Source organism: Camellia sinensis, chromosome 9, assembly GCF_055761805.1.
Source record: "Camellia sinensis isolate YWXY chromosome 9, ASM5576180v1, whole genome shotgun sequence".
NCBI lineage: Eukaryota > Viridiplantae > Streptophyta > Magnoliopsida > Ericales > Theaceae > Camellia > Camellia sinensis.
This window is the reverse complement of record NC_138969.1, coordinates 183200478-183272566: the sequence shown is the minus strand read 5'-3', so window position 1 is coordinate 183272566 and position 72089 is coordinate 183200478. Positions and strand designations below refer to the sequence as shown.

The 72089-nt window shown below is 36.6% G+C and overlaps 3 protein-coding genes and 1 long non-coding RNA gene across 8 annotated transcripts; 2 read left to right on the top strand and 2 right to left on the bottom strand.

The window, feature by feature from the left end:
- Positions 1-12438: 12438 nt before the first annotated feature.
- On the top strand, positions 12439-14846 carry LOC114301224 (uncharacterized). Of its 2 annotated transcripts, XM_082889723.1 has the most exons (6): positions 12439-12582; positions 12722-12841; positions 12928-12995; positions 13872-13980; positions 14232-14300; positions 14607-14846. In XM_082889723.1, the coding sequence occupies exons 3-6, from the start codon at positions 12949-12951 to the stop codon at positions 14619-14621; spliced, it is 240 nt and encodes a 79-aa protein (XP_082745849.1). In that variant the 5' UTR covers positions 12439-12582; positions 12722-12841; positions 12928-12948; the 3' UTR covers positions 14622-14846. The 2 variants fall into 2 exon arrangements, with proteins under 2 accessions (XP_082745849.1, XP_082745848.1); XM_082889722.1 differs by lacking the exon at positions 12928-12995.
- An 11746-nt stretch (positions 14847-26592) lies between these two features.
- LOC114294809 (cysteine-rich receptor-like protein kinase 10) lies at positions 26593-41302 on the bottom strand. The gene is made up of 6 exons (XM_082888166.1): positions 41038-41302; positions 40646-40856; positions 40294-40531; positions 39968-40118; positions 27712-27780; positions 26593-26967 (listed from the first exon to the last, which is right to left on the bottom strand). The coding sequence occupies exons 1-6, from the start codon at positions 41272-41274 to the stop codon at positions 26728-26730; spliced, it is 1146 nt and encodes a 381-aa protein (XP_082744292.1). The 5' UTR covers positions 41275-41302; the 3' UTR covers positions 26593-26727.
- Positions 41303-41401: 99 nt separating this feature from the next.
- LOC114324017 (cysteine-rich receptor-like protein kinase 25) lies at positions 41402-42785 on the bottom strand. Its single transcript, XM_082889621.1, has 3 exons — positions 42189-42785; positions 41941-42039; positions 41402-41413 (listed from the first exon to the last, which is right to left on the bottom strand). Exons 1-3 carry the CDS (start codon positions 42783-42785, stop codon positions 41402-41404), a joined length of 708 nt encoding a protein of 235 aa, XP_082745747.1.
- A 4624-nt stretch (positions 42786-47409) lies between these two features.
- LOC145800063 (uncharacterized) lies at positions 47410-51670 on the top strand. Of its 4 annotated transcripts, none has more exons than XR_014341384.1 (8): positions 47410-47498; positions 48169-48252; positions 48535-49116; positions 49191-49661; positions 49744-49814; positions 50190-50325; positions 50432-50512; positions 51244-51670. It is a non-coding gene; the product is annotated as an uncharacterized LOC145800063 (long non-coding RNA). The 4 variants fall into 4 exon arrangements; XR_014341385.1 differs by having other exon boundaries at positions 49744-49882; XR_014341383.1 differs by having other exon boundaries at positions 49744-49890.
- Positions 51671-72089: the final 20419 nt, after the last annotated feature.

Below are 72089 nucleotides of genomic sequence, written 5' to 3'. Positions count from 1 at the left end.
CTAAGATAAAAAACCAGCAGCAAAACACCACAAACTCCTCAACAAAACACACAAGTCCAAGGTAATGAAGCAACTAGCATTCAGATGAGTACCCCAACTTCAAAAGACTCAAGCTCAAGGGGGAAAAAACCTGTTAAACTCCACAGAAAGAGAGCTCACTACACCATTCAATTCCGATCCAACCTCTCATCTGTTGTCTCCTTTTTTCAAACACATAAATTCAATTCAAAACAACTTGTAGAGCTTCAAAAGACCCTATTCTGGTATTTGATCTAAGCTCTAACCAGTGGAAGGATGGACCCAAACAAAACTAGGAAATCCGATGATGATGTAGTTGCCATAATCAAATGTTACAGTGAAAAAACAAAATCATTCACAGTTGGTAAGAAGAACCTGACCTTCACAACAAATGACATGACCTTGATTTTTGGTTTCGAAGGAGGTAAAGGAGCCATGTCATTAAGATACTCTAAAAAGTCAAAATCTGCATTCCTAAGGAGAAGATTCCAAAAGGATACAAAGCTCACTGGTCCTGTTCTTAAAAACGCCTTGGTCAAAGCAATGAAAGACAAGCAACCAACAGACTTCAAATATGTAGCAATCATTGCTACATTGTACTTGTGTCTCACACTATTTTTTGCAACAAGTGAGAATTCAATAGGGTGGGTTTTTATACAGTATGTGGAACCTCTTGAATCAATGAAACAGTATGATTGGCCAGAAGCAATCACATCAACATTGATTGATTCTATCATGGCATTGCACAAAACTCCAGAAAAAATTACGGGGTGTGTCATTGCATTGCTGGTAAGTATAATATCCATTCAAATTTGCAGTTATCATACTTACAAATTTGTGCATTTAGAAAATTTTATTTACTTTAATTTTCATCACAGTATTGGCTATGTGAACATGCAACTATCATTAACTCGGAACACAATAACACAACTGACTTCCCAAGATGTGCGAAGTGGAACCTGCAAACCTTGACGAAACAGCTGCAGAAGACACCAGTCCACTCTCTTGCACCTCGACAGGTTGGATTCCCCTTGCTCCTGAAATCTCAGTGAAATTCTAAAATTTCTCTGACCACTGCTCTGTTTCCCTCCTTGTGCATTGATTGATTAAGATTAATTTTCTCTGAACTATCAATTTATGTTTTCTTCTTTGGTACCAACTGGCTTATTTCTGCATTGTCATCAATTTTCTCTACATTCCAAATTTCTCTGACCACAATTGTAACACATTAACTTATATGCCCTGATTGCTTTTCTCTAATATATGAATTATGTTGGTTGTTTCATAATTTTCTCTGGCCCATAAAATTGTTTCTCCTTGTGTGTAATTTTCTCTGGCCCATAACTTATTCGCTTTGCATCTTTGATAAACACTGTTTATTTCTGCCCTTCTAATGAATTTTCTATGAAATCCAAATTTCTCTGACACAATTATAGTCAAACATTAACTTATATGCCTTAATTGATTTTCTCTGATATCTAAATTATGTTGCTCGTTTCATAATTTTCTCTACCTCATAAAATTAACTCCTTGTCTGTAATTTTCTCTAGCCCATAAAATTTTCTCTGAAGTTTGTTTCCCATTAGTATCATTTAGATGAATTTTATTTTCCTTATTTGAATTTTTTCTCTCAGTGAATTTTGTAACATTTCTCTAATAAAAGAGCCTCCTGTTACAGATAGATAACAAGCAGCTAGTCAAAAACCCATCAGAGGAGTTTTGTCTTCGTAAAAAGACAAAGAAAGAATCAAAAAAAGCAATTGTCAAATTCAAGGAGACATTACAAGATTCATCTGAAGGTCAAGCAATTGTCAAATTCAATGAAGAAGCAGAAGGCAACATAGAAGAATACGAAGCCAGCAATGGACAAGAAGCTCAAGTAAACAGTGGAGAAGAAAGTGAAAGTAGTGGAGAAGAAGAAGTTAGAGAAGAAAGTGAAGAAATAGAGGTAGAAGACAAAGAACAGAAAGAACAGAAAAAAGAAGACCGTGAAGAAGAAGATGAAGAAGAAGATGAACAGCAAGAAGAAAATGAGGAAAGTGATGAAGAAGAACGTAATGAGCCAGTGGACCAACAACATGATAGCATTTCTGGCTCAATAATGCATCAGCCTCAAGAATTTGAGGAATCAAAGGATGCCCAAATTGTTAATCTACGTCAAAGACTGAAGGCACTTTCTCAATCTAAACAAGAAGAAGACAGAAATTTGATGGAATTACTTGCTGAAAAGGATATTTCAATAAGAACCCTGACATCACTTAACTCAGAACTTCAAGAAAAAGAAAGCACAATCCAAATGAAACTAAGGATGTTGGAGGTTGAAAAAGAAGACAATATGAAAACAATTCAACAGTTGAGGAATTCAAATTTGGAGCTTGAAACAGAAAATACTAAATTGCATGAACAAGTTCAAGAACTGTCAGTCCAACTAGCAACACAACCATACAGAACACCAACACAACTTCAACCACAAGGTCAGTGAAAATCTTGAGCCACAAAAAGTTATGTCCTTGTGTCAGCATAACTCAGAGAAATTTCTATTTATTATAATTTTCTGTCATTGGTAATTTTCTCTGGAAATGATATTTCTCTGAACACATTAGTTTCTGTCGCATATTTCTATTGATTTCTACTGCTCATTTCATTTTCTCTGTCTATTTTCTTATTCCATTTTTGGGGCTTGTTTGATTTTCACTGTGTCTAGTTGGAATCCAAGTTGAACAACAACCAACAACCCAACAAGAAGAAATGACATACAAAGAACAACCGAAACAAAAGACGAAAGTCTATGGTAACTGGAAAATATTGGATCACATAAATTTACATATTGAAATATCATCTGTTACTTCAGAGAAATTTCACTTTTACTAATATTTTCACTGTCTATAGTCAAAAAAGATCCGACGTCAATGATCAAAAATTTAAAGGCAAAAGAAAGGAAGGAAAAGCAGCACGATCCAGAATTTCAATATCCCAAAGTTGTGAAAGTGACTAGAGCTTCAAAACAAGCTGCAAAGCAAGCTGAGCAAAGCACGAAGGACAAAGAAGTGCTTGATGCTGATGCGTACATCTTGCCTCAACCTATGAACATCAGAAAATCTTGGGTCTTTCCACAAACTCTTCCGATTTCAAGATTGATAAAAGATCACGTAAAAGATATGTTGCAGCACATATCAAATGTGTATGGATTTGAGTAAGTACAACAAACAAAATAGAAGATAACAAACAACAAATTACAAACTTATATTGCATTAACAACAATTAAATCCCTTCTTTGTCATCTTGTAGGGCTTTAATTTGGACAAGTGAGTTGAACCTCATTACCTTCGAAGACATTGGAAACCTAATAAAGCAAAAAGAAATTGCCAACAATGTAAGTCTTTCCCTTTCATCAAAATTTCTCTGCAATGTTCCATCAGCCTTTATAAACCAATATTACAATTACAAATCATATTTTTTAGGTCATTGATGGCTATGGAGAGATACTTTTGGCTGACCAAATGAGAGAAAGACAACAACCAACCTCATTTTTTTTCACATCCATGAGCTTAGTATGTTACTACTATTTTATTTGATTTTCTCTGGAATTTACATACTACTTTCTCTTCTTAAGATACTTCTTGGATTTTCTCTGAACACAGAATTTCATCAAGATGACAGAAAATTAATCTTTTCGAGTGTCCTTATTTGACAAGCATATTGAAACAGCATGGAGGAACTACAGGTTCCTCCATTTCCCAATAAATACTGGAGGTAATGAGAAGTCCACAGCTGGAAATCACTGGACCTTGCTTGTCCTCGACAAACAAGACAATTTATGGAGGTTTTACAACTCACTGAGGTCAAGGAGGGATGATGCAGAAGACAAATATGTCAAAGATGCAAAACAATTGGTAACGAGTGCAAATTTCTCTGATCCATCATAATCTTTATGTGATGATAATTTTCATACAATCCCATTGATTTGTCTATAAATTTCTCTGTTATTTAAAAATTATTTTTTTGCAGCAAGAATATGTGGAGAATTTTTTGAAAGCTTGCCTTGAAAAAGACGCTCAATCACAACCCTCTTTCAAATTGATAAACTCACAAAACACAAGTTACGACTTTGAGTATGTCAACAATGCTCCACAACAAGAAAGTGATTTGTAAGTTTCATACATCTATAAATAAGATACTCTAATTTGCATGTTTCTTAAAACTAACCATACCTATAATTTGTATGCAGTCTGGATTGTGGCCTCTTTGTCTGCCATATAATGAAACAATATAGCAAGCATGAACCTATCAGCTCCAAATTGTCCACACAAGAGATCAGGTTGATGAGGGCAGAACTCATAGAGAGATTTGTGACCGAAGTTGGCTGATCATGGACTGAACCAATTGAAATACCTCAAGAAGAACCAAACATGTAATAGTGAAACTAGTGAAAGGAAGACAATGTACATAGCCAGACAGAGAAAATTGTCTCACATATATGTATATATCCATACAGTATTAACCATTTAGTTTTTTGTTGACACATTGAAGGAATAATGATGCTTGACTTATCCATATACATCCTTTCTTGACTAATGTAAATTTCATTTTTTTTTTATTTCGACTAATGTAAATTTCAAACCTATCGATGGTTAAATATATATATATATTTTTTATTGTGATTGTCAACACAATCAACACAGAGAAAATTGTCTGCAGAAATTTCTTTAGTATGATATTACCAGAAATTCACAAACAAATTTAACTTGTATCGTCCCAAGGGGATGCCTATATGATCATGTAATCTGTAATGCTTTGTGTTGGTACAAAACAATCATCAAACTCAACAAAACACAAATCGCACAGTAATTTTATCTGCTATTGGAAAATTTCACTAGATGAATTTGAAATTTCAAAACACAATGCCTAGATAATTTTCTCTGATAGTGGAAAATTTTTCCGGATGAAATTGATAGATTCGAATGGTAACACAAAATGGAATCTCTGAGTTGTGAATTTCTCTGGGTTGGTGAGGAAAATTTCTCTGGCTTTGAGAAAAATTTCTGAGTTGAAGTCATTCTAGATAAATTCTTCCCTGGTCCAGAGAAATTCTCAACTCAGAGAAATTTCAAAAGAGCTTAATTTTGTTTCTTGGTTGTACTCACTGTAATAATTTTGTGTATGCTCTGTCTGGTGTGCACATTTCTTGAAATGACTGATATGAAGTTACCAGAAATTCACAGAGAAATTTAACTCGTATCATGCCAAAGAAGGTGCCTATATGATCATGCAATCTATAATGCACTGTGTTAGTACAAAATAATTATCAAATTCAAAAAACACAATCCACACAGTACTTTTATCTGCCATTGTCAAATTTATGTGGATGAATTTGAAGCTTCAAAACACATTACACAGAATTTTCTCTGCCATAGAAAATTTCTCTAGATGAATTTGACAGGTATTACAAACCTACTGCCTATAGTATATATCAACAAACACAATGCACACTTTAACTGATATTGCGAAAATTTCTCTGGATGAATTTGATTGATATTATTATATACACTGTCTAAAAAACACATTTCACAAAACAAAATACACAAATTAATCATGAAATGTATTATTCAATCAATAAAATGTATTATCCTCAACTATTTAACAAAGGTTCCTTGCATGTCCTCTTATTATAGTGACCAATACTCTCACACCGACTACACTTAATCACCCTTTTAAACTCTCCAGTAGAAACAATTATGTTCTTCTTTGGCCTCCCAGCTGGTCTCTTGCTCAATGGAGGTAAAATCATAGCATGTTCAATGCTACACAAAGGTTTTTCAACAGTTGGAACAAGGCCAATCGAAAACGAGTACGCTTGACGATACATATCAGCATGAAAAAATGGTTCAACAAATGAATTCAAATTCCTTCCACTCCTAAAAATTGTAGCAACAGTATGTTGACATGGATACCCATTTATTTCCCATTTTCGACACGAACAAGTTCTCAACCCAAGATCAACCATAACCGAAGGAAAACAATGCACTTCAAAGACATTATCAGATGATAAACTCACATTCCATGTCCTCCCATCCAAAAAATACTTCTCCAATACACTATCCATACGAGGACACAGAACTTTATCCCATTTACTATAGAGCAGCCTCCTATCAGACCTCATATTCATAATTTGCAACCGTATCATGTCCACCAAATTTGTTATTGGCAAGTGCCGAGCTTCTCGTATCCATGAATTGAATGACTCAGCAACAGTTGAATACATCTCACTATAACGTTTCCCTGCAAAATATGCATCACTCAAATTTTCAAATGGTAAACTTCTCAAGAAAGCAATCACAATATCTCCTCCCTCACTTTTTAATTCATTTAACTTGAAATGAAATGATGCTTTTGTTAGCGCATATGCACATTCTGAAAATTTGGACACAATCGTCTCCCTAACCAAATTTGTGTTTCCACATGACAACTTATCCCTCAAATTTCTCTTTAGATGTTCAAGACAAAATCCATGAAAGCAGTTAGGGAAAAACCTAGCAATTCCCTCCACAATACCACAATGTTGATCTGATATGAAACTTATCACCCTTTCTGATCCCAATACTCCACATAAATGTTCAAGAAACCAACACCAATTGTCTTTATTCTCAGCATCAACAACAGCAAAAGCTACAGGAAAAAAACCTACAAAACAAATAGGAACAAGCATATCAGATATACACATGCAGAGAAAATTAGAACAATAAACAACCAGAGAAATTTGACACTGCCAACATCCAGAGAAAATTCACTTGGTGCCCAACTCCAGAGAAAATTCACACAGTGGCAACATCTAGAGAAAATTGACTTAGTGACCAACTACAGAGAAAATTCACACAATCGTAATATCTAGAGAAAATTCACCTAGTGACCACCTACAGATACAATTCACACAATGACAACATCTAGAGAAAATTCACACACTGACCAAAATCCAGTGAAAATCCACACAGTGGCCAAAACCAGAGAAAATTCAAAGTGTCAGAGAAAAATCACATTCACTCAATTCTTACATGTATAGAAAATTCACATAGTTAGATAAAATTATATATATTTACAATTACCTTCATTCCTATCTTTCCCCGTTGCAGCAAGCATAACTCCTTTGTATCGTCCTTTCAAAAATGTTCCATCAAGAAAAAGCAATGACTGACAATATTTGAAACTAGCAATGCATGCATGAAAAGCCACAAACACTCTTTTAAAACGCTTGTTATCTTCAAAATCTAACTCAAAACGACTACCTGGATTGTTCTTCAATGCTTCATCAAAATACCACCGTAATTGATCAAATGACAAACAGGAATCCCCCATATGTACTACATTTTGCTTTTTTAACACCCAACCAACCACAGTTATAACTGATTGAGACCCCATACTTGTCTTTCATTTCTTTCACAACATCCACTGGACGAGTTAAAGGTTTTGCACCTACCTCTTCAAGTATCAGCCCAGAAACTAAGCTGGAAGTCATCCTCGAATGTTTACTCGTACGAACCGCCACACCACACGTATGTTCATTGTTCAAAGTCCTTATGTAGAAGAACCTATTTGTTTTTTCAACAGAAGCATGTACACGCCACATACATCCCCTTGATTCCCTATATGCACATTCTGCCGTAACCCTCAGCTTGTCATTTTTAACATACGTAAACTGAAAACCAACCTCAATAGCATACTTGCATAAAAAAGTACGGAACTCAACCACACCACCCTCAAACTTTTGTCCAACACTCGTAATATTATTCCGCCAACCAGCCGACGATAACACCTTTTCTTGGTGAGAACAAAACTTAGAGAGTGAATTCCTTTCAATATCCACCAACCTATCACACTCACCATCCACAACATCTACCCAATTAGACCCCACTTCATCCTCTTCATCAGAAGTACTACATCTAGTAACTGAAACATCAACTATATCAACACCGCGTGCACAAACAACCCTCAACATATGCAAAAAATTAATATTATTTCGAACCATACCAATCGGATGGCCCAAAATAGAATATGAAATACACATAGTCTCAAGTTTCAAATTCTCCTATGTTTTACACAAAATGCCAACTAATTCCTCAAGATTCAATTCGCATGATACATTAATGACAATAGTATCATTCTCATATTTGCACAGCAACAACACTGCACTGTCCATTGAAACTGAAACAAAAAACAAGAAAAATAATTTGTTTAACATCAAAACACTTCACAAGAACAACATAAAAGTCCAGAGAAATTTTTAAAAATTATAATTTTCTCTGAACTTAATATAAAAGTCCAAAGACATCTACAAACTGATATTCACCTTCAAGATGATAAAAAACAAAATCACAGAAACTTAATGAATCACAGAGAAATTAACTGCTAACTATTAAACACAATCATAGAAAAAAATCACACAGAATATCTGTTATGAAATTATAGGCTTCTCCGTGATTTTCACCTCACTACAAGCTAACAATTTTCTATGCGTCATTCTACAATATTGCACTCATAGAAAAATCCAGAGAAATTTACAAACTTATATACACCTTCAAGATAACAAAAAACACTGCATTGTCTATCTAAACTGAAAGAAAAAACACAAAAAATAACTTTTGCTTAGAGAAACAAAAACTTCTATTCATCTTCTACAAACATATAATTTTCTCTGAACTACAAACTGAAAGTGAGTAAAAAACTTACAATTTTCTCTGAACTATAAATACAAGTCCAAAGAAATTTATGAACTTACATTCACTTTCTCATATTCTATCTGCATTAGAAACTTCTAATAATATGTCCATATGCACTTATAATTTTCTCTGGACTACACAAACAAAAGTGCAGAAAATGAAATTTCTCTGGTTTGAAAAAACATAGAACAAAACTTATCATTGATCAGCATGTTGATAAAAAACAGAGCACGAAAAATGAAATCTAAACATCAAAATCACCTACACTGTCAACACTATTTGAAATTGATCAAAAAACAAAGAATGAAAAATTAATTCCAAAAATAAAAATCAACTCTATCAAGCTGGCCTCTCTCTAAACAAAAATTCAAAACAAAAACCAAAATCCATGTGGAATCTAAATCGAAAACAAACCTGATTCAACTCTACTCAAAAACCTACGCGATCAACACACTGTCAACACTCTTTGAAATTGATTAAAAAACAAAGAATCAAAAATTAATTCCAAAAATAAAAATCAACTCTATCAAACTGGCCTCTCTCTAAACAAAAATTTAAAACAAAAATCAAAATGCATGTGGTATCTCCATCGAAAACAAACCTGATTCAACTCCACTGAAAATCTACGCGATCAACACACTGTAACACCACTGAAATCTCTGACGAAATCTCCAATGAAATCCACACGAACGTAGCAATCTTTCTCGTCAACTCCACTGAAATCTCCGACGAAATCTCCACCATGAAATCTCCACTGAAATCTCCGATGAAAACTTCGACGAAATCTCCACTGCAAATTCGGTTTCCAAAATCTATCAGTTAAGTCAACAATATAATATTCAAACAAATTTGTGTTATAAAGGAAGGGTAATTTAGGTACTTTATAATCTAAAATAAATTTGAGGGACCTTAGCCATCAAAACATATTATTTTGGACCTTTCCTCATATCAAAAGTAGAGGAGGGACCTTAGGCCAATTTTCTCTTTATATATTTTCAATTACTATATAATATAAATATATATTTTTTTTAAGAACAAGAACAAAAATAGATATTTATATATGTCGAGAAGATAAACATGTTGCCTCATTTGACAACATATATTTTTAGTAACTTTTAGGTTTTTTAGTGAAAATATGAGATAATAATAATAATAATAATAATAATAATAATAATATATTTGTGATAATTCCTTAATTATTTACAAAAAAATATAAAAAAAAAATATAGTGCATAAAAATGAATCTTTATTTTTTGCGTATTTGCTAACTTTTTAAATTTTTTAGTAATTTTTTTACTATTAGGCTAAAATGTAGAGTTGTCAAATGAAAAGAGATTCTTTTAGTGTATCAATTTTATACTATTTTTATTTGATTGTAGGATGTTCAATAGACTTCTTGTTGACACCTTCATATTGCAAGTGCATACTTATAGAGAAGCGATAGTTGAATCCTGAAGGATAGGATGCCATTAGCATGTTGATGCAATTAATCTGCTACACTGAGTCATGTACTCAGAGAGACGGAAATATACTCTTAAGGATACATTACAAGAAAAGTGGGCTTATGAGACGGTACTTTTTGCGACGGCCATTTGCCATCACAAAAAATGACTTTTTGCGACGGCACAACTTGCCGTCTCAAAAAATGTGACTTTTTGAGACGGCAAAACTTACCGTCTCAAAAAATAGAGTATTTGCGACAGCAGAAATTGCTGTAGCAAAAAAAAATAGAGTATTTGTGACGGTACTAGCTGCAGTCGCAAAAAAAAAAAAAAAAAAAAATTTTACGATTGTAATACGTACCGTTGCAAAAAAAAAAAAAAAAAAGAGTTTAAAATAAATAAATATATATATATATATATATATTGTGGCTTTGAGACGGCTTCATATATATGTAGTCATGAAATGGTTTAAATAAATGCAACGGTATTTTTTTGTTACAAAAAAAATAATAAAAAAATAAAAACGACATCGTCTTACTCTTTTGAACATTTCTCTTTTTACCAATTTTTTCATCTTTCTATCTTTATGTCTCTGTCTCTCTTCTCTTTCTCTCTCTCACTCATAACTCTTCTCTGTCTGTCTGTCTCTCTCTTTCTCTATGTGTCTCTGTCTCTGTCTCTCTCTCATTCATTACTCTTCTTTGTCTGTCCGTCTCTTTCTTTCTCTCTATGCCTCGGTCTCTGTCTCTCTTCTCTTTCTCTCTCTCACTGATCACTCTTCTTTGTTTGTCTATCTGTCTCTCTCTCTATTTCTCTCTGTGTCTCTCGTCCATCTTTCTTCTCTTTATTCCTCTCATCTCTCTTCTCTCTCTTTTTTCTTTATCTCTCTCACTCTCTCGTTCATCTCTCTTTGTCTCTCTTTCGTTTATATCTTTTCGCTCTTTCTCTCTCTCTCTCTGTCTGTCTATATCTTTTTATCAATTTTTTCATCTTCCTTTCTCTCTTCTCTTTCTCTTTCTCGCTCATCACTCTTCTCTCTTTGTCTGTCTGTTTATCTGTCTCTCTCTGTCTCTGTGTCTCTCACTCATTTATCTCTTCTCTCATCTCTTTTCTCTTTCTGTCTCTTTCGCTAATCTCTCTTCTCTTTATCTCTCTATCTCTCTTATCTCTCACCTTTCTCTGTCTCTCTCGCTCATCTCTCTTCTCTCTATCTTTTTCTCTGTCACTCTCGTTCATCTCTCTTCTCTCTATCTCTCTTTGTCTCTCTCGTCCATCTCTCTTCTCTCTCTATCTCTTTTCTGTCTCTTACTCTCTATCTCTTTCTCTTTTTGTCTCTCTCTCTCTCTCCTACTGTGTTTGCGTTGATCACTCTCTCCCTCCCGTCTTCTCTATTTATTGAGCTCCCTCTCAATTTATCGATCCACTACTAGAAAATGCACTTTTAGCGACCACTTTGTCTCTCTCTCGCTCATCACTCTGTCTGTCTGTCTCTCTCTCTCTCATCTATCTGTCTCTCACTCATTTCTCTCTCTCACCACCCATCTCCTCTACCACCTTCACCACTACTGCAAACGCCATTCCACCACCACCACTACTTCCACTTTCACCACTTCACCTCTACGACTACTATTACTACTACCATCGCCTCCACTCCACTACCACCACTACCACTACTACTACCATTACCTCTCCTTCACCTCTGCCACTCCATTTACACTACCACTACCACAACTTCACCACTAATCTCTTTCGCCATCACCATCACCATCACTACCACCATCATCTCTTATCCACCACCTTCACCACTACTGCCGCTCCCTTTCCTCTACCACAAAAAATTAGTTCATGATTTTTAGTAACCAAAAAAAGTAGGCCACAGAAAAATATTTTTCATTGACCACCAAAAATTAACTTCTATTTTAGTGGAAAATATTTTTCATTAAAATATTATCCCTATTTCTACCAAATAAAAATAATAATAAACAAATAAATTTTCAATCTTAGTAACTAAAAAAAATGAATTTTTTTTTTAAAAATTCATTAACTACAAAAAAAAATTTATTTTAACAAAAAATAAAGTTTTTTAGCGACGGCAACCCCCGTCACAAGAAAAAAAGAGAGTTAAACGGCATTATTTTGTTGTTTAAATTTCATTTGTGACCCCCCAAAAAAAAAAGATTTTAATTTTTTTTAATCCACCCCCCTCTTTTTTTTTTTCTATTCCCCTTTTTTTTTTTTTTTTTTTTTTTTTTTTTTTTTTTCGCTCTGTTCCCTCCCCCCTCCGGGGGGCCAAAAACAAAAAATCCCTAATCTTAAGAGGACTTCAAAACCCCAGTACAGTCTAAAGCTAGGGTTTCTGTCCATCTCTCTCTCTCTCTCTAGAAAATTGGGGACAATCGTCGAGCGCCACGGTTCGTTTCAAAGCTAAAGCTTAAATCTTTGTTTTTTTGTTGTTTGTGTGTTTGACAATTGTATATTTCTAATATCGATCTCAATCAAACGTGTATTGATTTGATTGTTGTTTTTTTGTTTGATAAATGATTTGTTAAGCCTCAAGGAGATTGCATAGAGCTTCACAGGAAGAGAAATGGCTATCACCATGATCATTTCGAGCGCAAACGAAAGAAAAAGGCTCGTGAAGTCCACAAGAGATCTCAGATTGCTCAGAAGGTTCAGTTTCTTCACTTTTCTCATGTATGTATTTATGGAGTTTTGTGTGGAAGTTCTAATTTTGTGCAACAATTTGAATTGAGTAGTCTTTGGGTATCAAGGGTAAGATGTTTGCTAAGAAACGCTATGCTGAGAAGGCCCAAATGAAGAAAACGTGAGTGTTTTGTTTCTTCTTTTTTTTTTTTTTTGTTTCTTTTTTTTTTTTTATACATTTACATGTGTTTTCATTTTATTTAATTAAGATTTTGATTCTATACTTGTTTTTGAATCTTGAATTTTAATATTGATGCATTGATCCATAAACCGTAGTGGTGTTTAGAATTAGAATTGTCAGTTTTTTGAAATAAGTTTGTTTCTTTTTGTCTTTGATGAAATTAGCAGTATCTTTTGAGGAAAAAACATCTCATCTTTCTTAATGAGTTATGAGCAAGCTTACCCTCCATTTTAGTTAAATGCAAGAAAGTTTCTAGCATTCATTGGGATAGTCTTTTCATCTAGATGGTTCTGTATGAGTTTGAAGAGCAGCTGGCATATTTTTGTGGTCAATACATTTGTTTTATAGATATTTTTATCCTGAAGATTGTGGAAACTTCACAATTGTTTTTTTTTTTTTTTTTTTTTTTGTATTAAGGAATAAAAATTAACCAGTTTATCAGGCACAGCCCCAAAGCACAGGAGCCATTGCCACCCCTGTTAGTCTGGGGTTTAGGACTCATAAAAAATGGAGGACTATTTTTGTGATTCCAAATTTCAAAAGGAATTGAGAATTATCCAATGTTTTCCCTAGTACACATTTCTGAAGTCAATCATGTTGTGATTTTAGTTATTTCATTCCTTTACTTAAACATTTTCTTAATATCTTTGTTTGTTTGTGTGTGTGTATATATATATATATCATTCTTCTTTTGTGTGTGTATATATATATATATCATTCTTGTTTTCCAATTGTAGATTGCTGTCATTTATACTTGTTTAATGCATTATGGTTTGAATAAACAACCTTTTGGCTAATTTTCCACCATGTCTACAGGTTGGCTATGCATGAAGAATCATCATCTAGGCGAAAGGTGGATGATGATGTTCAGGAAGGAGCTATTCCTGCCTATCTGCTTGATCGTGAAACGATGACACGGGCAAAGGTATGCTATTTTTAGCTAAGATGATAGTACTTTTTATAAAGTTCTCCATTTTATGGATGTTCTTGCCAAGTTTGGCAACTCCAATATAATCCATCTTTTTATCTTTTTTCCATCACATCACCTCTCTACTTTTCTGCACATCTTTTCGTAAAAAGATAAAAAGTACACTTATTTAGGTCATCCCAAACGACCAAGTGTAAATATATGTTGGCCATGTACCATTACTGATTATCATATAATGTTGTCTGTAGGTTCTTAGCAACACTGTAAAGCAAAAAAGAAAAGAGAAAGCTGGAAAATGGGAGGTTCCTCTACCCAAGGTAGGATCAGCTACAACTTTGTACATAGTATCTTTCTTGTATGTTTTTTTCTTGAATTTATTGGATGTCTTTCTTATTTTATGTTTTCATACCCTAGTGGACCTCTTTTAAGGGAAATCCGCCTATTATAGGAGTGCAAATGGGGAAGATGATGTGAAATTGTTAATAACCAATTATGTATTTAAAGAAAATAAAAATGCCAATTTTCAGTTCTTCCCCACACCACAAAAATTAACACATAATTATATTTAAAGAAATTAACACATAATTATATTGTCATTAATTATTTTTATTTTTTGTTTTCAGATATTTTCCCAGTAGTAGTTTGTTTCTTGTGGAATGCAAGCGTATGAAGATTGCGATTAATTTTTGTTTTTGTTACCCACGGAAGAATCATGATAAAAACTTTTGTTTTTGATTTATGTTATTTTGAATTGTGAACAACATTATGTATTTAAACATTGTATATGTATTATGCAACATTATGTAGTGGGATAATTTTGCTGATGTATTGTTATGAATGGAAGAATATTTTTATTATGGATGAATGGAATTTTTATATTATTATTTAATTATTGGTTTCTTTTTCAATTATTTTTCATTTAATACAGGTAATTTTCATATTTTTAATAATTTTTTTTTTTTTTTTTTTTTTTTGGAGACGGCACCACATTGTCGTCGCAAATGATATCCGCACTAGCTGAGACAAAAGCCTTTTGCGATGGTATTCTCTGCCGTCGCAAATAATCTTTTAGCGACGACATATCTTGCTGTCTCAAATATTTTTTTAGCGACGGTAGATATCCCGTCGCAATAAAAATTCTTTAGCGACGGCGAAATTTCGTCGCAAAAAAAAGGCGACGGCAACGTGCCGTCGTTAAAACCTTTTTGCAATCCTCTTTGTTGTGACCCCCCATTTGCCGTCGCTAAAAATCCTCTGCCGTCGCAAAAAACCTTTTGAGACAGCATTTTGAGTATCTGTGACGGCATTTTGCCATCGCAAAAAGTTAATTTTTTTGTAGTGATAGTGACTACACACCTCTGTCGATAAGATTTCTTTTCTTTTATATTATTTTACTAGTATAATACCCATGCTATGCACGATTTTGCATAATAAACTATAAATTTATTTTAAAAATAAAGATATTTTTAGATTTCCAATATAATTGTTTACAATCAAATAAAGTTAGCTATCTTCATGACAATTGCACTTGAATTTTTTTTGGCTGTCTTATTATTAATGATGCATCCTAAATATTAAATAACAAAAACATGTGAAATAACATAACTGGTAAACATAAAAAAGCAAAATATAAGGTAAATAAAAAAAATTGTTTTACGGTAAAACATAAATAATTTTTTCCTTAAAGTCTCGTAATGGTAGCCTATCTTATGCCAATTCACCCAATCTATAACAAATCATAAATTATTTTTTACCCTTTGACATTTTTTGTGAATCTCAATAATTTTTTTTTTTAAATTTCAAATTTGATAACTAAAATTTTATTTTGAACGTTTCATTTAAAGATTTTTAAAATTTCAAATGACATGTGACTTAAATATAAATAAGATTCTATTTTGGACTTTTCATTTAAAATTTTCAAATTTTCAAATGAGATATGGGTCATTTAAGCCAATAGTTATATGTCAAATTAAAAGATTTAGATTAATACGTTAAAGCACTTGGAGTTTCTTAGATAAAATAGTATTTTGCATTAATCTATTCACTTGTAACTTTGTAGAGAAAAATAAAATAATATTGAAAAATCAAAAAATAAAATATAATTGTATTAAAATATGGTGGCTGTATATTATTTTCAGGTTTTGGTTGAGAGGGAGACTGGGTGAGACAGAGAATAAGAAAAAATTGTTTTTCTTTTCCGATTATTATTTGTAAAAAAGTATGTATAAATATGGCAGCATTTCCATTTTGGGAAAGGGTTGTAGAGGTATAACAAAATAATTATTAGTTTTTAATAAGGATTAATTACCAAAAAGTCCTATCTACATATTTGTCGGTAGCTTAGGTCCTGTCAAAAAGTTTTTGAACCCATAAGTTCTATTTATAGGTAAAAAGACGTTTTGCCCTTTAATTCCAAAACTGAGAATGTTTTCAATTTCAAAACTGAGAATGTTTTCAATTTTCAAAACTAAGAAATTTCTCAATTTTTTTCCTAGTATGAAATAAGAGGTATGTGTTCTCTTCTTGCTTGATCACAATATGTTTGGCTTCTGAGAAAAGTATGAGATTGAAAAGAAAGATAATTCTGCGAACTTGACACATTAGATTGCTGAATTGAATTTTTTTTTTTCATAATTAAAATTGAGAATATTATAAACTGAGAATATTCTCAATTCTCAATTCCAATTTTATAATTAACACAAAATTTATTTAACGTATAGCTCTGACGGGTTATGTTTTTAATTTGTATTGTCCTCAATATGATACGAGACAGAAAGAAATTAGATACTACAAACTAGCCTTGCCCCAGCCCGCTCATTAGCATAGGAGAATCTCATTCTCCATTCACGCTATTCTATGTAATTTTCTGTGTAAAGAAAGACTCGAGAGAGTATCTTTCTCTCAAATTTTATTATTTTCTTTAATAATTCAACAAGTTTTCCTCAACAACCAAACAACCAACCGTCCAAAAACGAGGTGAAGAGAAAGTGGATGACTCAGGAAGATATTCCCGTCATTTTATGAAAGAGACGCATCCCCACAAAGAACAGAGCATCCAATCAAAGTGAACCCAAATGGGTCTCCCTTTCTTTTCCTTTCTGTTAACCGTTAACTCTTTCTCCTTCCTGACCACTCTCTCTCTCTCTCTCTCCAACCCACTTTATATATATATCTTTGTACTCTTTTGGGGAATACTTTGCTCGTCAGACTCGAAATCGAAATCGAGGACCATCTGATTTCCAAATTGGAAGGATAAATTGGTCTATTAAAAATTAATGAGACTTGAAGGAGCAAATAATTTTATCTAGGACTTAATGGATTATAAGTTCACAAAATGAGACTTGTATGTAAATGACCCATTTAATAATTAATATGCTAAGTTAGCAAATATTGTTTTTTTTTTATAAATATTTTAAAAATAACAAAATATAAAAAATTTAGGATGAAGCCTTCAAAATTCTAAAACTTTTATCATTAAAATGTCACTTTGTTGTAATTTAATACCAAAGTTATGCATGAGAACTAAAAAGTTCAAAAAATAAAAATGCTTAATAATGTAATATTGGCATTTGGCATTTTGTATCTAATCTATATGACTGATTTAATAAGAGGGTTTTATTTAATATTTTAAATACGTGACTAAGAGCATAGTGCCACATCACTACCTTATGAGTTAGCATTTTATTTTTTTTGAAAAGTTAAACTCATGACACTATAAAATTAAAATATAAGAAAATAATGGAAAAAAAAAAATCTACCATTGGTTTTTTGAGGGGAAATTTTAGAAAATATTGAACAACACAGTTTTTTTTAAAAAAATATTTGAATGTAGGAAAAATTGATTTTTACCCTCTCGCCCTTTACAAGTTAGATTTGTTTTCACTTAGACCCCATGTATCTCTAAATGCAACAATTACATCTCATGCATATCATTATCATTGTGAGTGATACATGAAACTTTTCGTGCAATTAACAGAGAGAAGTAATGTCAAATACACATATTAAACACAAATAATTATATAAGTGACTAATCTTTAATAGCTTTGGAAAAAAGATTTTTAATAAAACAATATTTTCTTCTTACAATGTTTTAGTTAAAGGTTTTTTTTTTTATTTTTTTTATCAACAAATAGAAAGCAATATTTTATTAATCAAAATAAAACATTACAAAAGGGGCAGGGAGAAATTTAAAAAATAAAATAAAATAAAATGGCACCCAACCAATAGTATAGCAAAAAATCTTATAAATTGAATATTTATGTAGTAGTTTAAACTAATAGTATAGCGAAAAATCTTATAGATTGGATATAATGAACTCATTATTTTCAAGCAGTTAACAGACTACTTAGTGTGATTTGTGATTTCTCATGCTTTGAGTATCACGTAGCCAATGCTATATGGTATTCTAAGACTGTTTAATAATTTTCATTCAAAACGCATTATTTATATGCAATGTCATCTCTTTAATATTTTTCTATCAAATAAAAATTAAATAGATTTTATAATGATTTTTAAGAATTTTCATTCAAAACGCATGATTTATAAGCAATGTCATCTCTTTATGGATTTTGATCCATAATTTTTTGTGTTAAAATTGCAAACTTATATCATCATCCCGTACTGAGCTATTCTACACTATTATAGAATTTTAATTTGTCCCGATTAATAATGAATATGTAATTTTTTATGCTTAAATTTAAGGGGAATTTTTTTTAAGATCCCTAATAAGAGTAATTTACAGCATAAAGGACACCAAAAATAGGAATGATGTCTCAGGTCCCTCACTAACGACAGGCGCGTTTTTAATTTTTTTTTGGATCAAAATACCCTTCACAGATCAACATAGAATGCTCAACTCGATTGCATTCCGACGACTCAATTCATTCCAAGCATCCAACCATTTTCATGAGTAAGAGAATATGGGAATTAGGGTTTTACTATCATCTTCACTGTCGCCATTACGGTTTCATTATCTTCTGCCAAACTCTTTTCAATTCGTTCCTCACAAATTTCTCTGACCCGTTTTCATTGTTCATCGTCATCTCATTGCATCTTTATCTCAAGCCATTTCAGTTCGAAATTAGGATTTTCATCATCACTCTGGTAAGTTTTCTCCAATCCAACTAGTTTTTCTCCGAAACATAGTTGACTAGCCTTCCATTAATTAGGATTTCAATTTCGTAATAAAAACCTACATGAATTTGAAAAATGTTATTTCTCTAAGTTTCGAACTTATTCTTGAAAATGTTTGTGTGATTTTGTCTGTAAATTTCTCTGTCATTTGAATTTCTCTGGTATTTCTTTGATCTATGTGTTTTCTTTGAATTTTCTCTGGCATGTTTCTTCCCCCATTTGTTTCTGGTTATTCCATATTTTTCTCTAGTTTTCTGTAAATTTCTCTGGCATTTTCATATTATGGAATTCATATTTTTTTTGGCTTGCCATGTTTAATTTTCTCTGTCATATATGTAATTTTCTCTGGCTTGTCATGTGTAATTTTCTCTGGTATGTTTATTTTGTTCCATTCTTAAATTTTCTATGGCCACATCACTTTTCTCTTTTGTGTGGTTCTGTCATGTTCCATTTTCTCTAGTTGTTTGTAAATTTCTCTGACATTTTCATATTATGGAATACACACGTGTTTAATTTTCTCTGGTATGTTTATTTTGTTCCATTCTTGAATTTTCTCTGGCCACATCACTTTTCTCATTTGTGTGTGCATGTTATGTTCAATTTTCTCTGGTTGTCTATAAATTTCTCTGGCATTTTCATATTATGGAATGACATTTTCTCTAGTTTGCCTTGTTTAATTTTCTTTGGCATATATGTAATATTTTCTGGCTTACCATGTGTAATTTTCTCTGATATGTTTATTTTGTTCCACACTTGAATTTTCTATGGCCACATCATTTTTCTCCTTTGTGTGTGTCTGTCATGTTCTATTTTCTTTGGTTGTCTGTAAATTTCTCTGGGATTTTTATATTATGGAATGCATATTTTCTCTAGCTTGCCTTGTTAATTTTCTCTGGCATATATGTAATTTCTCCTGGCTTGCCATATGTAATTTTCTCTGGTATATGTTTAGTTTGTTCCATTATTGAATTTTCTCCGGCCACATCACTTTTCTCCTTTGTGTGTGTTTGTTATGTTCCATTTTCTCTTGTTGTCTGTAAATTTCTCTGGGATTTAATGTTGACATCTTTATGTTTTCATTGTCTAAAAATGACGAAACGTAAAAGCAGCAAAACACCATAAACACCAAGTAAGAAACAGAAACTCTATAAATAAGATAATCTAATTTGAATATTTCTTAAAACTAACTATACCTATAATTTGTATGCAGTGTGGATTGTGGCCTCTTCATTTGCTACATAATGAGACAATATAGCAACCATGAACCTATCAGCTCAACATTGTCAAAACAAGACGTAAGGTTCACGAGGATAGAAAATCATAGAGAGATTGCGATCGAAATTGGCTGGTCATGGACAGAACCAATTGAAATATCACCAAAAAGTATAATAGTGAAAGCATACTAGTGAAATGAAGACAATGTACACAATGTAATAAGGAATAACCCTTCAATTTTTTTTTTGTACATTGAAGAAATGATGTTTTTGACATATATGTATACATATTGTTTTAACTAATGTAAATTTCATAACTATCAATGGTTAAATATTTTTTTTATAATGCATATTTAGTGGTGATTATCAACACAATCCACGCAAAGAAAATTGTCTAAAGAAATTTTTCTTGTATGAAGTTACCAGAATTTCACAGAAAAATTTAACTCGTATCGTGCTAAAAGGGTGCCTATATGATCATGTAATTTGTAATGCACTGTGTTGGTACGAAACAATCATCAAATTCAAAAAACACAATGCACATTGTAGTTTTCTCTGCTATTAGCAAATTTCTCTAGATGAATTTGAGCACACAAAACACAGTGCACTATTAGCAAATTTCTCTGGATGAATTTGACCTCACAAAACATAGTGCAGAAAGTAATTTTCTCTGCTAGTGGCAAATTTCTCTAGATGAATTTTCCACAATGCACATAGTAAATTTCTCTGGATGAATTTCACCTCACAAATTTCTCTAGATGAATTTGACCTTACAAAACATAGTGCACAAAGTAATTTTCTCTGTTACTGGCAAATTTCTCTGGATAAATTTGCCACAATGCACATAGTAAATTTCTTTGGATGAATTTGACCTCACAAATTTCTCTACTATTGACAAATTTCACTGGATGAATTTGACCTCACAAAACGCAATGCATATTTCAACAAACACAATGCACATAACAAATTTCTCTGCTATAGGAAAATTTCTCTGGATCAATTTGATTGGTATTATAAAGGCACTCCCAAAGTATGTTTCTAAAAACGCAACATAAAAAGTAATTTTCACTGCTATTAAAAAATTTCTCTGGATGAATTTGATTGGTATTATATATGCACTGTCCAAAAAGTACATTTCACAAAACAAAATACACAAAGTAATTCTCAAATGTAATTCAATCAATAAATGTAATATCCTCAACTATTTAACAAAGGTTCCTTGCATGTCCTCTTATTATGGCGATCAATCCTATCACATCGACTACACTTAATCACCCTTTTAAACTCTTCAGTAGAAGCAATTTTGTTCTTCTTTGGCCTCCCAGCTGGTCTCTTACTCAATACAAGTAAAATCATAGCATCATCAATTCAATTCGCATGAAACATTAATGATAATAGTATCATAACACTGCACTGTCCATCTAAACTGAAACAAAAAATACCAAAAATAACTTGTTCAATATAAAAATATTTCACAAGAACAATATAAAAGTCTAGAGAAATTTCTAATAATTATAATTTTCTCTGGATTATAATACCTACCTTATAATGTTCTCTGGACTCAAATAAAAGTCCAGAGAAATTTACAAACTTAAATTCACCTTCAAGATAACAAAAACAAAATTACAGAAGAATTAATGAATCTAGAGAAAATCACAGAGATATTCAATGCTAACTATTAAACACAATCACAGACAAAAATCACACAGAAGATCAGTTATCAAATTATAAGCTTCTCTGTGATTTTCACTGGACTACAAGCTTATAATTTTCTCTGTGTGATTGTGCATTATTGGACTCAAATCAGAATGCAGAGAAATTTCTCTGGAATATGAACATACAATTTTCTCTGGAATACAAAGCAAAGTGTAGAAAAATGAAAAGTGCAGAATAAATTAAAAAAACAGAGCACAAAACTTAAGACAGTGAAGAAAAACAGAGCCGGTCTCCAAACATGAAGAACAAAACTTATCATTGATCAACATGTAACACAGAATGAAAAATCAACTCCATTGTCAATAACAAAGAATGAAAAATCAACTTCAAAAATCAAAAAATAATTCACTAAGCTGGCTTTTTTATCACTTTGATCAAAACTAAAAATAAAAACCTAATTCAAAATAAACTACGAAAACTTATTTGAAATCGGAGTCCATATATACAAATCAAATGAAAAATAAAAACTTAAATTGATTATTAAACTTACCTGATTCAGCTCTACTGGAAATTTGAGCTTCAACACGACTTCAACTTCTACACGATCAACGAAACTCAACTACTATACGACTACAAAATTCCTATAAAATTTCCAAGAAATCTGCATCATCGAAATCTCCATCGATCACCAAGTTCATCCCAAAGTAATCTTCCACAAAAATAGTAACGTAATCTTCAGATTCCAAAATTGAAAACCACGTATAATATACAAAAGGGTAAAATAGGTATTTTATAAACTAAACTAACATTGAAGGACCTTAGACACCAGAAAATATTATTGTGGATCTCTCCTCATACTAAAAGTTTGATAGGGACCTTAGACCAATTTTCCCTAAATTTAACTAATAAAATTGTTATTATCTTAATGTTGATCATGATTTTTTTTAAATAAAAAATTATAATTAATAATGCCCCTCTAATTTAATTTCTTGGCTCCGACATTACATGTGCATATATAACAATAATGGCTGCATTGTTCTATCAGGTTCCAAGGGGTAGCATGTTGACACGTGGGCATACATTGTATGTTGATCTTCTTGGATCAAGGCCATGCCAATTGTCATAATTTAATTGAGTAAATTTACTAAAGTATCCCTAACTTTATAGGAAAATTATAGTAATCTATAATACATTGTAACATTTATTGCACAATACTCCCGACAAATGATAAACTATAAAAATAATAGGTAAGTGTATGCATCTCTCAACTACCTAATAAAGATTAATGATGCTATGTGTAGCAAAACAAAACATAGAAAAGTGCATAAAAAATGCATCGTGTGGTTGAAATTTATTTTTGGGTTTGGTGTAATCACACTTGAAATAATTTCAGCCACACAATACACTGTAATTTATTTATGTTAATCTAGCACTGTTGAATAAAGATAATTCATCTTTATCTAACTCATAAAATATTTTGTTACGTCATTGATTGAGAATATCAAGTAAACAATACTATATAGTTGTTGGCTACGTATTTTGTAAAAGCTAATTGTAGCTTGACACGTGGTACATGAAGGGCAATTCAGGCAGTTAATACAAGTCTCCAACTAAAGACAGACATGTGGTAGGTCATATTGATTATAATGGATCTGCGCAGCACTGGAATAGTTATAAGATGCAAGATGACGTGGCCCAACGGTTACTCATGAATTTAAATTCAAATCCAAGAGAGAAGCCTAACTACAAGAATGGCATAGTGGGACTGACTGTAAGAGAACATGATCAGCAATCATGGGAAGACATTTTGACGGTTGGAAGCCCACTTCGACAGTTACCCTTAGAGAGTATAAATAGCAGGGCAGGTCCCAAATTGATGACCTAGACTCAGATTCAGAAACCAGTCGTTTACTTCATATTTTCTTTCCAGTTTTACATTTCTTGTTCTTCAATTCCTATACTGTACTGTACTTCATTTCCTAGGAGTAGTTTCAAGTAGTCGTTGCTGTAAATCTTTTTAAGACTGGATCATTTCTTTGTAAGTTTTTACTCACTCAATGAAATTCAGTTTCTAAATTGTTTTGTACTTGTTATTTCTAATAACTTTTTCTTAAAATAAGTCACCAGTTAAAGTCCTTTTCATTGAAGTTGAAAGAACTTCAACACAATCGTCTGATAATTGGTTAGCAATTAAAATTATCTAAGAATTGATTGATCCTTACTGGCACACTTAAATTTACACTATTAACTTTCGAAAGCCCAAAAAGCCAATAATAATACTCCGAAATTATTAAATAATTAACTGATTTTATTTCAAACTTTCGAAATAAGAGGCTATTAATTAAGAAAGAAAAAATGGGGATAGCATGATTAGGGGAACGAGTGGGCTTGTGGTCCAAAAAGAATAACAATCAATCTGCCCTCCTCGGTGGTTAAGCTTTCTTTGATCACTCTATTGAACAATGAATATAGAATTGCGCTACCATAGGATTTTTATACAGCATTTTCGAGTATTCAATTCAAGTTGTTTTCATAACAACTATTTTGAATTTATGTAAGGAAAATTCTACATGTAGAGAGATGTGAAACAAACAGAGACAACAACACACTCTCTACAAAGCGAATAAGGATTTTTCCATCATTATTTTTGTTGCAATAAGATACATTAATAAAACACATAATTCAATAATTTAAATTTAAATTGGACGTAAAATAGCATCAAAATACCATGTATTTTTTAACATCTACACATATTGAAACAATATTGTTTTAGGGTAAATTACAAATACACCCCCCTGAGGTTTGTTTAAAATACAGATTGTCCCTGTGACTTGAAAAATTACAAGCACCCCCTTGTCAGAAATTTTTTATTCAACAGAATTAACTAAAAAAATATAATTCATAATTATTCTCCTATACAATAATAAAATTACTTAAATTATTAACTGTAATATATTTCTAACATTATTAAAAATTATTAATTGATTTGATGATTTATTAATAAAATGAGCGATTTGTTATGAAATTGAAAACCTGAGGGGGTGGAATATAATTTTCAGAACCATAGGGGCGATTCGTATTTTAATCTAATATCAGGAATATATTTATAGTTTACCCATTGTTTTATTTTTACTTTAAACGTAGACCGTTGAATTATCTCAATAAAACTATTACAGAGAGATCATAGTAGATGATCCTAATCCTTTTGGAGCAATACTACATAATATGCAGTTTAAATTCATTTTTAAGTATAGAGCTTACTATATAATAGTTGATTTGAAACTGCACATTATTTAAAAATAAATAAATAAATTATGTCTACGAAATCTAATTCCCTAGTTTAATCTTTACGTAATCGAGGCCTTAGCTGGGTAACAAAGAAAATAATTAAAAAAGTTAAAAGTCATTATAAATTATCACGCCACTCTTTATTTTTTTAAACGTCATTTTATAAAAAATTAAAATAACAAATTTCTAAACGAGCCCGATGACTATTTTGGAAATAAGTAGAGCGGAAAAAATATAGAATAAGTAAAGAAATGGGTGATTTTGATGAGAGTTCTCGATTCTCTAATCTTAATCATTGAATTGTTTTAGAAAGTATCTTTGATATATCTTACTATTAATAAGAGAACAATTTGAAACAAATGGGAAAGTACAGTTCTTTCATGTATTTGACACTGAAAATCATTTTTTTTTGAAAGTGGCAGTTATCATTCTTGTATGAATATATTAGGAAGTGGTTTTGTTTTCCCATTTTCATTTTCAATTTTTTTTAAGTTCAGTTTTAGTTTAAATGATTCAAACTAAGGGTGGAGCCAAAGAAGGTCGGGGTCACATGCCCCCCTCAATTTTGAACTTTTTTTGTTTTTGTTTTGTGGTCATATACAAAATGTATTCTTTTTTTTTTTTAACATGTTCTTTGGCTGAGGATTTATTATTGTTCACAATAAGTAATTATTTGATACTTTGAGAGTACTATGAGGTATTGTTTATGTAATAGTCTAAACCAATAGTGTAGTAGGAAATTTTATGAATTGAATATAATTAACTCATTATTTTCATATAGTTGACAATTACTTAGTGTGATGTCTTATGCTTTGAACATCACATAGGCAACGCCATGTGGTATTCTAAGACTATTTTATAATTTCCATTCAAAGCACATAATTTATAAGCAATATCATCTCTTTAATATTTTTTGTCAAATAAAAATTAAATAGATTTTATAATAATGTGTGCTATAAATGATGTGTTTTTATTTTCTAAAATTAGAAATTTTGATCCATAATTTTTTGTTCTAAAATTACAAACTTACATCACCATTCCGCATCGAGCTATTACACACTATTATAGAATTTTGATTTGTTCATATTAATAATGATTTTTAATTTCTTATGCTTAAATTTAACTCATAAAATTATTATTATCTTAATGTTGCTCATAATTTTTTTAAATAAAAAATTATAATTAATAAATGCAACCTCTAACTTAATTTCCTAACTCCACCACTGATTGTAGGAATTCCTATAAACTGAGATGGAGGAAAACATTTTCCAAAATGGAAATGGAAATTTAAATAGTGTATTGTAAGTCTATATAGGGATAAAATCTGAATGATAGTAAGGATTATGACTGCAAACAAAGTTTTACACTTTATCTCATTGCTCGATAAATAAAAAATGTGTTTGTCCATGTATCTTTTCAAAGAACTAGTAAAAGAAGAATTTAATAGGAAGAGTCATCGAGGCAATACATCTGAATGAGTTACTTCATTGACAGTGTATAATTCAACAATTGGTGAGGATTGAACTGATTGCAAGGCTAGTTGCCCAATAGAAAATGCTGGTTGCGTTGGTCGAGGAAGTGTCACAGTATTGTTTCTCAACATAATAACTACAGATGACATAGTGGGTCTATCTGCTGCATCTTCTTGGACGCACAATAATCTGATATGGATGCATTTTGACACCTCCGTTGCAGGCTCGGTCATGAGATTTTCGAGGCCTAAAGCCGATAATCAACTACTAAATTTTTGGGGCTCTTCATATTTTTTTTTTTATTGAATGAAAAAAAAAATTAAGGTAAAGGACAAAATATTTGTATTAAAATCACAAAAAATACTTAGAATTTTTTTTTTAATTAATTGAATTGAAAAAAAAAAATTACGCGTGCTTGCTGTGCTGAGATCAAAATATTTTTTAAATCAAAATTCAAAACAAAAGCACCACCACTTAACAAAACACAAAACCTTTAAATTATGTGATGTGAACTATTAAACTTAAATAAATTCTTCTTAATGATGTAAATACCAATATTATAATACCAATTAATTATGCAAAAGACAAGATAAATATTTAATTAATTGAATAGAAAAAAATATATAAAATAAAAATTTACCTGTTTGCTGCTGCTCCGTCCCTATGCTGCTAGTGTGTGCTATATCAAACAAATGGAGGGAATGTTGGATTAATAGAAGATAGGGTTAGGAATTAGAAAAAATGGACCTTTCAAATGGTTGGGCAGGGCCTTAACTATTGGCCTTTTAATGGGTCAAAAAAATTAAGTTAGTTTAGGCCTTTTTAAATTTTTTTTTGGACTTAAAACATACCCAATATATAATACTAACTTATAATAGGAGGGGGCCCCTATTTTGGGCCTATTTTGAGGGGCCCTAAGCCATGGCCTTGTGGGCCTATGGCCAGGGCCGGGCCTTCTCCGTTGCTACACATGATTGCCCCAATAACGGGTCCATTAGCACCAATCCTTGATCTTCAGACCATAATTTCCATGCCTGTGACAATATTTCAAGTAATGAGGTAAAATCAAAACAAAATGCATCATTGTACGGGAAAGAAATAAACCTTCTCGTATAATCCTGTTGACCAAGTCTATTCTCCTCCGTACGTCGTCGCTTTATCACCTGAAAACACAAACGAGAACTAGCTGGCAGTGTGTGCCAGAAACCTCTCCGATGCCTAAGTCAGTAAGCTTGACAAATAGACAAAGCTCTGCGTATTCAGAAAGCAAAATTGTGTGTTACCTCTCCAAAGGTGATGTTTATGAGCTTTTATAGGTTTCGTGTGGCATAATCCTAGTAGGAATTCTACTCCTCCATGTAGAGTCCTCCTAGGATTCATACTCCTGAAAAATAATGCTTATCCTTCAACACCTCCCTCACTGCTTAAACCAAGTGAGATGGTTTTTATCATGGCCGAACTCCAACATGACCGAAGTAATCATGGCTATGCTGAGCCGCAAAGTAGGCCGAACTATCCTTGGTTCAGTTCTTCCTTTTAATCCTCCTTATCTCGGCTCTCTCATGTACAAATCATGGTGTGTTTAGACCGAGCTATCGAGTAGCAAGGTTCTGACCGTTCTAACCACACCACGCCATGACCGGACTAACTTCTAAGACCGGCCTAACTCCAAGCCGCTTCCAGACCGAAGTAACATTACATTTATCTCGGGCCGAAGTAATTTTGTACCTCTCTTGGGCCGGAGTAACTTTACGACCTTGTTACTCAGCCCTTCGTATTATGGGCCATAATGACCATCTCCCAGCTCGGCCCAATTTTTACAAAAATTACCCTCTCAATTGCCCCTTAATTCTATCTGCACAGCATGATAGGGATTACCTATCTACCTGCTGAGCTGAAATTTTTAAGCCTTTCTAGCTGGGCTAAAAAACCCTTTAGCCTTTCCAGCTGAGCTAAAAAAACCCTTTAGCCTTTCCAGCCGAGCTAAAAACTCTTAAGCCTTCCAGCCGAGCTAATTTCTCACCGGGCTCTGCTTGTCTGGTCAAAAATGTCTTTTCAATCACAGCGACTGTAACGCTTCCCATTCTAATGGCACGTGGCACGCTCTGATTGACTGAGGACGGCTGTCACGCCGTCTTCGTACTATGTGTTTTTTGAACAGTCCCGCCCAAATTTTGGGCTTTCTAACAAAAGCAAACCCTAAAGCAAAAAATCTCTTCATCTTGGTACACTTTTTAGTTTCTTTCCCTCTGAGCCTCCATTGCTTCCCAACTTTCGCAATTGTGAAGCTTGCTTTACGTGCGTCTTTTACTGCTGTTCCATTCATTTCCAGATCCTCTACTTCAACTTGGTAAGCAAATCCATCGTTTTTGCTCTATTTTTTTTCGTATTTGTTCTATGTGTTTTGTTTCTTGTGTTTTTTGCAAACACGTTTTTTCCGTTATGCTTTGCTCTGTACTTCTATGGAAAAAACTTAACAGTAGAACATATGAGTATATGAAATATCCTGTAGAAAACAAGTTTTTGATCCAAAATCATGATGCAACTGAACTAGGATACTGTTTAAGCTAGGTAAAAGTCTAGTCAGCTTACAACCGGACTAATACTTCATGTTCACACTAGTAGCTTTGAATAAGTCAAACAACTTCTTGATAGACCTTAGCCGAGGTAACCAACCGAACTAAGTTTGCACTTAATCACACTGAGATACCTGAACTCCAACCGATCTAGGCCTTTGGGGCTAAACCAGCTTTCTTAGTTTTTTAGATGGAACTCAGAAAGCTGCCCCTAGACGATCAACCGGTCAAACAGAACCGTTTCCACAACCGAGATATCTAGACGCTTGCCAAGCCCGAACTAACAAAGCCCTGCTCAAACAGAGCTACCAATCACCTTGCAAAAACCGAGATAAGACCTGTAGCATCCACATAGCCGAAGTAGGGCTCCTATTTTTTACTTTTATTTTGTAGCACGGTCCAATGATCTGTCCTTAACCCCTTTGTTTTCTACTTTGCAGACTTAGGTTGCCCAGGCACTCCTCTGCGTGTTCAACCGAGCTACTGAGCATAATTTTTGGACCAAACTAATTTATTCATAAATTATACAATAAATGAGGAAGTATAGGTATCTAGTAAATACTCCGGGCGGCCTAGCCGAATTCAGAAAAGACTACAATATACCCGATGACGTCCACCTGATTTTAGCCGAAAAAGATGTCATTCCTTGGGGTAATGAAGGATTTGTTCCCTTTACCCTTTTGTCCATAATTGAGACCGGACTACGATTTCCAGTCCAACCCTTAATTTGTGAGTTTCTTAGGCAAACCAGACTATGCCCAACCCAACTATCCACCAACTCATACCGCATCATAATGGGAATAGCCGAACTAAACCGCCAAGCCGGACTCAACCTCGGTCTGGCCGAAATCTTCCACCAATACTCCATCGGTTCAAAAGAAGATGGATGGGTCTACTATTTAAGAATACGCCGTCGTCGAGAGAAGATAATAAAACACACACCGGATAAAGACTTAAACGACGACGATTTTTTCTGGGTGTCTGAGAACTTTGAGGATCATCAAGCCCAGATTCCTGGCCGACGTATAAACTGGAAAAAAGGAGAACCCGGTATATTTACTTCGGTTTTCATGCGTGCTTTATTATATTTCGGTTTTTTCAATCTTTCAGCCGAACTAACAGTTGTCTTCTTTCACAGATTTTGCCCACCTCCATTCTTTATACAGCTACCCAAATCTAGCGACTTTGCGCGCCGCACTATGGTATCCAGAACGTAGTTGGGCTAAGCTACTAAAGTTTGAGCCGACCTACAGATACAGTGGCCGCTGAAAAGCGAGAGTGACCGACTTTCTGCTAGAGGAGGCCCCAGAACCGGACCTAACCTTGCCAGAAATCAGACTAATCCCACTAACTGCCGAAGAAGAAATGGCTAAAAGGAACAGAGTAAGGGCGCTTCTAACCGAAACTAACAGACCCGAGGTACCACAAACCGGTCAGACGACTGAGACCGTGGTAGCCCTTCCATCCCAACAGCCATCCTCATCTCGGGCAAACAAGCGTGCCCGGACTAGCCAAACCAAGCAGCGACTTGTTGACGAGGATGAGACCATTCTTCCACCAAGTCCTCAACCCATCCTTCAACCGGAACAATCCGACCGAGCTGACTCCTCTAAATGGGCTCCAATTATCACCTTTCAAGACCAAGATATCCAGGAAACTGACTCGGTTGTTGCTGAGAAGGATCACTTGATGGCTTTCAATCTAGCCAAGAGTGTTTGCCTTCCAAAAGATATGGAGCACCACAATAAGCAACTAAACACTGAACTGAAGGCCATCCGATCATCAACAAAATCAATGATCCTGGTAGGTGGCTTTCTGTTTTCTTTGTCTAACTTTTTCCCAACTGTTAGTCCGGCTAAAGAGAGTCACTACTCTTTTGTAGGCCATTCAGAAGAACAACATTGCACATAAGAAAGTGCTGGAGCTCCGCAAGACAACCAGGCATGCCATGGCAGATGCCGAGGCAAAGACAGCCGAGCTTGAGCGTGCCAAGAAGCAGATAGTCGAGCTACAGTTCGAGAACGATCGCTTGACCGGACTTGTTAGCTCGGTTGAAGCAGAAAAACAAAAAATTGCAGCAACGGTGAAAGACAAGTACTTGCGTGAGTTGGCTAAAATTGAAGGCAAAAAAGACGCCGAAATAGCCGATCTGAAGAAGAAGGTCGGGGATACCAACGCCCAAGGTTTCAAAGAGGCGGAGGGCCTCTATATTTCACAGTGCGAGGGGGCGAAGGACTTATTCTTTAAGTGTGGCTGGAGGAGTGCTGTGGAACAGCTCGGCTGTGGGCTTGAAACCGAGGTCTACAATGCTCCACAGTACTTCATTCCGGCCTCACTAGCGGAATATGTTGCTTCGGTCCAAGAACAATTTTTGCAGGATTCAGATCAGTCAGATGATGAAAACGAACAAACTGTTACTCCGGTAGTCAACGAGCAAGTCAACGATCAATCAGCTCGGTTGGAGACAATGGTTGAAGACCTGACTGTTGAGCCATCGACTGATATCGTTCTGCCGGTTGCTACTGAGACTAATCTTCCATCTGCAACCGGTGTTCAAGTTGATATTGACGCCGAAATTGAAGACCTTTTCACTTGATTTTGTACTTTTCTTCTTCGTTACTTTTTGCTCTTGTAACCGGGCTAAGGCCCCCCTTTTGTATTTGCTTTTTGATGAATGAAAATTTTCTTGAACTCTTACTTCGGTTGATTTGTATGTTTGTATTTGCAATGACTTTTCCTTGCTCTATTCACCGTAAACTGTTATCTCGATTTAATTTCCTGTTTAGCTTGCTTTCTAATAGTATTATAGCCGAGATACTTTAATCTGGTTTTAGCTGAGTAATCTGTCTGAGCATTCCAGACAACCACTCTTTAGCCGATGTAATTATTTCGGCTAAAGAGTACTAAGAGTTGGTTTAATCCAGCCAACCGTTCTTCAGCCTTAAACTTACTTCGGCTGAAGAGTAACAAGAGTTGGTTTAATCCAGCCAACCACTCTTCAGCCTTAAACTTACTTCGGCTGAAGAGTAACAAGAGTTTGTTTAATCCAGCCAACCACCCTTCAGCCTTAAACTTACTTCGGCTGAAGAGTAACAAGAGTTGGTTTATTCCAGTCAACCACTCTTTAGCCTTACTTCGGCTGAAGAGTAACAAGAGGTGGTTTATTCCAGCCAACCACTCTTCAGCCTTTACTTCGGCTGAAGAGTAATAAGAGTTGGTTTATTCCAGCCAACCTCTAAGTTGGTTTTTTCAGCCAAAGTGGAATAGATTGTTTGGTTATTCCGACCAAACGCCCTGCAGCCTGAACCCTTATCCTGGGCTTAGGAGGGGTGTTGGTTTAATCCAGCCAACCTCTAAGTTAGTTTTTCCAGCCAACTTAGAATAGATTGTTTGGTTATTCCGACCAAACGTCCTGCAGCCTGGATCCTTATCCTGGGCTTAGGAGGGGTGCTGGTTTAATCCAGCCAACCTCTAACTTAGTTTTTCCAGCCAACTTAGAATAGATTGTTTGGTTATTTCGACCAAACGTCCTGCAGCCTGGATCCTTATCCTGGGCTTAGGAGGGATGTTGGTTTATTCCAGCCAACCTCTAAGTTAGTTTTTCCAGCCAACTTAGAATAGATTGTTTGGTTATTTCGACCAAACGTCCTGCAGCCTGGATCCTTATCCTGGGCTTAGGAGGGATGTTGGTTTATTCCAGCCAACCTCTAAGTTAGTTTTTCCAGCCAACTTAGAATAGATTGTTTGCAATGTACCTAAACTTCACTAAAGCTAACTTTTACAGAGAACAACTTATGCTGAAAAGAATCGATTATTTTATTGAGGAAAAAGAAATTACACATGTTTGAAAAGAAGAAAGCTAAAAATAAAATAACTTGAGATTGGCCGTGTTCCATGGCCTAGGGGTTGCTTTGCCGTCCTTGTCTTCTAGGTGGTATGCCCCTTTGCCTGCAAACCCAACTACTTTGTAAGGACCTTCCCAGTTTGGCCCTAACTTGTCGTCTCCTGGTATCAAGGTGTTTCCCATTACCTTACGCAGTACCCAATCTCCGATCTTGAATTGTCTTGGATGAACTGTTTTATTGTATTTCCTGGATAACTCTTGTTGATATGAGGCAATGTGAACCAGTGCTCTTTCTCTTCTTGCTTCCGCAAGGTCGAGTTCCAATGCTATGGCTTCTCCATTCAAGTTTGGATCAAAATTTTCGCTTCGAATTGTGGGGAGGCCAACTTCCAGTGGGATTACTGCTTCCATTCCATATGCCAAGGAGAATGGTGTTTCTCCTGTTGATCGTCGAGGTGTGGTGCGGTAAGCCCATAAAACATGAGGAAGTTCTTCCACCCATTTGCTTTTTGCCTTCTCTAACCTTTTCTTTAGTCCATCCAAGACAACTTTATTTGACGCTTCTGCTTGGCCATTTGCTTGAGGATATGCTGGTGTAGAATTGTAGAACTCTATCTTGTATTCTTCACAAAAGCCTTTGAAGATTCTGCCGTCGAATTGAGTGCCGTTGTTTGAGATTAGGGCTTTTGGTATTCCAAATCGAGTGATGATATTTTGCCAGACAAACTTCTTCACATCTCTTTCCTTGATTGATGCTAATGCTTCTGCTTCCACCCACTTTGTGAAGTAGTCTGTTGCTGCGAGAAAGAACTTCCTGTTGCCGGGTGCTGTTGGAAGTGGTCCTACTATGTCCAAGCCCCACATTGCGAAAGGCCATGGGCTAGTCAATGGTAGGAGTTCTCTAGCTGGTTGATGTATTTGGTGTGCGAATTTCTGGCATTTTTCGCACTTCTTTACATATTTCTCCGAGTCTGCCTGCATGTATGGCCACCAGTATCCTTGTGAAATGGCCCTGTAAGCTAGAGATCTTCCACCTTGATGGCTTCCGCACACCCCTTCATGTATTTCGAACAAGAATGCTTCCACTTTGCTGGGATGAACACACTTTAGGTAAGGTCCTGAGAATGACTTTTTGTATAATGCCAAAGATGGGGAGAGCCAAAATCGCTGCGACTTTGCTCTTATTCTGTTGGCTTCTTTTTTCTCTTCTGGTAAGATGTTGTCTTTTAAGAACAGGATGATGGGATCCATCCAAGAGGGGCCTAGTTCTACGCAACATACCTCTTCTGCTTCGGGGTCTTCAATGCTTGGACTAGGTAGGTAGTCGATCAGTAGTGGATGAGGTATGGAGGTATCTGCCATTGAGGCGAAGCCTGCTAGTTCGTCTACTCTGTTGTTTTCCTCCCTGCCGATTTGTTCTATCCTTACTACTTCAAATTTCTTGATCTCTGTTCTGACCAATTCTTGGTACTTGGCCATCCTATCATCCTTTGCTTTATAGTCGCCAGAAATTTGGTTTACCACCAGCTGTGAGTCGCTGTAGACCATTAATTCGGTGGCCTTCATGTAGTGTGCTGATTTGAGTCTTGCAAGAAGCGCTTCATACTCCGCTTCATTGTTGGATGCTGGGAAGCCAAGGTTGATTGCTTGCTCCACAACCAGGCCGTCTGGTGAGATAAGGACTATGCCAAGTCCCGCACCATGCCAGTTGGATGCTCCATCCACAAAGAGCTTCCACATCTCTCCAACGAACAACTTCCAGCAAGTGGAGGGGTCCGATGATGTTGTGGGATCAAGAATGTCGCTGGTGTTTTCTTCAAGGTCCATGCTTGCTGTCTGCCCCTCGCTATCTGATTGTACCAAGTCTTTATTCGTTGGCGAGTCTTGGCTTGGTGTAGCTTGGCTTGCTTCTTCCTTGCTGTCTTTAGTTTGGTCTGCCTGGGAGTCTGACTGGGTGCCTTCTGCTAGGGGTTGTGCTATTCCGGCGTCAACTTCCATCCCTAGTTCGGTTGTGTCAGTTAGGTCGACTGGGCATATATGATGACTTCCTGGAGTAAACTCTGCGACGAAGTCTGCCAAAGATTGGGCCTTTACTGCGGTTCTAGGTTGGAACTTGATGTCGAATTGTCCCAACTCTACTGCCCACTTCAAGATTCGCCCAGAAAAGTTCGCCCTTTCAAACAAAGCTTTTAGTGGAAAAGCTGTGAGGACAACTATGGTGTGGGCGTGAAAGTAGTGTGCCAATTTCCTGGAGGCCATCATTAAGGCTAATGCCAGTTTTTTCAGTGACAAATACCTTGTTTCGGCTCCCAGCAATGTCTTGCTAACATAATAGATGGGCAGATGTTGAATTCCTTCCGCACGGACCAACACTGCGCTAATTGCGTGCTGAGAGACTGCAAGGTATAGGAAGAGTTCTTCTCCTGGTGTTGGGGTGACCAGCAATGGTGGGGAGGACATGTATTCTTTCAAGCTTTCCAAAGCTTGGTCGCATTCTTCATCCCATTCGAACTTGGATTTTAAAGCTTGAAAGAATGGTCGTAGTTTGTCTGACGATCGGCTTATGAACCGATTGAGTGCGGCTGCCATTCCGGTGAGATGTTGTACTTCTTTTATTGAGTTTGGTCTCTCTAAATCCTGAATTGCTTTGATCTGGGAGGGATCCGCTTCTATACCCCGGTTGGTCACAAGGAAGCCCAGGAATTTGCTAGATTCTACTCCGAATGCACACTTGGATGCATTGAGGCGCAGCTTGTGCTTCTTCAGGATCTCAAACATCTCGCCTAGGTCCTTGAGATGGTCATTCTCATCCTTGCTCTTGACCACCATGTCGTCGATGTAGGCCTCCATTGTTCTGCCTAACAATGGTTCAAACATCTTGGAGATCATCCATTGGAATGTTGCCCCTGTGTTCTTCAGGCCAAAGGGCATGACCTTGTAACAGTATAGTCCTCTTGGAGTTGTAAAAGATGTGACCTCCTGGTCTGGTTCATGTATGGCGATTTGGTGATAGCCTCTGTATGCATCCAGAAAGCTAAGTTGGTTGTGCCCCGCCGTTAGGTCTACCAGTTGATCTATCCGTGGTAGAGGAAAGCTGTCTTTTGGACATGCCTTGTTGACTGTTTTATAGTTGACGCAGACACGCCATTTTCCATTCTTTTTTGGCTCTACGACTGTGTCGGAGATCCATCTCGGGTAGTGCACTTCTCTAATTGCTCCTGCCTCCAGCAGGTTGCCTACTTCTTCCGCTACTATCTCGGTGTGGTGGAGTGCTGATCTGCGTGTGTGTTGGATGATTGGTCTCGCGGATGGGTGGACATTAAGTTGGTGACAGATGAAGTTTGGATCAATGCCTGGCATGTAGTAGGGCGTCCAGGCGAACACTTCGATGTTAGAGGTTAAGAATTCTAAGACCTCTAATCTCTCAGTGCTGGACAACGACGAACCGAGCAAAAAGAACTTATCCGGGTTCTTTTCATCTATTTTTACCTCTACCAAGTCCTCCACTGCTTTCTGATCTGCTGCCTTGCCGACATCAGTGAATAGCTCATTGCTCTTAGGTTCTTCCACCAAATGAACGTATCCTTTGGCAGCGCGGCTGCCATTCACAGTGGCGAAGCATTGCTTCAACATGATCTGATCTCCATAGACCTCTTCAATTACCCCGGTATCGTTGGGGAACCGCATTACTTGGGGTAGATGACGCCACTGATCGCATGGCATGCAGCCATGTTCTGCCCAAGATGATGTTGTAAGTGGAGGGGACCTTCAATACCCAAAACTCCACTTGTTTCGTCACGCTTCCTTCTCTGACTGGAAGAATTATTTTGCCGACGGGCCATTCTGGCATGGAGTTGAATCCAATTAGGGGAGATACGGCAGGCGCCAAGTCTTTGTCTTGCAGCTTCAATTGTTTAAATGTTTCGTAGTACATGATTTCACATGAACTACCCTGGTCAATCAGAATCTGCTTGACGTCAAAATCCTTGACTCGGAGCATGACGACCAGGGCGTCATTGTGAGGGCAATATATCCGTTCTAAATCTTTATCCGAAAAAGACATGACATTTGTTACCTCTGTCTTCCCCTTCTTGGTGGCAGGTTGAGCACTTAGCACCTCTCTTAAGTGTTCAGCCTTTTTGATTGATCCTCTGAGCTCGCATACACGCTCAGGTTCAAAGACTCCATGTATCACATTGATAACGCCTTGAGGTGGGGTGTCGATCGGCATTCCGTTGGGGTGGATATGGTCCTGGGGGGCTGGTTGGGCTCCTCCTTCAATGTATTTATCCAAGTGACCTGCCGCCACCAACTCCTCCAGGTGCTGTCTCAATGGTGTGCAATTCTCAGTGCAGTGCCCCTTTTCTTTATGGAAGGTGCACCGCGATCTGTCGTCGTAGTCTTTCTGTGCTTCTCCCAGCTTAGCTGGCCACTTGACGAAAGGCTCATCTCTTATTTCGCTCAGAATCCGATATATTGGTTTTTTGAACACCGTGGTTATGGCAGTGCGGATTCTCAACCATCTTTTATCCGGGTCTTCTCCGTTATCTCGTATGCCACATCCGTTTCTGTTCGGTCGATCTACTGTATTAACCTTCGCTGAGGTCTTCTTTTCTGGTACTGTGGTCGCCTCAGATTTTGCTTTGGCACGTGCCCCATCCTCCTCTACCCTGATGTGCTGATGCACTCTTTCCATCAAGGCTTCCATGGTGAGGGGTGGCGTCATGGTGATTGAGTCCCTTAGTCTGTTCTCGACTGGAAGGCCTCTTTTATACTGTGCAATGGCGAGATTGGTGGGGCAGTCCCCAATCTGATTGAATGTCTCCCAGTAGCGATTATTGTAGGATCTTAAGGTCTCTTTATCGCCCATGTCGATGGAGAGTAGCTGGTCGATCTCCACCGGGGTTTTAGTGTTTGTTCGGAACCTTGTTACGAACGCTTCTGCCAATTGCGCCTAAGAGGCTATGCTGCCCTTTGGAAGTTTCTCGAACCAAGTCAAGCCTAGGTCGCCAAGGCTAGATGGGAAGAGTATGCACATTAAGGCCTCGTTTCGCCTGTATACAGCCATGACCTGGCGAAAGTGGCTCAAGTGTGAGTAAGGGTCCGTCTTTCCTTCATATGTAGTGAATTTGGGCTGAAGGAAGCCTGACGGTAGGGGCGCGTTTTCGATTGCCGGAACGAACGGTGAAGTGTGCAGCCTTGCTAATGCTTTGTCCGTTGGTTCGTAGGCAAGGCGCGATATTGGCATTCCAACCTCGACGCTTCCATGCGTCCGAGGAGCCAACCGCTGTAAAGCAGAAACTCTGTGCGGGTCCCGTGCCCTGGCATCCTCCTTGCATCGTGCCTTTTCTTCGAGCATGGTTCGTAAGTCGGATGATCTGAGTAACTCCATTTGTCCAGATCTGGTTTGGTGCGTATGTGAGGGCCAATACGTGCTTCCTTCAGTGTATGATCTTTCGGATCTCGCCCTCTCAGACCTGGACTGACGAGTTCTGGAAGACCTGGATTGAGTATCGCCTGTCCTGAGGCTTCAGCTCTCTCCTTGCGAGGGTGTAGTATTCCTACTACGATTTTCTGAGTGGCGAGGGGGCGTCTTGTTTTTGCGCCCCTCTCCTATCGCCACTTCTTTTCCCTTTATCTGGCGTTTCAAGGCTTCCATGTCCGCCGCCATCTTTCTTATTAATTCATCTTGCTCCTTTACGCGGTCCTCCAGAACTTGAGGATCAACTCTCCGTCTTTGCCTGTCAGGACTTTGAGAATGAGAGTGATGGGGGCTGTTAGTCCGCCTCCTCCCCCTTGTATCCCTCCTGGGATTTTGACGTTGGGACTCCAAGTCCGCCATGGGAGAGATAGAAGGTAATCCTTCACGCCTTGCGCCCCCATCTGGAGTTTGCCCGTCGATGGCGGAATGTGGCAATTCTTCAATGTGCGCCATTGTTTGTAAAGAGGAGAAGCTTAATCAAGAGGTTTTGTTCTGTCTGTTTTTCCCACAGACGGCGCCAATTGTACGAGAAAGAAATAAACCTTCTCGTATAATCCTGTTGACCAAGTCTACTCTCCTCCGTACGTCGTCGCTTTATCACCTGAAAACACAAACGAGAACTAGCCGGCGGGTGTGTGCCGGAAACCTCTTCGATGCCTAAGTCAGTAAGCTTGACAAATAGACAAAGCTCTGTGTATTCAGAAAGCAAAATTGTGTGTTACCTCTCCAAAGGTGATGTTTATGAGCTTTTATAGGTTTCGTGTGGCATAATCCTAGTAGGACTTCTACTCCTCCATGCAGAGTCCTCCTAGGATTCATACTCCTGAAAGATAATGCTTATCCTTCAACACCCCCCTCACTGCTTAAACCAAGTGAGATGGTTTTTATCATGGCCGAACTCCAACATGACCGAAGTAATCATGGCTATGCTGAGCCGCAGAGTAGGCCGAACTATCCTTGGTTCGGTTCTTCCTTTTAATCCTCCTTATATCGGCTCTCTCATGTACAAATCATGGTGTGTTTAGACCGAGCTACCGAGTAGCAAGGTTCTGACCGTTCTAACCACACCACGCCATGACCGGACTAACTTCTGAGACCGGCCTAACTCCAAGCCGCTTCCAGACCGGAGTAACATTACATTTATCTCGGGCCGAAGTAATTTTGTACCTCTCTTGGGCCGGAGTAACTTTACGGCCTTGTTACTCAGCCCTTCGTATTATGGGCCATAATGGCCATCTCCCAGCTCGGCCCAATTTTTACAAAAATTACCCTCTCAATCATTGTTCCTTTAAAAGGCAGAAAGGCGACTAGAAACTTACAAAAGTGAGAAGGCTATGACCATGCTCAGAAAGATAAAAGCCATTGTTCTTTTTCCCACTTATCATCTCCAACAAGAGAACTCCAAAACTAAAAACATCGGACTTAATTGAAAATATTCCTTCCATAGCATACTCGGGAGACATATATCCACCGTTGTAAATTAGATCATCACAAATAGTATCATGTGAGATGGACATACATTTTAGCAACTCCATGAAAAGTGAGGAAGTTCTAGATTCATTTTCAAATCAAAGACAATTCAACTCAAAATTATAAATTCATGCATGTATACATATGTACGGAAGTGGAATAGCAAGATGCTTACTATGTTCCAACTACTCTGTTTGTGTTGGATTCACTTTGATTTCCACCAAAAATCCTTGCCATTCCAAAATCTGATATTTTGGGATTCATCTCATCATCCAGCAGAACGTTGCTAGTTTTCACGTCCCGATGAATTATTCGAAGTTGAGAATCCTCATGCAGGTAAAGAAGGCCTCTAGCAATTCCATTAATAATGAGAAGGCGTCTCTTCCAATCTAATTGCACAGCTTTAGTTGAATCTAACAGCAAAATGAACAACATGCAAGATAATTATTATCTTTAGTTTTTGATTTTTTGTTTGAAATAAAATTGGATTTATTTAACAAAGTGAAAAACTTAAAAATGGTCCAAACCAAAGAGGAAGACGTCTAAGCTTTTGTTGGGCATGTACTCATAGATGAGCAGTGACTCATTTCCCTCCAAGCAACAACCCAATAGTTTAACAAGATTTCTATGTTGTAGTCTTGCAATTAAAGTAACTTCATTCTTAAGTTCTTGTAAACCTTGGCCAGAAGTTCTCGAGAGTCTCTTAACTGCAATTTCCTTGCCATTTGGTAATGTACCCTGCAAACCATTTTCAAGTCATACATTAATGCAATTGAACAAGAAAAGAGACTCCTAATTGCCTATTAAAGGTTGTGTTGGTTCATTGAATTAACTAGGCATTGTTAATCACAATCTACCATGTCACATAGGCAAGTTATTATTTTTAGCCTTAACCGATTCATTGTGACCCCATGAGTACCTTGTAAACTGGACCAAATCCACCTTCACCAAGCTTATTTTCTTCTGAAAAATATTTTGTAGCTACATGTATAAGATTTAACTGGATTGAAGGAAAGTCATGTGATTTTGTGTGCTTCTTGCCTCGCAAATGTTCACAGTCGTAGTTATTGCCAAACCTTTGTCCTGCCAAGTTGAATGATTGAACTTCTAAGCTATTTTCTTGCTCTTTTGTAAGAAAAAAGGAATTGATTGACATATTGTTGCAATTACTATAAGAAGACTGTAATTACCTTTCTCTGCTCTTTTCCTTCTGTAGTGGATGCAAGAACCATGCAATACTATCACAACGAGTGTTGATATGCTAATGGTGATTGTAATTGCTTTTACTTTCCATCCTGCAAAGACATACCTAAACACTAATGAACCCACATTTCATATCATATAATGGGGGCTGGGCTGCAGATGATACAATTGCATAATTTCATGTAGTGGGTGTTACAGCATATTAGCGTTGTAATGGTAGCAACTTCAATACTGTAATGCAGTTATTCCTAAAGATATTGATTAAGACTGTGTTTGGATCATAGATTTGGATATAGTAAATTTGGAAAAAGAAAAGAAAAAAGTGGGTGAAATGTGACATTTTTTCCCTTTCCTTTTTTAAATACCTACCCAAATTTATGATTCAAAACAACGTAAGGTGTAAGGGTGTTGCTAACTACACTTCCCATTGGGCATTGGTTAAGAAGAAGATAAAACAAACTTGAGCAGAAAAATGAAAGGAAAAACTGAATGAAGTAGAAGTTGATTTATTTATTTATATATTTTTGTTAACTCTTGCCTTTCCTTTCATTCAAGTTTCACTAGACTTGTCACACATCCCCTCTATAATCTACCTAAGCTTTGTCCTTGCACTCATTACCAATTGATTTTGAGTTTGTAAATTCTCACTACCAATCTTGGTTTCACTCTCCCATTCCCACAGTAACTTGTGAGCTCTGCTCGAAGACCTCAATTGAAACTGAAAACCAGAAGTTTATGTAATCAAAGATCAAATACTCACCAGTCAGTCCTCCTGATGGCCGAAGGAGCTTCTGCTGCGACTGCAGCATCGTGATAGACCCCGTTCAACTCATACGTTACAATACAGCTTGGTGTAACCCTTTATACCCAACTTCCACCAGTGCAGTTAGGAATAGCAGCAACAGCATCAGACAGGCAATTTCGGCAATCCATCGTTGACAAATCAGATGTACACTTCACCATCCCATTCAACGAACGACCGCTAAAATTTACATTAGTGGTTTCATTCATGGGTCTGGAGGGATTTGAAGTTGCAACAATACTCAAATGATCAAACATACTCCCCAAAACCTCATTGAATTTATCTGGCTCTCTAGCAGGTTGTCCCTCCATATTACAAAATACTTGGCTTGTGTCATCAGAGAAAAAAGGTCTGTTGGAGTAAGAAATCGAACACGGATCATACCATATGACTGCCTCTGTACATTGTTTTAGAGTCTCACTGCGTGCAGAGTCCACGCAAATCTGGCACATTTTGGGTGTCACACCAACTTTGCAGAGGAACAGACCGTAGACTTTGTCCGGGTCATCGGCTTTGATGGCATTGGAGAAGATTGAATCGCCGCTGTTATTGTAAGGTGACCCGAAGAGGAGGGCTTTGACATTTCTTTTAAATTGGCTTCCGATGGTGTAATTAGTAGTGTTCGTTGCGCAGATCGTATTTGGGTAAACAACTAGTGGCATAACAAGGAGGATAGAAAAAATAGGGGAAACAGAGTTGCTGGGGTAGAGAAAACAACCATAGGCATCATGATTTGTTTTCCTTCCAAGCTCTACAAGAAACAGAAAATTGCTAAAACAGTGTGGGCTGCAAATTAAAAATGGGTCATAGGCAGGCACACACAGATTCCCTTTTGAACACCCAGCACACCAACTTTGAGTAATCCAACATATAGATCATGTCTTAATAGAATTATAAATGGATGCACGGAAATGCGAAATAAAATTAGATATAAATGTGTAGCTTAAGTAATCATATTAGGTACGCGTGAAAAATATATATATATATATATATACTATATATAAAATGAAGAACTAAACTTGTTATCCTTTTCTTATTTTGTCAATGTCCATTTTTCTATTTTCTTTTCTCATTTTGTCTAGTGTAAACTTCTTTTCTCATTCAATAAATATAGGGAGCTTCCCTAATTTACCAACTGCCCACATGGCAGACTACCTTAATACGGAGGTTGTTTTTATTTAAAATGAATATACATACAATAACCTAACCTTAACATAATTCAATCAATTCATATAAAGAAAGGGCAAATTCATATTAATCTAAATAAGTAATTACTAATAAAACTCACGTACATAGCACCCAAAAAAAATAAAAATAAAATAAAACCTCACATAAATAAGTGATTACCAATTAATTAAGTTAAGACTCAGATAAACAATTTACAAAAAAAAAATAAATTCATCTTTAAATATCAACTTTTTTTTCTCTTTCCTTTTGATTAAAAAATTAATGAACCTGTATCAAGATTTGTGGTTCAATTTGTTTGTTTGAGTTTTCAAAAAAAAATTCTTAAAAATTTCAGAAATTAGTTTGGTAAAAGAAAAATAATAAAAAAAACTCATTTTTTTTATACGATTTTCCCTTTACTAGTAAATAATAATTTTTTTAAAAAAAATTTTAAATTTGTTTTTAAGTATTTATTTTTGTCAAACTAGGTTCTAATTTTTGGAGGAAAAAAATTAGAACAAAAATTCTAAAAACTCAACCAAATAGAATTATATATATATATATATATATATATATATTTAGAGCACATATTTATTTTATTTTATTTTATTTTTTAATTCTAAGTATCATGGTGCTACAATCCTAAGACATATTCTGCCGGCAAAAAAGAAACAAAGAAAAGAAATACATACTTATTTTTTCTACTTGTCTCTATATAGTAATAATAAGTTGATACCCTAATTAATTGGAACACTATTTTTTCCTTAAAAGCCTCCACTTTGAGACTGAAACTTGAACCTTAGACCTTATGTTTGATGAAAAAGAATCTTACCATCTGATTGACACATAATACATATATATATATATATATATATATATATATATATATATCTTATTTCATTTTTTTACTTATTTAAATTTTATACACATCTCATATGCCAGCCGTTAGTCTTAAAGACTCAGAGACTTTTCTTTTTTTTTTCTTTTTTTTTTAACTTGTGAACTTCAATTTTATAATTGAGCGTCGAAGTTTGAGAACTTTCAAATAAGTCATATATTTTTTTTAATAGTTTAGTGCTTTTTTTTATAAATTATGTCAAAAAATTTAACTTTTTTGGTTCATCTTGTGTAGACAAATTTAAAATTTCTAAAAAAAAAAAAATTCCAAAATAAGTAAGGAAAAAAAAAGTCCGTTATTTTTAGCTTATTTTTGTCATTACTGAAATTTTTAAAATTTTCAATTCATCTTGTCGAGTAGAATTTAGAAGCCTATTGTTTTTTTTTTTTTTTTAAATTATAAAAAAGTTTACTAAAAATGAAAATAACTAACAAAAAAATCATTAAAAAAGAAAACTTTGCAATTTTAAATTGAAGGGAAAATGCTATGGTGTGCACCACTTTAGGAGTGCATGTCATATGCATCCTATTATAAAATGTGTAATTTTATCACAAAATTTCACAATATCAACCACAAAAAGTATAACCATGCCACAAATTAGTATAATAAAATGTTCACAATTTAGTAGTATAAAAGTTTGTGACTTAATTATAATATTTTTTTTATTACACCAATTTATGACAAAATTACATATTTTGGGGTTAATAGTTGAACAGACGACATTGTAATCACACTACAAGAAAAAGGATATACAGTGACGTTTTTTTCTATGACGTTTTTCAAAAACGTCGTAAAATCTGTTCAGATTTTTCAAATTCCAAAAAAATTAAACTAAACCATCTCTCGTTTTGTGCCTCTCGTTTTGTGCCCCAGTTATTTCTTTTAAACAGTGGCTCAACTCAAGGGTATGACATTCTTCTATTCAGATTGAACAGAGGCGTGACTTCAAGAAGAGAGAGAAATCGAGGCATCGGATCTTCGGGGCGTCGGATCTTCGATCTCCATCAATTCTTCAGTTGTTTGATCTGAAAAATCTTGTTCTACTCGTGATTTGAGCGTCTATCTCCGTGATTGTTCGAATCCCTATGATCTAAATCGATCTAGGGCTCAAGGTTAGGATTTTCTGATATAGATTTGCTACATTCACACAAGATCTATAAAATTTCATGGCTAAAACTAACGATTTGGAATTGCTTTCTCTTGATTTAGTTGATTTCCAGCTTTTTTTTGCTTTTGTTGTGTTTTCTTCTTTCGTTTTTGTTCCTTTATTTCTAGTCCTCGTGTGGAAAACTCTTCTCTTTCATCAGATTGAGCAGCAGCAATGGTGAATCTATTTATCTAGGGTTTCGAGTGCGCTGTTAGTGTCTCTAATCATGTACGGGACAAGCAGGTGGCGTTGGATGTGGATCGTTGGTAACAATAAGTAGAAGCTCAACGATGAAGAGATGCAGATCTGCTCTCTCTAAGATCAGATCTGTTCTCTTTCTCTCTCTCCGATCTGCTAACATGGTAATATCATATCTGCTTTGTCTCTCTTTAGTCCATTATTTTTCCTTTTTTTGGAATCTCATATTGGCATTTCTTGCTTTCTAACTCTCCTAATAATCATTTCTTGCTTTGTCTCTCTTTTCTGTAAATCTTCAATATTTTTATGGCTGATTTCCCCCTGCCCCCCTTTTTCTTTGGTGCCTTAATATAGCTGGTACAAGTGGTTTTGGAGGCATGCCAAGCATTTTTGGTCAGAGTACTTTTGGACAATCGGACGTTCTTCCCTTTTTTGTTTTGTGGTCATGGACAATTCCTTTTTTTCATATGCGCACATGACCATCATAATTAATTGCACATTGAAGTCTGCTAATTTCTTGTCCTTCCTAGAAGATTAAATCTCCCTGACCTTTTTTAAAATCAACCCATTCACCGCAGGAGAAATTATACCATTTATACTTAACTTTCAATTCTTACACCTTGCTATCGAGTCTGGTAGCATTCATTTTGACATTTAAGCATATTAAACTTGTGATGCAATCCAGTGGAGAATTTCACAGATCTAGTAAATCAAATTTTAAGTGTTCTTTGATTTACTGCTTAGACATCTGTCACTACAACACTATAATTGGACCTTTAAAACAAGCCAGAGAAAAGTGATCAATTAAAGCAGAGGGAAGCAGAGATAGAGAGAAAAAAAGGTAGTGTTTGAAGAAAGAAGAAATTGTTCATTTTATAATTGAAAAGTTAAAATCCTAAAACGTTGAACTAAAGAAATAATGTACAAACAGTTTTGCGAAAACTTTAAAATTGATGTTTACATTTAAGTAGTAAATTTTAGCAAGAATTCAATAGTTTGATATTGGAAGGACTTTTTATAACATGTGTTCACATTCTCACTCATTGATGGATATGATTACGTTGTAATAGTAATTTGAAAACCCATATGATGGATGGCCAAGAAAAAGGAAAAAAGGAATGTAGGTGTTTCGCAGATGCTGTTTTTTTTGTTGTTTTTTATTTATTTATTTTTTTGGGGGGTTGGGGGGGCAGTGCATTTGCTAAAAAAACTGATGCATTTGAAAAACTACTAAAAAAGTTATTTTTGCGCCTGCCTTCTGTTTTTAAAAAAAACTGAGCTTTTTGGGTTTGTCATCTGAAAAGCATTTGCCAAACAAAATTGTCTTTTGGTCTAAAAGGGCAAAAAAGCTGCTAAAACTTGTTTGCCAAACAGGGACATGTGTCTATAGAGAAATGCATGTGTGTCTATAGAGAAATGCATGTGAGCATGTGTGTCATACCTGGAGGAATCTCCCTTCCAATTTAGGTATTTATTGATTTACATAAGAAGATATATATATTAACAATGAAACTATCACGTGGACCCCTATTGTTGGACTCAATGCAGATAAATTTCAGAACTTGTGATTACCCATAAAATTTCTGCATTCATTTATTATCTCTCACAAAAGACCAGTAAATTTTTTTCCAACCAATTTTGATATGAAATCCTCATATGTGCATCTTGCATTTTATCATGTCGTTTACAATATCTGGTATTAGCTGCATGAAACTAATTTGGATTTTCATGTTCTGATTTGTGATTGTAAGTTTGTTTACAATTTAGCCAAGGTTGCTGCAGTGAATTAAAGTTGTATAGGTTGGGTAATGTCTCTCTCCAGTTCTGCTTTCAATGTGATTATTTAAACACTGAGTAATGCTTCATTCTCATTGTAATAGGTTGGACAATCTTATCATGGATGCTTTAAACAACTTGAAGGAGCCTGGTGGTTCTAATAAGACTGCTATAGCTACATACATAGAGGTAATTTTACATTCTATTCCAAATATTTTGGTAGTTTATGATCATCTACTATATAATCACATATTTTAGGCATCAATTTGCCTAATTGTAAGCATGCAAGGATTGTACTATACTGTATCATGACCTTTTGATCATATGCTAAGCTAATTTGGATCTCCTTAAGCATAAGTACCAATAATGATTTGACTTGTGGGAACTTGATGGCATTGCAACTGGATTTTTCAAAGTTTATTTCAGTAGTAAGTCTTGCTAGGAATCTTTATCTAAAAGCGTTGTATTTTCTCATTAATGTTGTTGTCTAATGGTAAGATACTAAATTTATGATAGCAAGTGTTTTATTAACAATCTTTTGTCAATAAGATTGTATAATATGCGGAGATATATTTTGTATGGTAGGATAACCTGACCATTGGTAGGTTTCCACTGAGCACATTGAGAGTTGAGGTTGCCTATGTTTGTTCTCGTAATATATTCACTTTTCTTGTAATTTTTTTTTTCACTGTTTAATCACTACCATTGTGATTAAATACCATTTGACCTATTGAATGGTAAACAATTGCTATAGTAATCATGCCAATACTTTCTAAGACATTGTTTTAATATAAGATTTGACCTTCACCTCTTTTTTCTGTATTCATTCCAATAGTGATTATTGTTTTTTCCTTCGTAGGAACAATACTGGGCTCCTCCAAACGTCAAACGATCATTGTCAGCGAAATTGAAGTTTTTGACTGCTAGTAGGAAATTAATTAAGGTAATTATATAGCCCATGTGTGAGGTGCATGATTTCAAATTTACTGGTCGCAACTAACTTTACTTGAATGCTATGAATCTAATTGGGCTACATTATATCTTGATCATGCTATTCTTAGTTGTAGCTCATAGAATGTTAACTTGGAATATTTATTTTCTAATAAAATTTCTTATTAAAGCGGAATGGAAGAGATCACTTGTTTCAACCATTTAATAAAATTTTTTCTAATAAAATTTCTTACTAAACATAGATAATCTATTTAGCGTTGCTCTCTTCATATAGTTGTTGAACAAGTCAGTGGAAATGATCACTTGCTCAACCATTTAAGCATTCCAGCAGCTTGTTTCACTCACCCAGAAATTAAGTATGGTTGGACTCACAGAGGTGAATATCAAATTTTCCAATTCCCATACCAAACCCACAAATTTTCCAATTAGTTCTGCTTTGTACCTTTCTCAATTTCGATTTACCTCTCCCCATCTCCTAGCGAGTGGGGATGGCTCTAAAAGGGCTACAATTATCGGTGATGTTTATGTTCGTCCATCTGCAAAAATACACCCAACTGCTAAGGTAATTCTGTCTCATCTCTTTCCAATAGTTGTTTCACATTGCTCAACAGTATTGGTTATCTTTCTGTGCTTTTTCAAGTATTTTTGAAACCCATGCCAAATGTTGAAACTAGTTTTGAATCCTGAATTGGATATTTTCCATGATTTTCAGCCTTTCTTTCCCATTATATATATTTAAATTTGTTCATTTTCATTTAAACAGATTGGCCCTAATGTTTCAATCTCAGCAAATGTTTGTATAGCAGCAAGTGTAAGGCTTATAAGTTGCATCATCTTAGATGACATTTAAATAAAGGTAAGGAGTTGACAAACGTTATAAAACAGTTACACCTAAGACCTGAGATTAATATGTTAATAATCTCCTGACAGGAAAATGCAGTAGTTATGCATGCTATTGTTGGAAGGAAATCATCTATTGGGAAATGGTCACGTGCCCAGGTAAGCTTGATCACATTTTCACTGTTCTGAAAGCATTTGATATTCCTAAAATTGCCAATTGATTCGCCTTTTTTTATCAGTGTGGTATTAAGTTAAAGCTTCTAAATGTCTTTGACATGTCAATATGTTGAAGCTCTTGACATGCTAGATTTTTTTGTCTCTCTGTCAATAATTTGTTGCCACTTGTAAATTTTAATGATTCTATCATCCCGGGCATTTTAAAAGATTTCCCAAGTCCAATAGTGGCGATCTGTTGTGACAACTGAAGCTAAAAAACGTATTGATACTTGGTGTGATCAAATCTTTGTGCATTCTTTCTAGTTTTTACAACTGACCCTACTTTTGATTTTGTGGTTCAGGCTGAAGGAGACTACAATGCCAAGCTTGGAATCCCCATCCTTGGTAATCACCTTATCCTTCTCATGCCTCGTGTGTTCGAAGCAGAATGCCATCTCATAATAATGGGTTTTTCTCTCTGATGCAGGAGAAGCTGTGACAGTTGAAGATGAAGTCGTGGTGACTAACAGCATCGTGCTCCCAAACTAGACCCTTAATGTTAGTGTACAGGAGGATATCATTCTGTGAGGACAAGGAACCAAGATCCGGCTGGAATTCAATGCAGTGTTTAGTTGTGATTCTTGAATTTTTTTTTATTGTCAGAGTAATTATAGATTTTTATGTCAAAAGAGCACTTATTGATAGATACAACAGTAAATTGTGTTACTGAAGTAGAGTTTCAGTAGGGAACAATTTTTGCCACTACACATGATTTTTTTTTTTTTGGAACACAACACATGATGTTTGAGAAAGCTGAATGCCTTTTTATAAACTATATTTATAGAAAGTGAAAGTTGACAGCTTGAAAGTCTTCTGTTTGGAGGAAAGCAAATTTAGAATTTCAAATGACTTTTCTATTTTTCAATCTTTCAGGCACATTTGCAGTTTTGCCTTTGTGTAATGGAACAACTTGCACAAGCCAATCTTCAAACACACACTTCAAAATAACAAACCTAACCTAGTTACTCTTACAACCAAGCCCAAAATGCTACACATTGAGTAAATTCCGGTGAGTGTCCTTTGTTCGATTCTTCTTCATCATCGTTTTTATTCTTCATTTCTTCTTTGATTCTTCTTCTTGGTTTTTTACATTTTTTTTTTCTTCTTTTTTGCAGTGCAGCAAGAAGAGCCACTCGAAGTCGATTTCCTCCCTTTTGTTGAAGTTGATTTCATCTGTTTTTTGCAGCAACAAGAAGGTGACTTCAGCCCAGCCCTTGTTTTTTTTTTGCCCCTGTTTTTTTGAGGCCTCTTTTATTCATTCAATAGTAAACAATAGCAAAGAGAGTCCTAGAATCCTAGGTCCCTATCATGCATTGATCCACCTAGTAATAGTCTAACAGAGAGCTTTCATTTGAATATATATTACTTAGTAGTTAGTTGTTGTCCCATTCAGAATCATAGAATCCAAAATTGTCACACAATGATTTCAGGTCCCTATCATGCAAATGCTCAGAATTTATTAGTGTTTCTCTCTCATTCTTTCTTTCTCTCTCTCTCTCTCTCTCACACACACACACACACACACACACACACACATTCAGTAGTGGCCATCAATAATTAGAAACTGACCTATATAGACTTTGGGAATACTCTTTTGAATTAAGGATGGCAACTTTTTCCCTTTTTAATTTCTCCTTTTTTGGGTAAGGCTTTTAGATTTCTCTATTTCTTCCAAAAGGGGAAACGGCCACCAAAATGAATTATTTCAGTACTATTTGTGATAATGCTCTTTCCAGTCAAATTCCACTGGAACTAGGAAACCTTAGGAATTTGCAGTATATAGACTTTGGGAATACTCTTTTGAATCGAAGCATACCTGGCATACACAACTGCACTACTTTGGCTTCTACAAGGGTATTAATATCTTTTGTAGCTTTATACTATATTTGCATAAGAGTATCCTTATTGTATGATTTTTAACCCTCAGGATAAAAGATGGAAATGCTGAAACACTCTATCCTAGATCATCCTTTGCCATCAATTGTACTGGTAAAGGTTTATTTAAACTGTTGGACCAATTGATGTCATAACAAATCATCCAGAGGTATAGTTATTTGACCACATCATAGCTGCAGTGTGAATTTGTCAAGGCAGCATAGGAACTCAAAACATGTGAATTTGGATACTATTTTATCACCATCAGTTCTTACTAAGTCCTGGGATTTTTTTTGTCAACAGGAAAAGAAGTTGGAAGAAGAGGATGAAGCCTTCAACTTGCTTCCCAGTGTTCTAAAGAGTACATGATTGGTCTTGCAATTGTGTTGTATAGCATACAGTTGATCTTTTTTCCCCCCTTCTTTTTATGCCAGACATTCATCCATGCAATTTAAAATATCTTGATTTTTTTTGTGCCAATCTATTTTGTGCCGAGTTGTAAAGGGTACGTGATAGATCTGTTTTTTCCCTCCCCTTTTTTTGTGTTGATTTGTTTTGTAATAACTTTCAACTTATCACTAGGCACTAGTTTAACGTTATTTCATCTTGGAATCAAAATATTCTTGCATATTGAGAAGCATGAATTGATCTCGTATTATGTTTACCTAAATTTAGTTAATATATTGAATATTTTTCATCTTTATTACAGGTATTTTGTTTTAGTTAAATTTCACAGAATTAGTACAATCAAAAAACAAAAAAAAAAAATTTTGAAGCTATGACGGCGTTTTTTAAACGTCAGTATAGATGATGCCAACGGTTATATTTTTAAAATAAAAAAGATCTATCACGACGTTTTCAAAACGTCGCTAAATGTTGTGTGACGTCATTGTACTGTTATGCAGCATATTTAGCGGCGTTTTTTAAAACGCCGCATATACTAAATATGGCGACGCTTTTAAAGCGTCATAAAGTTATAGCGACGGCCGCATCTTTGACGTTTGATATGAAACGTCACGAAAACAATTAACGGCGTTTTTGATAGCTATAACGGCGTTTTTTAAACGCCACTAAAAACATAATTTCCAGCAGTGTCATACATTTTAGGAACGTGGTGTTATGTGCATTCCTAATATTCATAAATTACTAAAGGAAAGTTATTTATAAATATAAAACTCATACAAAAAATATATTTAGAATTAATGACACAACAAGAAAAAGCAGAATTGGTGATTAAAAATAGAATTTTCGTCGCTGAAAGTAGCAGAATTGGCGACTGAAATAGAATTAGTAGCCAAGATTAAAACAGTTTAGTAGCCAAATGTGTAGTTATTGGCGACTAAAAATCAGTTTAGTCGCCGATTATATGGGTTTTAGCGACTAAAAAAATTTTAGTAGCCAAAAGTAAAAGTTTTTGGCGACTAAAAAAATTTAGTAGCCAAAAGTATAGGTTTTGGCGACTAAAAAATAGTTTGGTCGCCGATTATACGTGTTTTACCGACAAAAATAAATTTTGTAGCCAAAAGTGAAGCTTTTTGGCTACTAAAAAAAATTTAGTAGCTAAAAGTGTACAATTGGCGACTGAAATTCAATTTAGTCGTCAAAAGTGGAGGTTTTGGCGACTAAAAATAAGTTTAGTCGCCAAAAGTGGTTATTGTTAGGCGGGAATTAATTTTTTTAGCGACTAAAAAATAATTAGTAGCCAAAACTATAGAATTGGCGACTAAAAAACAGATTTCGTCGCCAAAAGTGCTCTCATTTTTTTTTTAGTAAATAATTTATTTTTTACATAAATTATATTGAATAAAAATAATTATATTTATATATATAGTTTTATATTCATATGGGTCAATATAGTATATAAATAATATATGTTGCATATATATTCATGTGGTGTTGTAGTGGCATAGTGGAGAGAGTGTGTTGCTAAAGGTTTAGAATGTGGGAGATTGGTGGTTTGACTATCAGAAAAAGCAAAAAAGTTAGTATTTTTTTTTTTCACGAAACAACCTTTGGCGACTAAAATTATTGGTCGCCAAAAGTGTTTCTTTTGGTGACTAAACGGTTTAGTCGGCGATTCATTGACTATTGGCGACTAAAAGATTAGTCGCTAAATGTATAATTTTAAAAAGTGTAATTAACCTATGGCAACCAAAACTTTGGTCGCTAAAGACCTGTTTTTTGCCGACTAAAACTTTTTTAGTCGCCAATACCTCCGGCGACCGTGTTTTCGCGACAAAACCGGCGACTAAAAAATTTAGTTGGGAAAACTAAAAAGTCGACTTTTGGCAACTAAAAATGAATTTTTGGCGACTAAAAATTTAGTCGAAAAAGATGCTTTTTCTTGTAGTGTGATGTGTCAATAGTATTTGGAGAATTATAAAGACAATAATACATGTTTTGATTGAACATGAAAGTTCACATGTGCTAACTTATTCTTTATAAAATTTTTGTACGAAACTTTTGTTTGTATATTACAAAATGTATAACTATATCATTTTAAAGTGTGGGAAAGCATTTTGTAAGTGACAACATGTGGCTAAGGTGACGCCAAAGTGTCAGCCGAGGTGCCATGTGGCGTAGTCATGCTCGTCGAGATGATCCCGGCTAAGCTGGGTTATCTACGGAGATGCCGGAATCCTAGGTATTCGGATAAGGGACGAGCGTCCTAGAACAGTGGAAGATCTCAGTCCGAATAAAGATAAGGCTCATGAAGAGTTTATCCCTATCTAACTTAGAGTCCAGAATGAGCATTTAGCTTGAGCCCACTGAAGTGAGGCTTCTAGAGGATTAGGTCACTGCTAGTAATAAAAGTAAGGCACCCTCGTGGGTCTGAGGTAAGTTCTTTCTTGTGAGTTTAAGAACTATTTGCTATCTGTGAGAGATAAAGTTTTACTAACTTGATCGTCGGAGTGCCCCTAGGTAGACGAATCACCGCGGAATTCTCATCTTCTTGTTACAGACTTTTGGGCTTAATCTATTCTGCCGGTGCTCTCAAGCTGAGTTCCCCGTTTGGTTATGTGGTTAAAAGTCAACACCCACAATTTGGCACTGTCTATGGGAACTTAAGGAGAATAGATGGCCAACAATGGGCAGGAAGAGAAGATAAGGGACGACATCCACAGTGAGGGTGAGGAGCATATAGGTCCTAATGCCAGGGACAAAAACCATAACGAGAAAGTACAAAAACCAAACCTCGGGGAAAAAGACACCGGCAAAGAGTGTAATGTCCCGAAGAAGGGAGGTTGAGATGAGTATTACAACAAAGGCGACCTCCAGGTATGGAATAGTAGATGCCTGAGGAGGGATAGGAAGATAAAGGGAATGGAAAACAAGTTAGCAAACCTAAAATCAGTTGTCAACTTTATGATGCAAAACAACGTGATGCAACCACCATTCCCGTTACAGGACACGCCGGCACCGGCAGCCAAAGTTGACGCCCAGAAAGGGGGACAGAAAACGATTCCAGTAGTCCCACAGCATGGCAAGGGACAAGAATACTCACATCAGCGGTCATGGGATGCCGGGCAAACAGATTCAGTACGAGGTGAGTCGTAGAAGATACCACGAACCAAGGGGACCTATGTCAAAAAGTCTCGACATATCTAGAGGAAGGGCCTTGTTTTGACACAATGGATGAAGAGAAGTTCAAGAGGACGCATAACTTCACCGGGAGTAGCACGCCAAAGAGATTGAAGTCTACTGATAGCCGAGCTCCCGGTAGAACAAAGGAGGATCTGAGAGACTACCTCTAGAGAAAACGACTGAACGCCGAGATCACGTCCACTGTCAAGTTGAGGACGCCATTCTAGGTAGAGTTAGACACGTTTGAAGCCCCGAAAAGATTCAACATGCCAAGGTTTCAGATTATGACGGTAAGTCTGATCCAAACTTTCATGTTGGTTTGTATTTAAATTCAATGGCTTTGTGGAGCGGGAATGAACAGTTGTTATGCAAGGTGTTCCCCTCGTCCTTTGGAGAGATAGTATTTGATTGGTTCCACAAGTTGCCGAAAGGAACTGTGAAGAGTTGGGAAGGCCTAGTCGAGATGTTTATGGCCAAGTTTGTTACGAACAAATCATAGCCATTGAGGGTAGATTCCCTATTGGCTTTGAAGATCAACGATGGTGAAGGCCTCAGGGCTTACACCATGAGATATTACGAGGTGTACAACTGGATTCCAGGTTGTAACTAGGAGTTGGCAATCGTGTCTTTCAAGAATAGCCTGAATGACAAATGCTCGCTTTGGAAGTTACTTGCAAAGACCTTACTGAAGAGCATGGAAGAGCTCATGGCACGGATTAAGAAGTATGCCAGAGTAGAAGAAGACACACAAGGAGTAGGGACATCTAATCCAGAAAGGAGAAACGGCTCGTTGAAGCGAGGCCGAGGGAATACCGGTGCTGATAGGCAGAAAACAGGAGCACGAGCCATGCAGGCAATCAGTATGGTGTTCAGGATCCCGATCTACAATGTTCTAGAGAGGATCAAGAATTAGCCGTATTATAGGGCGCCAGAGAAGATCCCTAGCGAGTTTATGGGAAGGAGCATTGGGAAGCATTGTGCTTACCATAATGAGAATGGGCACTTGACTCAAGGGTGTAGGGCTTTGAAGTCACATTTGGAAGATCCGGTCATATAGGGTTACCTGAGAGACCTAGTAGATGAGGCCAAGACAAGGGAAGAGTATGCAAGGTTTTCCCAGGCACCGGCAGCACCGCCTCCGCCACCACCACCACCACTGCAGCAAGCAGATGGACCTCGGGTAATTAATGTGATTCACTCAAAGGTCAATGAGAATGAAGTACGAGGGGAGACCCAAAGAGTAAGGCACCTGCATCATGTGTATTAGGTCCAGCAAAAGAAGCCCAAGACAGATGAATACCAGGGACCAATGGTTTCTTTTACTGAGGCAAACCTAGATATGGTCCAGCATCCGCACAACGATGCCCTGGTGGTAACTCTAAAGATTAGAGAGTTCCAGGTGAGGCCCATACTGATTGACTAAGGCAGCTCTTATAACATCATGTATGTTAGATGTTACAAGGAGCTTGGCCTTCGCCTAGATGATTTAGAGTAGTCTGATAGCCCATGGTAGGATTCAACGGGACGCCGACATGGCCTCTGGGAACCATGAACCTGGAAGTACAGGAAGAAAGCAAAAGGGTAACAACTGTGTTCATTGTGATAGATACTCCCTCCTCGTACAATATCATTTTGGGATGACCTTGGTTGCATGTAATGGAGGTTGTTCCCTCAACGCCGCACTAGCTGTTGTGATTCCCAATTGATCAGGGATTGAAGAAGTAAAGGGGGGGACCAAGTACAGGCAAAGAATTGCTCTATGGCAACAATAAAGTATACCTATAATGTAAGGGAAGCAGAAAGTGCAGAAATTGAAAGTGAAGACCACGAGGTCTTGGATGATATCGACAAAGAACTTGCCAAGAAGAATGAGGAACCACTGAAGAAGGTTCTGGTGCAGGAAGAGGATAATGAGCGTTACTTTCTTCTCGGCTTTGGCTTAGCCGAGGAAGAATAAAGAAAGCTGGAGGCTTTCCCCAGAAAGAACATCGAGGTGTTTGCTTGTACACCTTATGAGATGCCGAGGATCAGCCTCGAGGTCACTTGTCACAGACTTAATGTGGACAGGTTGGCAAAACCAGTCATACGAAGAGCTAGAAGGCTGACATTACTACATGTGTAGGCAGTTAAGGAAGAAGTAGACAAGCTACTAGAGGCACAAGTCATCAAAGAGGTACACTATCCCACCTGGTTGTCTAATACAGTAGTGCTGAAAAAGAAGAATAAAAAGTGGAGGGTCTATGTGAACTTAACGAGCTTGAATAAGGCTTGTTCCAAGGACAGTTTCCCACTACCCAAGATTGGTCAACTGGTAGATGCCACTTCAAGGCATAGGAGGATGAGTTTTCTAGACGCATACAGAGGCTACCACCAGCTAGCAATGTATACACTAGATGAAGAGAAGACGACATTCATCACTCCAAAAGGACTTTATTGGTACAGAGTAATGCCTTTTGGGTTGAAGAATACATGAGCGACTTACTAAAGAATGGTCACCAAGATGTTCAAACAACTGATTGAGAAGACAATAGAGGTTTACATAGACGATATGGTTATGAAAACCAAGGAACCTGAGAACCATCTGGCCGACTTGAAGGTAATCTTTGACATCCTGTGATCATATAGGCTTCGTCTCAATGCCTCAAAATGTGCATTTGGAGTTGGATCTGTTCCTGGGATATTTGGTCATAATGAGGGGCATTGAAGTAAGCCCAGATCAGATCAAGGCCATCATTAACTTGAAAAGCCCTACAATAGCCAAGAAAGTACAAATGTTGACTGGGAGATCTTTGATTGAGGAGTAGTAGGTGTTATAGTAGTTTTCAGGCTTGAATATTTGGAAGGAACAGGGACATCTAGGAACAAAAGGGATCCCTCAGGAACCTGGGTAGCAGTTAGGGCACTCATCCATCCTTTAAGAAAAAGTTTGTCACGCAGAACCAATACCCTTTCCTTATAAGCAGCACCAACCTCGTTCCAACCTTGTTGCCAATACTTAGCTTCCAGAGTTGAGCGTTTGGCAGCCATCATAGCAATAACAGCCTCCAATTTGGTAACCTTTGCTTCAAGCTTGGCCTGGGTATCAACAGCGACCTCCTTAGATTTCTCAATAACAGTAACAACCTTGTTTAATCGAAAGACCTCCCTCTCTGCAGCTCTACGACCCTCATTTTCAGCCTCTAAACTTACTATCAACCTTTCAAAACTCATTGCAACTTCTAGAATAGCTTTCCCCAATGCCTCAATACGGGTAATCGATAGATGTATCCTCTGAATACACTACAACAACAAGGGGAGTTAGGAAATGAAAATTGTGCAGACAAGAAAAAAACAAAAAAATCACTAAGGCACTTACAGTAATCATCATTTGTAACATCCCCTTCAAAAAAGGAATATCGCAAGGTCTATTATGGTCGGCCATGTCTACTAGCAGTAGCAAAGTTTTTGTTAAGTTAAAAGCAAGTTTTCTGTATGCAACAACGGAGTCAAAAGTCGAGATGGGTCTATTTTGGTGCAGCATGGGCGGTTCCCATTGTTCAAAGGACTAGTCAACAACAGGCTCCTTAGAAGCCTCACCAACTTTAGCCTTATCATATTTCCTTCTTCTCTTATTTGCCCTTTCAGCAGTTGGAGCGTCGGATTCAGAAACAGTATCAGAAGGGTTAGCCCCTATCTCCAATTTCACCGCCATCAAACTCTTTGGCTCAGCCTTGACTACAGGAGTCCCCAAAGTCGAAGATGAGCCAAAGGCCTCCACTTTTAGGTCCATGAACACCCTTCTCTTTGATATTGACCTACCTCTTGTAAAACTGGAGGCAAGAAAAGGGGTCCTCTCAACCGATAGGCTACAATCACGACGACGGTTGGTGATCAAGACGGTAGGTGGTGTGTCAATTTCAATGTCAGAATCAAGCGATGACGTAGCAAGTTTTACCTTTTTAGGAATGGTAGTTCGGTAGGTAGCTTGGTAATCCAACAACTATGGGGAAGATCTCTTCTTATATCGTAATGCGGCTTTAATGGCTTCAGTATTTTCACAGGTCGGTCTCCGTTGGTGGTGAGAAGATTCTGTAGAAATAGGAAACAACATCTGCAAGACATTCAAATAGGACGTAAGTTAAAAGTAGAAGAACATAAACATAAAGACAGAGGATTCAGACCTGGATAACCGTGTTTTGGGGACATCCTTGCGGACTGGATCTCTGTCCAGGCAAGGAACTCCCAATTCTCGCCGACTTGTAGGAAGTCGTCGTTATACTTGTCAGAGTGTAGTAAACCAGTGACAATGTGGGATTCAATAAAACGGACACGAAGGTAATAAGTGCTATGGTCTTTGTTATGAGAGAGGGTATAATAGCCTAAGATGTCCTAGACATCTAGGTTCAAGCCTAACTACCTATTTAAGACAGGGACACCGCTGATAACGCGGAACAGATTCACAGAGACTTGCATTGGGAAAAGCTGAACTTGGTGCAAAAAACGGCAGACCAATTGGTCCAGAGGGAACTGAACCCCTCTTTCAACGATGGCAGCAACCGAAAACGCAGCAGTGTTCCTTGTATCCACACGCTTGGCATCAACCTTAGCCAACATTAGAGTAACATCGTCTGGAATGCCATAATCCTGACGGAACAAAGCCATCGCTTCAGAGGTATCAACTAAGGCACAAAATTTACCCATGATCTGGACAAAGGCAAAACTATACTAAAAGAATGGCAGAAAAATATCAAGAATCACCAGAAATAGTGGCACGAAGGCCAGTAATGGCGATAGATACTGAAAAATGAAAGAGAATAAGAGGTTTAAAAGAACTTACAGTGGTTTGGTGGGAGAACGATGAAGAACGAAGGACTTGGAGACTGAAATCGAAGGGAAACAGTAGTATCTAGAACCAATAGCAATAGCGGTAGACGTCGAAGTGAAGCACTGATAAAACCATAGGAAGGGAATGAAAAGATTTTTTGGATTTCAAAAAACTTGGAAGCAGACGAAAATGGTGAGAAGACATCCCTAGGGTATTTATGACGCTTAACTGATGTAATGGTATAAATCACATCCGTCTACAAAGAAACGGCGCACTATCTCTGTACACCAACACCATGTTGCCACATGTCACTATGAAAAGATGCACGTAGAGCGCGTGAGTCAGGGATTGAACCACTACTAAGGCTGAACTAGAGCGGAACTGAAGCGGCGCGCTGGATGGAATAATGAGTAATAGCTCCCCCTAAGGGGAACCTTAGCGCGAGCTAGGGGGCAATGAAGGGGCAGAGTAATAAGGGTCAGATCCAAGCCTTGGGCCGACCCAATCCACTAGACCCAAACGCAAGTGGGCCAATCAAGTATATAGGCCAACCAGCTAAACCCATCTCTATAAAGAATGGCCATCCTAAGTCCTCAAACACTTGGGCCCAATACGTAGTGAAAAAGCTAGTCCAGTCGTGATGTTGGGTTTGGCCGGGCTGCCAGACCTGATCCATAGACTGAACTGATGGGCTGAACCCATCATTAGAACCAAAATGGACCAAGCCCACACAAAGATATCCAAATGAGCTAGCCCATCTCAACAGATAATCTTACAGAAGACCGAGCTGAAGCACATCGGTACTGAACTGAGGAAGCCTCTTAGATAAACGTGGAAGTTGTGAATACGTGCAAGAGAAGACTAGCACCTCAGCTGGTCCCCCCGCTCTTAGAATTACGGAAACAGTTAACAAAGGGTATGTGATGTGTTATATGCATGGTTACAATGAGCACATGTATTTTATAGTCAACTACCATGATGTCCCCCACCTTAAGCAATGTTAAGGGAAGTTTTGAGGCACCAAAACTCAATGAAACCATCTTTGGCAACAAGCAAAGTATTCTATATAAACCCCCCTCACTTCACATTGAAGGTAACTTAACTGAACTTAACTCTACTTGCTTGAACTAAAACACTTTATCTTCCTATCTCCTTCAAGATTGAGTTCCATATCTTCTTTGATCACTCGTTCCAACATCGGAGGGGTTTTCCGACTGAATAATGCTATATGTACTAATTAATGTACACATTAGTATACTAATAGATGATGTGACATCATTTGTATGATTTTGGGTATTTGTAACTTGTATAATAAATGTGATCAATAATAATATCATACACTAGTTGGTACACTAGTGTATACACTAATTGGTGCATATAGCACCACTGTTTCCGACCAACCCCGGCTGAGCAACTCTTATGGTGCTTTGTGTTGCAGGTCCTCGGTTCCTGGATAGTCTATTTCGGCTGCGGAGTTTCGATCCACTTTCATCTAGTGCGAAATCCGATACGCACAATTACCATTTTGTGTAATTTTTACTTTAATGGTACATTTAGATTCATAAAAAAAATAAAAAATAAAAATAAATAATAATAATTCATAAAATCACATTTTAAAATTTATTAATGCTTTTGCCCTCCTATTTATTCAATTTAAAGTTTAATCAAACGATTTAGTTGATGGGTACTTAAAAGAGTAAACAATACGGATAACCAATTTATACACTTGGACCCTCTAGCACGCTGGACTGGAACCCTGGAAGCTTCCTCATTCATAATTTCCAAAAAATGTACCTAAACTTTCTATCAAGGTTGTACGCTCACTATAAACTCTATGGTCATGTTTGATTCAAAAGACTAATAGTGTAGTATTAATAATCTTATTAAATTAGTGTAGGATTCACTATCCAATTAGGTCATGTTTGTTTAGATGGACATGAGCTTGGGATTGGATTAATAGTCCAATAAAATTATTAATCCGATGTTTGGTTAAACAATTGAAGTACGGATTAATTATTTTAAACTTGACTATTAGTTAAGATAGGATATATAATCCAACGAATTGGTAGTCCTAGGACTATTAGCCATGGGAATGCTAATCCAGTCCGCCCAAACAAACATTGGATTAATAATCCTACCCCTATCCCGTTACTAATAATCCTATAAATTTGTTGGATTAATTATCCATTGGATTAATAATCCTAAACCAAAATGTTAAAACAAACATGAGATAATTGGGCCAACGGATTAATAATCCTAATCCCATACTCTAATCCACCCAATCAAACATGCCCTATGTTAACAATTTCATCTATTTAATTTTTGAATTTATTGTAAAAAAATAAATTAATTTGATGATAATAGAGTTAATTAATTTATAATTATTAAATTAATTAACATTTTAGATTGTCAAAGTGGGGGCCACTGGGACCCATCACCAAATTTGAAGACAGGAGAGAATTCATTCTGGGAGCAATTACGTAACAGTGGGATTGGGGAAAAAAGGATTACCAGTAAAAAAAAAATGCTTTTCTGCAAGCTATTTATATATATATATTTTTATATGTTTTTTTCGTAATAAAAAAAAATTAATTATACACAAAATAATCGTAAATTATTAAATTACAGTATGTGTTAAGGGTTATATTTTCATGAATTTATAATCATTTTTTTTCTTTCTTTATTTTTAATATTTTTCCCCCCAAAACTGAACATAAACAGTGCCATGTTGAGCTGAATCTTCAGGTGTTCATCCTTTCTACATTTAATTTTTGAAATAAGTTTATGGTAGAGCAATCAATGGCACTCAGACGATTAGCCTGTGTTGGTTCATCCACCACTATTTTTCACAGTATTACTCGTCACAATTTCTCTGTATCCTCGGCTGATCAATTCGCATCCAAGTTTGGCTCTTTTAAGACCGGTGAGCTGCGATAATCTACCAGACTTTTGTACCCATTTGAGTGACGTCGATCGTTTTCCCATAACCCAGCGTTCTTTGACCCATTTGTCTTTGCATACAAGGTGTTTGTGAAAATGCCTCGACAATGACTCTGCTGTTGCTCATAATTTCTTTACACTCATGCTAACTGCATTTACAATTCACTCATTTTATTTTTCTGAGAGACCATAATTATTTCTTTTATTTTCTCTCTATCCAAACAGAGGCTTAGTTTCTCCATGGGAATATGCTTCCATTGTGGCAGATGTTAGATTTATGAAGTATATCAGCTTCATCTTCCTTGCCTGGGTTTCAAGGGATGCTAACAAAGCAGCTTATTGAATGGTGATAATCCACTCTTGAGTCTTTCTTGTTCCAGCCTAGCTAAGGCAATTTTGCTTTCTGGTGTCTCTTCTTATCGTTGATGTTCAATACTTGAGAGATCATTTTAGGCATTCCATTCCACAATGTTTGAGATGTCATGTGCTAGTCACATGTCAATTTTCCATCCATTTATGTAACAAATCCTTAACGGAAAGTTCGCATTGATACAAATTGATAGTTGAAAGTGGATAACTGTAATGCTTTTAGAGGGGTTAAAATGATACTAACGGATAGTTCAAGTGTAATTTACTCATAAATGAGAGAATAAATAAAAATGCAAAAGGAAATAAATAAGTTGCTCCTAATACCTTGGTAACTAGTAATCATTCGCTTTTGTAGTTCATTTGTTTAATCTCTCTTTTCCATTCATTTAGCCAGAGGCAGATTGACAATAGTGTTCCATCAAACTTGAAATGTTGTCCCTAACTAGGGTTTTATGAGTGTGTTGTACATCTATGGTCTATGCATGAGTTGGGTTTACAGTTATAACAACTCTCATTCTTGTCTTAGTCATGCTCATATGAATTTACATGATTTTGTCTTGATTAACTTGCATCTGCAAACTTTGATTCGTTTTGCCTAAGTGAAGGTTCTTGTTTTGTCTTGATGCTATCATGTTTTGCCTAAGTGTTATATGCATGCTTTGTTCCTTGCTCTATGTTTTGAACCTAGGCTATCTATCCTTGCTGTCTTACGCGTAGGTCACACCTATGAACCTCTTACACCTATGCCATTGAGCACCAACACCTAGGACCATCTTGGAACCACCTTGGTTGACCTCTACCGTCACCCTAGCATATTGGCCGAGATGTGCATCACCTAGGCCGAAATGTGTATCATCTAGGCCGAGATGTTTATCATCTAGGCATTCGAGATATTTGATCCTTGAACCTTTCAGCTTTGTTGTGCACCTTAGCCAGCACCTAGCAATTTTGTTCCTTGACCTGGACGACCTAGGCTGAGGTGTGGCACATCTAGGCCAAGTGTTATCCTTCTTAGCCGAGATCAGGAAGACCTTACTTGCCCGAAGCCTATGTTTGATCCGGGATCATTGCCTTGTCAAAGTGTCCATGCCATCTTACTTGTTATACACACTTTGTCATACTCTTGTCTTTTCACTCTGGCACCTTTTTGAGAAGATCTGATCAGATGATGCCACGTGTTCCGGCAGTGGTTTAACCCAGCTAGCAGTGAGCTACACATAGCATTTTACCATATCTTTGTCTTGTAGAGAGAGAAGGTCTAGAAAGAAGAAGTAGTTCTTAGAGTGAGAACTGGATTTCCAAGCTTGATCTTCACACCTTGAACCGTTGGATTCGTGTTTTAAGGTTAGATTCTTGATCTACTCTTGTTGCTCTTTATGTTAATCTAATCACATTGCATGATCTAGCATGATTCATGAGCCATGAAATAGATTTAAAGTTTGGTTTTAGAAAGAGAAAATGATGTTCTTGTGTTCTTGAAGAAAAACCATATTTTGATCCAAAAGATTGTATCAAGTTCCATGTTTTTGCATTTGTTTTCATGAAATCTCCAAGTATGGGTACCCAGGTCCATGTTTTTGAACTCATATAATGAAATCTCAAATTTTGAATAAGGAGTTATGATTTTAGCATTCATGTCCTTCATGTTCCTCATGTTCATGTTCTTCATGTTCTTCAAAGGGAAACCCAGATTTTCAGACTTCACTTTTCCCTAAGTCTGGTCACCAAGACCACTCTTGCCTAGACCTCACACCTAGGCCAAGCATTGTATCTCACCTTGGCATACCTTGCATGATCACTTGCACCTTGGTCTACCTTGCATGAACACCTAGGCTGGCCACTGCACACCTAGGCCAAGGGAACCACACCTCGGCCAAGACCTCTTGAGTTCACCCAGCTAGGCCATTTCAGCTCAGCTCATCTTTGTGCATCCATTCCGAGACTTGGTTTGTACCCAGCATGCTTTTCCAAGAAGAAAAACGGTGATTTGACTCCCATCACATGTTTTGCTTTGTCTTGACTTGGTTTTGGAAAGAAATGCCGTGATCTTTTTCACTCATGTAAAGCTTGTTTTGAGAGTGCATTGCACACCCATCTTTGAGCATCTTTTCTTGTCTTCTTGAAGTGCATTCAATGGGATTTATTATGTACTTGTAGGCCTTGGATCCTTGCTTTAATCCCCACGTCCGAAAAGCTATTGTGAGTAGTATTTTTAATAAAGCTATGTTATAGTGTTTTGATAAAAGCTTCGCTTTGTTTTGGAAAAGTATTTGATCAAGTATGAATGATTATCCATTAGCTTTTGTATCAAGTATTATCTTTGTTTTGATGACATTCTTGGAAGGTCCTTTCGTGCTAGGGGACGTTAATATATATAGCACCCTTGTTTGAGATATCTTCTTTGCCACCGACGGTCATGAACGGGTGGGTTTGTCTAATCGATTCCGGGTTAGCCACCGACGGTCATGAACGGGTGTGCTTTTGATTCTGGGTCGGTTATCCCATTGTTTTGTCAGGAATGTCATCCTTTGGTATTATGTAGATGTTAGTAAACATCCCAAGAAGCTTTGAAAGACTTTGATTGATGGACTTGGTTCATCCGTTGATTTGTTACAAGTTATGATATTATTGTTTTGATAAAGATCTCGGATATCATTCATTCAAACCTTTATTACTTATATCATTCACTGAGTTTTTAGCTCACCCCTCTTCTTTATATATATATGTAGGTGATGAGAAAGAAAGCAATGTCGCCTAAGCTTTTTGTGAAAGATGTTTTGGTTCTTGTTTTGTAGCATCTTGAAGATTATACTTTTTAGCTTTATAGTTTATTTCTTTTGTATGTGTTGGCTTGAGAAGCCTTTTGATCAAGATGTAAGATGTAACGCCCCAATTTTCATGCCCAAATGATAATACATTTATTTCAAATCAAAGTAACATAAAACAAATAAATACCCTCATGGGTTTACAAGTTTCCAAGGCTTGAGCCAAGTTACGCAAAACCGTTATTCAAACCCATACATACAAAGCCCTTGGCTTACAATCAAAGTCACAGCAAATGAGCACATTATGCTCTCTGCACACACTTTCATGCCTTCAGTTAGGCAGAAACACCACATCTTTTCTTGTACAAAAATCTCATAGGGTGAGTACAAAGCCCAGTAGGAAATCCTTCACAAAGTATATACATTTTATACAAGTCTCAAGAGATGAATGTACATGCCATGCCATGCCTTTTTGAAAATAAAACACATTTTCATCTTTTGAAAACCATCATGCTCAATGATGTTATGCAACTTCAACAGTTCAAAATTTATCAATTTAATTCAAGGGGCTGTAAATACAACTCTGGTAATCCCTAGGTCCGTGTCTGCAAGTAGACTATACAAATACTACAAATTTGTCATTTTTACCAGTATCAACTGGAAGGCTCGACAACTACCATGTACACCACCTTTCAATTCCTAAGCTGGTGTCTGCAAGTAGACTATACTAGTACTACCAATTTGTCATTTTTACCAGTATTAACTGGAAGGCTCGACACCTATAATCCACACTACCTGTCAAGACTTACCACCGTATTTACCCTAAAACCATTTCATGAAAACTTGTTTCTCAACATTCTTTTCTAAATGCAAAGTTTTCAAATCAAATTCCAAAGCTCTTCATTATCAAATGAATTGATATGCCAATGCAAAGATTAATAATATAATGCAATATTTCTTTCGCTTTCAATACTCCCACACAATATTTCCATTGTGATCAAAATTCTCATTTCTCATTTCAACGCAATTTCACAATATGAATAAATACTTTTATTTCAATTCATCCAAGGGATAACATAATTCCCACATTTCAAACAATCTTAACAACTTAGTCATCTCAAGACTATATTAATACTTTTAAACAACAATTCTCAAAATTTCAACAATTCCCATATTCCATGAAAACATCATTTATATGTAAATAAATAAATAATTTTCAAACATCATTTATTTTGGCACACAAAATAAATATAACAACATATTCTAAAAATTTTCAACATCTTTCTTAAAAATCCCCAATTTCTAGGTTTTCTCACCAAAAATCATTCATCTTCAAATATTTGAGAAGATCTCACCAAAAACATCTTTCTTTCATCAACATAGTTCAAAAATATAAATTTCTATTTTTAGAAGGAAAAAGAAAGTAAACCCACTTTCAAAATCATTCACCTTCTTGAATCAACAATCCATTTTTTCAAAACAAATCAAAGGATGATTTCGAAAATCATTTAGATCTTGCAAATATATATATAAATCAAAAAAAATCCCTACCTCAAGTTTGGAGAAGAAAACAGTTGAAAACTCCAAAATTCAACGTTGCCGAAATTCGATCTGCACCTGTCAAAATATTGCTCTCACCAAACTCTTCATTTTGATCTCAAAAACATGGGTCTAAAGTTCACTACAAGTGTCCTTACCAACCATCCCACAAAAAGGGCTGAAAAACACATTGCCCACAACTCACAAGCCCAATACACACACTGCCCATAAATAACGTGGGCCAGACACCATGAACCAAAAACCAACGTGGGCCAAGAATTGGCCTTCCCCACTACTAGCAACTATAATCAACATTGCAACAAACTCCTAGAGTCAAAATGAACAAAGTGGGCCCATTTCTTTGAATATATAATATATATATATATATATATATATAAAGAAACAAACAACAGTCCTTTTTTTTTTTTCAAAAGTTGTTCTGAATCTAGAAACCAATCCGGCTTCCGGAAGAAAACAAAATGGAGTTCGCGTTGATCTGAACTGCGATGAGATGGTCCCGACACGGCTGCCTTAGATAGCAACTCATGAACCCTCTTTTGTATTCGACTATTCTTTAGTTCTCATCTGCTGGGGTTTTCACTAGATCAGCTTCTTGAATGTTAATGTGTAAATCTTTGATACCAAGAACTTCACGTTTCTTTTGTGGTACAAGCTGCTTGCACTGGTCCACATCTTCCAACTAAGTACACTTTTCTTATAGAGCTCTCCTCCAGAGCAGCTAAAGCATGGCTGGCAATATCAGTTGTTGCCAATGTTGGGAAAAACTACTCACATTACATAATTTCACATTCCATATCGCAAAATTATGAGATGAGCAAAACAAACCTTCAATCCTAGGAAAAATAACATGCTGAATAAAATACAGATAAAATATAAAATGGTTAAAGGAAGCGAACCGAAGCCTGTGTGATACCACAGTCTCCTTAAAATAGATTCGCCGCCTCACTGTTGGGTGCTGGAGGTACGCCGGCGTCTACTTCTCAGGATACGACGGTTTTTACCAACTACAACAGAAGCACCTTCTGATTAGCTTAGCGAACGAACAACGGCAACACTCTCTCTCAGAAAGAAAATTATAGGAGAAGTAGACTGACAGTGTATGGATGTCAAGAAAAAATTCTATATCTCTTTTCAAGGAATAGGGCCTCCTTTTATACACCATGGGGGAGAGGGGAGAAACCTCTAGCCATCAAGGCTGGCAACTAATGCTAGCAAAACTGCCCAATCAATTTTGTAAAACTGATGAGCCTTAAATGTGTGAGTTATAAACACATTTATGAGGCAATTTCTTATTCAACCATTTTTCTCCAACAATCCCCCACATGAATAAAAATTGACCGAATACAGCAAACGCTCAACATTTATCAACAAAGACTCGGAAAGAGAGAGAGCACAAAGACTAACCCTGCATCAGAAAAGGTAGCTGTTGGCCTTGAACCTTTCGTAGTAAAAGCCTATCGGATTTACTGGCTGACCAGTGAACGTGATGTCTTGAACTGTTCTGCCGTTTATGTAAACCGAGGCAATAGACCTCACACAGGAGTTAGTCCAACCATTGTTCTTGCTCTCACTGGTGTGTCCGGTATAGCCCTGGAACACTAGCCTGGTTCTGTGAGTATTTTTAAAGAATTCGGCCTTGGTAATTCTTAAAGAAGCGGCCCCACTTCGCACTCACATAGGTGACCTAGATACGGTATTTCATTATACCACATCACTAAGGTCATTAAAAGCATTAGCTTAACCTTCCACCCCCACAGCGCATCACTGTATAAAGAAATGGGCAAGAGGATTTACCTCTTCAGTGACTCACCCGTTACACGAAGTTAGGTTATCCCTTTGAACCTAGATCTTGGGATCTCCAGTCAACTAGGTTGGGTTTTCCGTTCCGGTAACCTTTACTAAAGGCCTTAACCCCATTCCTCTTGACGACTTTTCTACTAACTCTCGAGTTAACCCTTTGGTTAGCGGATCCGCAATGTTGTCCTTAGACTTGACATAGTCTAGAGAGACAACTCCATTTGAGAGTAGTTGTCGTATGGAATTATGTCTACGACGGATATGTCTAGACTTTCCATTATACATATTACTCTGTGCCCGACCAATCTCTGATTGGCTATTGCAATGAATATTGATAGCTGGCACAGGTTTTGGCCAACGTGGAATATCCTCAACAAACTGGCGAAGCCATTCAGCTTCTTCAGTTGCTTTATCTAAAGCAATAAACTCATATTCCATCGTTGATCTCGAGATACACGTTTGCTTGGCAGATTTCCAAGACACGGCTGCCCCTCCAAGGGTAAACACATAACCACTAGTGGATTTGGAATCTTTTATATCAGATATCCAATTTGCGTCACTATACCCTTCTAGTACCGCTGGGTATCTGGTATAATGCAGCCCATAATCCAGGGTGTAACAGATATACCCCAACACCCGCATAATGCCTTTCCAATGAGTAGCATTAGGATTACTCGTGTATCTACTCAGCCTACTAACAGTGTAGGCGATATCCGACCTTGTACAACTCATCAGATACATCAAACTCCTAATGACCTGAGAATATTCTAGTTGAGAGACACTCTCACCACTATTCTTAGTCAAATATAGACTTAAGTCTACCGGTGTCCTAAACATACTTGTATCTGACTTTCCAAATTTCTCAAGCATCTTATTAACATAATGAGCTTGAGAAAGTACAATACCACCAGATGTTCTGGTGATCTTAACACCCAGAATAACATCTGCAAGGCCCACATCCTTCATGTCAAACTTAGAGTTTAACAATCTTTTGGTAGCTTTAATCATTTCATCATTGCTACCAACAATGAGTATATCATCAACGTATAGACACAAAATGACATAACCTTTGTCAGTGTCTTTAACATATATGCACTTATCACACTCATTGATTCGAAACCCATTTGACAACATAGCATTGTCAAACTTCTCATGCCATTGTTTGGGAGCTTGCTTCAAACCATACAATGACTTGACAAGCTTACAGACTTTCTTACTTTGTCCAGGAGCTGAAAACCCCTCGGGTTGCTCCATGTAGATTTCTTTATCTAAATCTCCATTTAAGAAAGCTGTCTTTACATCCATCTGATGTATTTCTAAACCACGTAAAGCTGCTATTGCAATCACCATGTGAATGGATGTAATCCTTGTCACAGGTGAATATGTATCAAAGTAATCCAGGCCTTCTCGCTGTCTGTATCCTTTGATAACTAGCCGAGCTTTATATTTGTCAACTGACCCATCCGTTTTCATCTTTCTTCGAAAGATCCACTTACTCCCCAAGGCCTTACTGCCTGGGGGTAGATCAACCAACTCCCAAGTATGGTTCTGTAAGATGGAGTCAATCTCACTCTTAATTGCTTCTTTCCATAAAGGACTTTCAGGTGAAGTCATAGCTTCATGGAACGTTCAAGGTTCTCCCTCTAACATATAAGTCAACAAGTCTGGACCAAAAGACTTTGTGGTTCTAGCCCTTTTACTCCTTCTTGGCTCATCTACTTCATCAGTTTGATCATCTACTTCAGCGCCCTGTTCTTCCGCTCAGCAACACCATTTGACTGAGGTGAATAAGGCGTTGTGGTTTGGTGAATAATTCCAAATTGAGCACAAGTCTCGGCAAACGGGGATTCATACTCACCACCACGATCAGTTCTCAATGCCTTGATTTTCTAGCTTAATTGATTCTCAACTTCATTCTTAAAAAGAATAAATTTATCAATAGCCTCGTCTTTGCTTTTAAGCAAATACACATAACAGTATTGAGTGCAATCATCAACAAAAGTGATGAAGTACTTGTTGCCACCACGTCATTGTACAACTTTCAAGTCACACACATCACTATGCACTAAACCTAAAGGCTGGGTACTTCTTTCAATACGATGAAAAGAAGACCTTGTCAATTTTGCTTCTACACAAGTTTCACACTTGTGTTGTGGATTAATCTTGAAAGATGGTATGTGATCTAACTTGATTAATCTACGTAAAGAGTCAAAATTTACATGACCCAATCTACCATGCCATAAATTAGGGGACTCAAGCATATAAGCAGAAGAAGAAGCTTTCTCATTAATCTTAGGGATAAGTGTCATTACATTCAATTTAAACATACCACCTGGCATATATCCCTTCCCCACATAGACCCCGCCCTTGGTCAACACGACCTTGTCTGATTCAAACACCATGCGGAAGCCATGCTTGCTTAGGAGAGACCCCGAGACAAGGTTCTTACGAATGTCCGGCACAAAAAGGACATCGTTCAAAGTCAGTTCTTTTCCTGAAGTCATCTTCAGGATCACCTTGCCTTTACCCTCAACAGCTGAGGTTGCAGAGTTTCCCATAAACAACTTCTCCCCGTTTAAAACCGGTTCGAAAGTTGTGAACATTCTCTTCTCTGCACAAATATGGCGAGTGGCCCCAGTGTCCACTCACCACTCCCTCGGGTTTGACCCCACTATGTTCACTTCTGACACGACGGCTGACAGATGCATGTCGTCCACATTGTGTGACAATTCCTCCATTTCAGCCATATGTGCCTGGTTTTTGTGTTGGGGAGGGTTTTTCCTGTAGGGCTTTTTCTTCAGACAATCAACTACCCGATGCCCGTCACTTCCACAGTTGAAGCATTTGCCATCGAACCTAAAAGTAGGCTCCTTTGGCTTGTAGGCTGGCCTTTTGGAGATTCCTCCTCTAGCCCCCAACTTTGAGCTTTTGCCTGTCGGTGGTTTTTTCCTCGCCCCCGAGGACTCGCCATGCTCAACCATGTTGGCTTTGATGGTGGAGGTACTCCCTCTTTTCTTCCTGTTGTCCTCTTCAATCCGGAGCCTGACAACGAGCTCTTCGACTGTCATCTCCTTTCGT

Coding starts and splice junctions, on each gene's coding strand:
- LOC114301224 (XM_082889722.1), top strand. CDS start 12,759: ATGGCTATCACCATGATCATTTCGAGCGCAAACGAAAGAAAAAGGCTC. Junction 12,842..13,871: donor GATCTCAGATTGCTCAGAAG/GTTCAGTTTCTT, acceptor CCATGTCTACAG/GTTGGCTATGCATGAAGAAT. Junction 13,981..14,231: donor AAACGATGACACGGGCAAAG/GTATGCTATTTT, acceptor TGTTGTCTGTAG/GTTCTTAGCAACACTGTAAA.
- LOC114294809 (XM_082888166.1), bottom strand. CDS start 41,274: ATGTCAATCAATTCCTTTTTTCTTACAAAAGAGCAAGAAAATAGCTTA. Junction 27,781..39,967: donor GTCATAGCCTTCTCACTTTT/GTAAGTTTCTAG, acceptor ATATTGTCACAG/GCATGGAAATTATGGTCTGA. Junction 26,968..27,711: donor TATTGGGGCAATCATGTGTA/GCAACGGAGAAG, acceptor ATGACCGAGCCT/GCAACGGAGGTGTCAAAATG.
- LOC114324017 (XM_082889621.1), bottom strand. CDS start 42,785: ATGCCACTAGTTGTTTACCCAAATACGATCTGCGCAACGAACACTACT. Junction 42,040..42,188: donor ACTGCACTGGTGGAAGTTGG/GTATAAAGGGTT, acceptor TCTGGTTTTCAG/TTTCAATTGAGGTCTTCGAG.